Raw genomic sequence first — 72,089 nt, 5'->3', positions numbered from 1 at the left:
GAGACCCCGACGCTTGCCCGGAGCTTTACACCACAATGATTGAGCTCCGAACAACACCAACCGTCTAGGGCGCCAAGGCACCCAAGAGGAACAAGCTCTAGGGTGCCCAAACACCCAAGAGTAATAAGCTTCTCAAACTTCACTTCCACGTATCACCGTGGAGAACTCAAACCGATGCACCAAATGCAATGGCAAGGGCACACGGAGTGCACAAGTCCTTCTCTCTCAAATCCCACCGGAGCAACTAATGCTAGGGAGGAAAATGAGAGGAAGAACAAGAAGGAGAACACCAAGAATTCCAAGATCTAGATCCAAGGGGTTCCCCTCACATAGAGGAGAAAGTGATTGGTGGAAATGTAGATCTAGATCTCCTCTCTCTTTGCCCTCAAAAACTAGCAAGAATACATGGAGGGATTGAGAGTTACCAAGCTCAAAGAAGGTCAACAATGGGGGCAAAAACGAGCTCAAGAGACAGGGTTCATTGGGGAAGAAGACCCCCTTTTATAGGAGGGGGAAATCCAACCGTTATGTGCTCAGCTCGCACACGAGCGGTGCTACCGCTCCTGGTCCCGGTACAACCGGGACTCACAGTATACGTGCAGAACCCTACCAGGCGGTACAACCGGGCGACCAGGCGGTAGCACCGGTTGAGAAGAACAACCGGAGCAACCGCCCAGCCACCGCTCAACCACCGCATAGGAACAGAAGGGAGTCACCCCTGAGTGCGGTAGTCGAGCGGTACCGGGCCGGTGCAACCGCATGGCCTTGAGCGCTCGGGTGGATAAGTCCTGAGCGGTAGAACCGCTCCAGACATCGGTGGTACCGGTACGACCGGACCAACCGGGCCACCACCGCCCGAGTACCGCATCAAAACAGAGGCCTGACCGGTACTTGGGCGGTGCCTGGCCGGAACAACCGCCCAAGTCTTTGCTGAGCAAGATGGCGGTACCACCGCCCGGAAGCAGCGGTACAACGGCTGAGAGCTCCAAGCGGTACTACCGCTGGGGCTCGTGGTACTACCGCTGGGACCAGACAAAAACCACTTCCAAGAAAACAAGAACTGCCATAACTTCTGCATATGAGCTCCGAATTGAGCAAACTCAAGCTTGTTGGAAACAAGACGACGAGTAGCATCAAAACAGCGACTGGTGATAGTAAGAAGAGGCAGGGGAGGTATGCCTAACAAAAAGAGGAGTGAAACCTCCAACCGAGAAGAATCGGCAAAACCTCCAACATCGAAAACATCATAGAAGATGCATGCGAACTCCGTTTTCGATGAACTCAAGCTTGTCATCAAGATGACCATAAGCTCTAAGACTCACAAAGATAACGAAACAAGAACCAAGAAAGATGATGCAAGGATGCAATGGTTTGAGCTCTCTACGAACGATACGATCAAGCTACTCATCGAGAGCCCCCCTTGATAGTACGGCAATCGATCCTATAACCCGGTCTCCCAACTACCATCATGAGACCGGTAAAATAGAAAACCTATCAAGGGCAAACCTTTGCCTTGCACATGGTCCACTTGAGCTAGATGATGACAATCTTGACTCCCTCAAGTTGGACCACCTTTCTTGATTGTGTTGACTCGATGAAGACTAGTTGATTGCTCCCCCATACTCCACTATGGGTGAGCCACTCTTCCGCACATCTTCACAAGTCCATTATCACCACAAAGGACGGCAAGCTTCAAGCATTTGATCTCTTCGTGATGCTCCACTTGAACTTGCACACCACAACCTAACCCCACAAAGAACTCTCACGAAGACCATGGGTTAGTACACAACGCGAAATTGACAATTCTTACCATACCATGGGATCACTTGATCCCTCTCGGTACATCTTCTGCGCTTTGTGAGTTGATCAACTTGATTCACTCTTGACTTAGTCTTGATCAACCTTGAACCTTTCCAATTCTCTTCATTTGAATGATGTCTTGAAGGTAGACATGAATGATCACACAATCTTCTTCTTCAAGACATGCTTGCAATAAGCTCAACTCTCACATGACCAATCTTTGGATAATTCCTTGAATAACACCTTGGTCGACACAAACTCTCCTTGAAATCAACACATGCACTCCAAGAAAAGCCTATGGACAAAACCTTCAAATATAACTCAAGGAAACCATTAGTCCATAGAGATTGTCATCAATTACCAAAACCAAACATGGGGGCACCGCATGTTCTTTCACTGAAGCATAGGGAGGGAACATCTTCATTTCTCTCTACTCTGCGGGTCGGCATTGAGTCTTACTCAACTTCACACCTTGTAACACAGGCAAGAACCCTTTCTTTGCCTGATCCATTTTGAACTTCTTCAAAACTTTGTCAAGGTATGTGCTTTGTGAAAGTCCAATTAAGCGTCTTGATCTATCTCTATATCTTAATGCCCAATATCTAAGCAGCTTCACCGAGGTCTTTCATTGAAAAACTCTTATTCAAATATCTATTTATGCTATCCAGAAATTCTATATCATTTCCAATCAATAATATGTCATCCACATATAATATCAGAAATGCTATAGAGCTCCCACTCACTTTCTTGTAAATACATGCTTCTCCAAAAGTCTGTACAAAACCAAATGCTTTGATCACACTATCAAAGCGTTTATTCCAACTCCGAGAGGCTTGCACCAGTCCATAAATGGATCGCTGGAGCTTGCACACTTTGTTAGCTCCCTTTGGATCGACAAAACCTTCTGCCTGCATCATATACAACTCTTCTTCCAGAAATCCATTCAGGAATGCAGTTTTAACATCCATTTGCCAAATTTCATAATCATAAAATGCGGCAATTGCTAACATGATTCGGACAGACTTAAGCATCGCTACAGGTGAGAAGGTCTCATCGTAGTCAATCCCTTGAACTTGTCGAAAACCTTTTGCAACAAGTCGAGCTTTGTAGACAGTAACATTACCGTCAGTGTCAGTCTTCTTCTTGAAGATCCATTTATTCTTAATTGCTTGCCGATCAATCGGGCAAGTCAACCAAAGTCACACTTTGTTCTCATACATGGAACCCATCTCAGATTTCATGGCTTCTAGCCATTTTATTTTGCGGAATCTGGGCTCACCATCGCTTCTTCATAATTCGTAGGTTCATCATGATATAGTAGCATGACTTCCAGAACAGGATTACCATACCACTCTGGTGCGGATCTTATTCTGGTTGATCTACGAGGTTCGGTAGTAACTTGATCTGAAGTTTCATGATCATTATCATTAGCTTCCTCACTAATTGGTGTAGGTGTCACAGAAACCGGTTTCTATGATGTACTACTTTCCAATAACGGAGCAGGTACAGTTACCTCATCAAGTTCTACTTTCCTCCCACTCACTTATTTCGAGAAAAACTCCTTCTCTAGAAAGGATCCACTCTTAGCAACGAAAGTCTTGCCTTCGGATCTGTGATAGAAGGTGTACCCAACAGTTTCCTTTGGGTATCCTATGAAGACACATTTCTCCGATTTGGGTTTGAGCTTATCAGGTTGAAGCTTTTTGACATAAGCATCGCAGCCCCAAACTTTCAGAAACGACAACTTTGGTTTCTTGCCAAACCACAGTTCATAAGGCGTCATCTCAACGGATTTCGATGGTGCCCTATTTAACGTGAATGCAGGCGTCTCTAAAGCATAACCCCAAAGCGATAGCGGTAAATCTGTAAGAGACATCATAGATCGCACCATATCTAGTAAAGTACGATTATGACGTTCGGACACACCATTACGCTGTGGTGTTCCGGGTGGCGTGAGTTGCGAAACTATTCCGCATTGTTTCAAATGTAGACCAAACTCATAACTCAAATATTCTCCTCCACGATCAGATCGTAGAAACTTTATTTAATTGTTATGATGATTTTCAACTTCACTCTGAAATTCTTTGAACTTTTTCAAATATTTCAGACTTATGTTTCATTAAGTAGATATAACCATATCTGCTTAAATCATCTGTGAAGGTGAGAAAATAACGATATCCTCCACGAGCCTCAATATTCATCGGACCACATACATCTGTATGTATGATTTCCAACAAATCCGTTGCTCTCTCCATAGTACCGAAGAACGGCGTTTTGGTCATCTTGCCCATGAGGCACGGTTCGCAAGTACCAAGTGATTCATCATCAAGTGATTCCAAAAGTCCATCAGTATGGAGTTTCTTCATGCGCTTTACACCGATATGACCTAAATGGCAGTGCCACAAATAAGTTGCACTATCATTATCAACTCTGCATCTTTTGGCTTCAACATTATGAATATGTGTATCACTACTATCGAGATTCATCAAAAATAGACCATTCTTCAAGGGTGCATGACCATAAAAGATATTACTCATATAAATAGAACAACCATTATTCTCTGATTTAAATGAATAACCGTCTTGCATCAAACAAGATCCAGATATAATGTTCATGCTCAACGCTGGCACCAAATAACAATTATTTAGGTCTAAAACTAATCCCGAAGGTAGATGTAGAGGTAGCATGCCGACCGCGATCACATCGACTTTGGAACCATTTCCCTCGCGCATCGTCACCTCGTCCTTTGCCAGTGTTCGCTTAATCCGTAGTCCCTGTTTCGAGTTGCAAATGTTAGCAACAGAACCAGTATCAAATACCCAGGTGCTACTGCGAGCTCTAGTAAGGTACACATCAATAACATGTATATCACATATACCTTTGTTCACCTTGCCATCCTTCTTATCCGCCAAATACTTGGGGCAGTTCCGCTTCCAGTGTCCAGTCTGCTTGCAGTAGAAGCACTCAGTTTCAGGCTTAGGTCCAGATTTGGGTTTCTTCTCCTGAGCAGTAACTTGCTTACCGTTCTTCTTGAAGTTCCCCTTCTTCTTCCCTTTGCCCTTTTTCTTGAAACTAGCGGTCTTGTTGACCATCAACACTTGATGATCCTTCTTGATTTCTACCTCCGCAGCCTTTAGCATTGCGAAGAGCTCGGGAATTGTTTTATCCATCCCTTGCATGTTATAGTTCATCACGAAGCTCTTGTAGCTTGGTGGCAGTGATTGAAGAACTCTGTCAATGACACTATCAACAGGAAGATTAACTCCAAGTTGAGTCAAGTGATTATGATACCCAGACATTTTGAGTATATGTTCACTGACAGAACTATTCTCCTCCATCTTGCAGCTATATAATTTATTGGAGACTTCATATCTCTCAATCCGGGCATTTGCTTGAAATATTAACTTCAACTCCTGGAACATCTCATATGCTCCATGACGTTCAAAACGTCGTTGAAGTCCCGATTCTAAGCCGTAAAGCATGGCACACTGAACTATCGAGTAGTCATCAGCTTTGCTCTGCCAGACATTCATAACATCTGGTGTTGCTCCAGCAGCAGGCCTGGCACCTAGCGGTGCTTCCAGGACGTAATTCTTCTGTGCAGCAATGAGGATAATCCTCAAGTTACGGACCCAGTCCGTGTAATTTCTACCATCATCTTTCAACTTTGCTTTCTAAAGGAACGCATTAAAATTCAACGAAACAATAGCACGGGCCATCTATCTACAATCAAACATAGACAAGCAAGATACTATCAGGTACTAAGTTCATGATAAATTTAAGTTCAATTAATCATATTACTTAAGAACTCCCACTTAGAAAGACATCCCTCTAATCTTCTAAGTGATCACGTGATCCAAATCAACTAAACCATAACCGATCATCACGTGAAATGGAGTAGCTTTCAATGGTGAACATCAATATGTTGATCATATCTACTATATGATTCATGCTCGACCTTTTGGTCTCAGTGTTCCAAGGCCATATCTGCATATGCTAGGCTCGTCAAGTTTAACCTGAGTATTCTGCGTGTGCAAAACTGGCTTGCACCCGTTGTAGATGGACGTAGAGCTTATCACACCCGATCATCACGTGGTGTCTGGGCACGACAAACTTTGGCAACGGTGCATACTCAGGGAGAACACTTTTATCTTGAAATTTAGTGAGAGATCATCTTATAATGCTACCATCAATCAAAGCAAGATAAGATGCATAAAAGATAAACATCACATGCAATCAATATAAGTGATATGATATGGCCATCATCATCTTGTTCTTGTGATCTCCATCTCCGAAGCACCGTCATGATCACCATCGTCACCGGTGCGACACCTTGATCACCATCGTAGCATCGTTGTCGTCTCGCCAATATTATGCTTCCACGACTATCGCTACCGCTTAGTGATAAAGTAAAGCATTACAGCGCAATTGCATTGCATACAATAAAGCGACAACCATATGGCTCCTGCCAGTTGCCGATAACTCAGTTACAAAACATGATCATCTCATACAATAAAATTTAGCATCATGTCTTGACCATATCACATCACAACATGCCTTGCAAAAACAAGTTAGACGTCCTCTACTTTGTTGTTGCAAGTTTTACGTGGCTGCTATGGGATTAGCAAGAACCGTTCTTACCTACGCATCAAAACCACAACGATAGTTTGTTAAGTTGGTGATGTTTTAACCTTCGCAAGGACCGGGCGTAGCCACACTTGGTTCAACTAAAGTTGGAGAAACTGACACCCGCCAGCCACCTGTGTGTAAAGCACGTCGGTAGAACCAGTCTCGCGTAAGCGTACGCATAATGTCGGTCCGGGCCGCTTCATCCAACAATACCGCCGAACCAAAGTATGACATGCTGGTAAGCAGTATGACTTATATCGCCCACAACTCACTTGTGTTCTACTCGTGCACAACATCAACGCATAAAAACTAGGCTCGGATGCCACTGTTGGGGAACGTAGTAATTTCAAAAAAATTCCTACGCACACGCAAGATCATGGTGATGCATAGCAACGAGAGGGGAGAGTGTTGTCCACGTACCCTCGTAGACTGAAAGCGGAAGCGTTAGCACAACGCGGTCGATGTAGTCATACGTCTTCACGATCCAATCGATCCAAGTACCGAATGCACGGCACCTCCGAGTTCAGCACACGTTCAGCTCGATGACGTCCTGCGAACTCTGATCCAGCAGAGCTTCACGGGAGAGTTCCATCAGCACGACGGTGTGGTGACGGTGATGATGTTGCTACTGACGCAGGGCTTCGCCTAAGCACCGCTACGATATGACCGAGGTGGAATATGGTGGAGGGGGGCACCGCACACGGCTGGGAGAGATCAACTGATCAACTTGTGTGTCTAGAGGTGCCCCCCTGCCCCTGTATATAAAGGAGCAAGGGGGGCGGCCGGACGGCCCTCTATGGGCGCGCCAGGAGGGAGGAGTCCTCCTCCTAGTAGGAGTAGGACTCCCCTTTCCTACTCCTACTAGGAGGAGGAAAGGAAGGAGGAGAAGGAGAAGGAAGGAGAAGGAGGAAAAGGAGGAAAGGGGGGCCGGCCCCTAGTCCAATTCGGTTTGGGCTAGGGGGCGCGCCGCCCTGCCTCCTCTCTTCCACCACTTGGCCCATGAGGCCCATTACTTCTTCCTCGTATTCCCGTAACTCCCCGGTACCCCCGAAAATACCCGAATCACTCGGAACCTTTCCGATGTCCGAATATAGTCGTCCAATATATCGATCTTTACGTCTCGACCATTTCGAGACTCCTCGTCATGTCCCCGATCTCATCCGGGACTCCGAACTACCTTCGGTACATCAAATCACATAAACTCATAATACAATCGTCACCGAAACTTTAAGCGTGCGGACCCTACGGGTTCGAGAACTATGTAGAAATGACCGAGACATGTCTCCGGTCAATAACCAATAGCGGAACTTATATGCTCATATTGGCTCCCACATATTCTATGAAGATCTTTATCGGTCAGACCGCATAACAACATACGTTGTTCCCTTTGTCATCGGTATGTTACTTGCCCGAGATTCGATCGTCGGTATCTCAATACCTAGTTCAATCTCGTTACCGGCAAGTCTCTTTACTCGTTAAGTAATACATCATCCTGCAACTAACTTATTAGTTGCAATGCTTGCAAGGCTTAAGTGATGTGCATTACCGAGAGGGCCCAGAGATACCTCTCCGACAATCGGAGTGAAAAATCCTAATCTCGAAATATGCCAACCCAACAAATACCTTCGGAGACACCTGTAGAGCACCTTTATAATCACCCAGTTACATTGTGACGTTTGGTAGCACACAAAGTGTTCCTCCGGTAAACGGGAGTTGCATAATCTCATAGTCATAGGAACATGTATAAGTTATGAAGAAAGCAATAGCAACAAACTAAACGATCAAGTGCTAAGCTAATGGAATGGGTCAAGTCAATCACATCATTCTCCTAATGATGTGATCTCGTTAATCAAATGACAACTCATGTTTATGGTTAGGAAACATAACCATCTTTGATCAATGAGCTAGTCAAGTAGAGGCATACTAGTGACACTCTGTTTGTCTATGTATTCACACATGTATTATGTTTCCGGTTAATACAATTCTAGCATGAATAATAAACATTTATCATGATATAAGAAAATAAATAATAACTTTATTATTGCCTCTAGGGCATATTTCCTTCAGGTAAGCATGTAGCAGGTTGTGGTCCTGTAGAGAAATCAACAATATACAAGTCTCCTCTCCTAAAGCCTTCGAAGACTTTGGAATTGTCAGCTTCCAGGATCACAACACAATGATACTTGCCAAAGGCAACAACCATATCAAGATCACAAAGTATTGAGACAGACATGAGGTTGAACCTTAAGGACTCGACAAGCATGACGTTGTCCACGTGTCGATCCTTTGAGATTGCAACCTTACCTACACCCAATACCTTGCGTTTTCCTTTGTCAGCATAAGTGATCTGCTTCAGATGCGATGGAGATAAAGCAGTATCCATCAATAAGTTCCTGTCACCAGTCATGTGATTTGTACATCCACTGTTGAGGACCCACTCAGTGGCTTTGAGTTGATCATCCTGCAGATGAATTGGTGCATCTTACGAACTCATATACTTCAGCAGTGAAGAATATGACATCAAATTCATCAGATCAATTTCATCAAGCAATAGAACAGATATAGCAATACGAGGACGTGTGAAATGAAAATTCATTTCTTCATGATTGGCTTGCGTCCTTTCAAGCATATTCAGGTCTCCAGCAAATTCTTTAGACGTTTAAGTCCGTCTAGAGACCCGATCCTGCATAAGAGATTAGTTCTTTCTCTTCACCACCCACATCTGGAGGGGTGGCAAAGAGTTCATCATTCTGCGAGCTCCATAAGAGAAAGGTGGCATAGACGCCAATCCACTTCGTTTCACATAAGAGGGGTTAGAGTAAGCATATGAATAAGCAAAGAAATTCTTCGAGGACTTTTGAACATAATGGTTTGAAGAATAATGCACATATTCATAGCCCTTAGATCTTCCCTGCGAAACAGTAGTGTTAGCACGATGATGTTCATATGAAGAATTTGATCCACGTGAGGAATTTGGTCCATATGAGGACTTGGATCCATATGAATAATTTGGTCCATATGAAGAATTTGATTTGGGGTTCCTTTTCTTCATCGGTGGAGTCATGATAACATTCACCTGAAGACTTTCAAGGCACCTTTTGGGAACCCGGATTCTCTTCATAGGGGGTCGTTCCTGCAGTTAGTGCCAACATATCTAGCAAATACTTCACCATTCTGATTTTTGAACAGTTTATAGTTGGAGTCAAATGACTCGTGAGAAGAATATGAAGATTCACATGTAAAGCCAGATAAAGTGGATGGATCCACTGAAGGTCCCTTCGCAGCAACCCATGAGGTTTTGGGATACTGCTTAGGTTTCTAGTAGGTCCCATCAGCATTGAGTTTCCTCTCAAAGGCAATACCCTCTTTCCTAGGGTTCCTATTGAGGATATGTTTTTAAGCACATGACAAAGTGCCTGATGCCCTTTGAGGCTTTTGTACATGCCTGTCACATACAATTCCTTCAGCCCTGCATGGTCAGTGATACTAGCAGCATCCTCATATGAGGAATTTGTGATGGCAGAGATAGTTGAAGAATTTGCAGCAATAGACGCATTTGAACTTTCAGGTGAAGAATTAGCAAATTCACGTTCAATGCATTTCAAACATGGTGGAATGAATTCTTCCTGAGCGGCACTGATCTGTTGAGCAAGCAATGGATCACGCTTCTTCTGAAGATCTTCATAACTCACCCTTAGCTTCTCAAGATCTTGCTTTATTTGAAGAAATTCATAAGAAAGCTTCTCATGATCAGATAAGAGAGTGTTATGATGACTCTGAAGGTTATCAAACTTAGACTAAAGTCTCTGAAGATTTTCAGTCAAAGTTTTAGTGCGATCCATTTCTTCACCCAACATAGCATCGCTCTTGTCAAGCATATTGTGAACCTTTTCAAAAGCCTTTTGTTGTTTCACAGCAATTTTAGCAAGTTTAGAATAGCTAGGCTTGAGGTTTTCATCAAATTCATCCTCACTTGATTCAGAGGAGGGGTATTTGAGTACCTTGGCACCTTTTCCATGAAGCAATAGGTGGGAGTGTAGTCATCATCGCCGTTGTTAGCGGTGTTGGGGAGGTCATTTTCCTCAGAGTTGAAGATGGACTTGCTGACGAATGCATTAGCGAGGGCTAGGCTTGCCATACCAGAGTCTGACTCCTCAGATGCCTCCTCTTCCCCATTTTCCTCAGATTCAGCTTCAGAGTCCATTTCCTTGCCAATGAATGCCCGAGCCTTTTTGGAGCTGCTCTTCTTGTGAGAAGAAGAGTTCGAGGGTTTTGATGATGAGGACTTTGAAGATTTCTTCTTCTTCTTCTTTGAGTCATCAGAACTATAATCCTTGTATTTCTTCTTCTTTGATTTCTTCTCCAATTGAGGACAATCTTGAATGTAGTGACCAGGTTTCTTGCATTTGTGGCAAGTTCTCTTCTTGTAATCACGGGATGAGGAATCTATTCTCATGTCATCACTTCTTGAGGATTTACCAAAGCGTCCACATCTTGAGAACTTCTGGAATTTTCTCACGAGCATTGCTAGCTCCTGGCTTAGTTCTTCGGGATCACCAAGGCTGCTACCAGAATCCTTGCCTTCAGATTCAGAGACTGCCTTGGCCTTTAGAGCGCGTGATCTGCCATAGCTTGGTCCATAGAGATCTCTCTTCCCAGCAAGTTGGAACTCATGCGTGTTTAGCCTCTGGAGGATATCAGCGGGATCAAGTGACTTTTAGTCTCCACGTTCTTGTATCATCAGTGCAAGGGTGTCAAATGAGGAATCAAGCGATCTCAACAATTTCTTCACCACCTCATCGTCGGTGACGTCAGTGGCACCAAGCACTTGAAGCTCATTTGAGATGTCAGTGAGGCAATCAAAAGTTTGCTGCACATTTTCATTGTCGAGTCTTTGGAAGCGGTTGAAGAGATTGCGAAGAACGTCAACTCGAGAGTCACGCTAAGTTGAGACTCCTTCATTGACCTTGGGCAGTCTATCCTAGATAAGCTTCGGTGTCTCCAAAGCACTTACTCTGCCATACTTCCCTTTGCTCAGATGGCCACATATGATGTTCTTCGCTTGAGAGTCGAGTTTCTTGAATCTCTTCACATCAGCAATGTTTATGGTAGGAGTGACGGAGGGAACGCCATTTTCCACAACTTACCAGAGATCGTTGTCAATTGCCTCAAGATGCATTCACATCTTGTTCTTCCAATAGGGGTAGTCCGTACCGTCGAAGGTAGGACACCCAGCAGAGACCTTGATCATACCTGCAATCGACATAACTAAAACTCCAGACGGTTAAACCAAAATCAGACAGAACAAGGGAGTACCCCGCTCTGATACCAATTGAAAGTGCGCTATATTGACTAGAGGGGGTGAATAGGTGATTTTTACAAATTCGTCAATGAGGAATTTAAGGGTGAGGAAATTCCTAAGCGACGAACTACTTAGCAGCGGAATAAGTACTCAGAAGTAAGCATAACAAGGCAGTAGCACAGTCAACATGATGAAATGAAAACAAGCAATGAGTACAGGAAACGTAAACTCAGGATAAGAAGGCTAAAGACAAACTGACTGAAGAAACTAAACTAAGGAAATTGAGAAAGTCTTCAGTCAAAGTCTTCAAACAATAACGATCAGGTACAACAACATAGAATGAGGAAATGAAAGGGTTGAGGAAATAGAACCAGTTAGCTTGGTGAAGAGAGTGATTTGGTAGACCAGTTCCAACTGCTGTGACAGACATACGTCTGGTTGGAGCGGCTAGGTATTTAAACCTGAGGACACACAGTCCCGGACACATAGTCCTCACCGTATTCTCCTTGAGCTAAGGTCACACAGACCTTGCCCAATCACTCGTGGTAAGTCTTCAGGTGACTTCCAAACCTTCACAAACTCGGTCACTCGGCGATCCAAAATTTCCTCTTGGATTCTCTAGACCATGACTCTTAACCGTCTAGAATATGCACAGTCTTCAAAGGTAACAAGCGTCAATTCCACACAGGAACAGTCTCTTCAGTGATGCTCAATCACTTTGGGTTTGTAGGTGTTTGGTTTGGGGTTTTGGGTTTTTTCCTCACTTGATGATTTTCGCTCAAAGTCCTCGGAGGATGGGATGCTCTCAATGACAAGTGTCAGTTTCTCGCGGAGCAGCCAACCAGCTAGTGGTTGTAGGTGAAGGAAATATGCCCTAGAGGCAATAATAATGTTATTATTTTATTTCCTTATATCATGATAAATGTTTATTATTCATGCTAGAATTGTATTATCCGAAAACATAATACTTGTGTGAATACATAGACAAACCAAACGTCACTAGTATGCCTCTACTTGACTAGCTCATTAATCAAAGATGGTTATGTTTCCTAACCATAGACATGTGTTGTCATTTGATTAACGGGATCACATCATTAGGAGAATGATGTGATTGACATGACCCATTCCATTAGCTTAGCACCCGATCGTTTAGTATGTTGCTATTGCTTTCTTCATGACTTATACATGTTCCTATGACTATGAGATTATGCAACTCCCGTTTACCGGAGGAACACTTGTGTGCTACCAAATGTCACAACGTAACTGGGTGATTATAAAGGAGCTCTACAGGTGTCTCCAAAGGTAAATGTTGGGTTGGCATATTTCGAGATTAGGATTTGTCACTCCGATTGTCGGAGAGGTATCTCTGGGCCCTCTCGGTAATGCACATCACATAAGCCTTGCAAGCATTGCAACTAATGAGTTAGTTGCGAGATGATGTATTACGAAACGAGTAAAGAGACTTGCCGGTAACGAGATTGAACTAGGTATTGAGATACCGACGATTGAATCTCGGGCAAGTAACATACCGATGACAAAGGGAACAAAGTATGTTGTTATGCGGTCTGACCGATAAAGATCTTCGTAGAATATGTAGGAGCCAATATGAGCATCTAGGTTTCGCTATTGGTTATTGACCGGAGACGTGTCTCGGTCATGTCTACATTGTTCTCGAACCCGTAGGGTCCGCACGCTTAAGGTTTCGATGACAGTTATATTATGAGTTTATGCTTTTTGATGTACCAAAGTTTGTTCGGAGTCCCGGATGTGATCACGGACATGACGAGGAGTCTCGAAATGGTCGAGACATAAAGATTGATATATTGGAAGCCTATATTTGGATATCGGAAGTGTTCCGAGTGAAATCGGGATTTTACCGGAGTACCAGGAGGTTACCGGAACCCCCCGGGAGGTATATGGGCCTTAGTGGGCTTTAGTGGAAGAGAGGAGAGGTGGCCAGGGCTGGGCCGCGCGCCCCTCCCCCCCTAGTCCGAATAGGACAAGGAGAGGGGGGCGGCGCCCCCCCCCCCCCTTCCTTCTCTCTCTCCTCTTTCCCCCTTCCCGAATCCTATTCCAACTAGGAAAAGGGGGGAATCCTACTCCCGGTGGGAGTAGGACTCCTCCTGGCGCGCCCTCCTCCTGGCCGGCCGCACCCCCCCTTGATCCTTTATATACGGGGGCAGGGGGCACCCCTAGACACACAAGTTGATCCACGTGATCATATTCTTAGCCGTGTGCGGTGCCCCCTTCCACCATAATCCTCGATAATATTGTAGCGGTGCTTAGGCGAAGCCCTGCGACGGTAGTACATCAAGATCGTCACCACGCCATCGTGCTGACGGAACTCTTCCCCGACACTTTGCTGGATCGGAGTCCCGGGATCGTCATCGAGTTGAACGTGTGCTAGAACTCGGAGGTGCCGTAGTTTCGGTGCTTGATCGGTCGGGCCGTGAAGACGTACGACTACATCAACCGCGTTGTGCTAACGCTTCCGCTGTCGGTCTACAAGGGTACGTAGATCATACTCTCCCCTCATTGCTATGCATCACCATGATCATGCGTGTGCGTAGGAAATTTTTTGAAATTACTACGTTCCCCAACAGTGGTATCAGAGCCTAGGTTTTATGTGTTGATGTTATATGCACGAGTAGAACACAAGTGAGTTGTGGGCGATATAAGTGTTGGGGAACGTTGCAGAAAACAAAAATTTTCCTACGGTTTCACCAAGATCCATCTAGGAGTTCATCTAGCAACGAGTGATTAGATGCATCTACGTACCTTGTAGATCGCGAGCGGAAGCGTTCAAAGAACGGGGATGATGTAGTCGAACACGACGTGATTCAAATCACCGATGATCTTAGCACCGAACGGACGGTGCCTCCGCGTTCAACACACGTACGGAACGGATGACGTCTCCTCCTTTCTTGATCCAGCAAGGGGGGAAGAGAGGTTGATGAAGATCCAGCAACACGACGGCGTGGTGGTGGATGCAGGGCGTCACAGTAGCAGGGCTTCGCCTATACTACGAGAGAGAGACGTAACGGGGAGAGAGGAAGCACCAAAGGCTGAGGTATGAAATCCTCCCTCTCCTCAACTATATATAGGAGGGCCAAGGGGGGGTGGTGCGCAGCCTAGGAGATCCAATCTCCTAGGTGCGGCTGCCAAGGGGAGGTTTCCCTCCCCCCCAAGGCACCTAGGGGTGCCTTCCACCACTTGGACTCTTCCTTGGTGGAAACCCTAGGCGCATGGGCCTATAGGGGGTGGCGCCCCAGCCCACTATGGGCTGGGTTCCCTCCTATTTCAGCCCATGGGGCCCTCCGGGATAGGTGGCCCCACCCGGTGGGCCCCCGGGACCCCTCCGGTGGTCCCGGTACAATACCGATAACCCCGAAACTTGTCCCGATGGCCGAAACAGCACTTCCTATATATAATTCTTTACCTCCGGACCATTCCGGAACTCCTCGCGACGTCCGGGATCTCATCCGGGACTTCGAACAACATTCGGATTACTGCATATACATATCTTCATAACCCTAGCGTCACCGAACCTTAAGTGTGTAGACCCTACGGGTTCGGGAGACAAGCAGACATGACCGAGACGACTCTCCGGTCAATAACAAACAGCGGGATCTGGATACCCATGATGGCTCCCACATGCTCCACGATGATCTCATCGGATGAACCACGATGTCGAGGATTAATCAACCCCGTATACAATTCCCTTTGTCAATCGGTATGTTACTTGCCCGAGACTCGATCGTCGGTATCCCAATACCTTGTTCAATCTCGTTACCGGCAAGTCACTTTACTCGTACCGTAATGCATGATCCCGTGATCAACCACTTGGTCACCTTGAGCTCATAATGATGATGCATTACCGAGTGGGCCCAGTGATACCTCTCCGTTATATGGAGTGACAAATCCCAGTCTCGATCCGTGTCAACCCAACAGACACTTTCGGAGATACCTGTAATGCACCTTTATAGTCACCCAGTTACGTTGTGACGTTTGATACACCCAAAGCACTCCTACGGTATCCGGGAGTTACACGATCTCATGGTCAAAGGAAAAGATACTTGACATTGGAAAAGCTCTAGCAAACGAACTACAAGATCTTTGTGCTATGCTTAGGATTGGGTCTTGTCCATCACATCATTCTCCTAATGATGTGATCCCGTTATCAATGACATCCAATGTCCATAGCCAGGAAATCATGACTATCTGTTGATCAACGAGCTAGTCAACTAGAGGCTTACTAGGGACATATTATGGTCTATGTATTCACACGTGTATTACGATTTCCGGATAATACAGTTATAGCATGAATAAAGACAATTATCATGAACAAAGAAATATAATAATAATGCTTTTATTATTGCCTCTAGGGCATATTTATAAGTCATACTGCTACCAGCATATCATACTTTGGTTCGGCGGTATTGTTGGATGAAGCGGCCCCGGACCGACATTACGCGTACGCTTACGCGAGACCGGTTCTCCCGACGTGCTTTGCACATAGGTGGCTTGCGGGGGTGACAGTTTCTCCAACTTTAGTTGAACCGAGTGTGGCTACGCCCGGTCCTTGCAAAGGTTAAAACAAGCACCAACTTGACAAACTATCGTTGTGGTTTTGATGCGTAGGTAAGATTGGTTCTTGCTTAAGCCCGTAGCAGCCACGTAAAACTTGCAACAACAAAGTAGAGGACGTCTAACTTGTTTTTGCAGGGCATGTTGTGATGTGATATGGTCAAGACATGATGCTAATTTTATTGTATGAGATGATCATGTTTTGTAACCGAGTTATCGGCAACTGGCAGGAGCCATATGGTTGTCGCTTTATTGTATGCAATGCAATCGCGCTGTAATGCTTTACTTTATCACTAAGCGGTAGCGATAGTCGTGGAAGCATAAGATTGGCGAGACGACAACGATGCTACGATGGAGATCAAGGTGTCGCGCCGGTGACGATGGTGATCACGACGGTGCTTCGAAGATGGAGATCACAAGCACAAGATGATGATGGCCATATCATATCACTTATATTGATTGCATGTGATGTTTATCTTTTATGCATCTTATCTTGCTTTGATTGACGGTAGCATTATAAGATGATCTCTCACTAATTATCAAGAAGTGTTCTCCCTGAGTATGCACCGTTGCGAAAGTTCTTCGTGCTGAGACACCACGTGATGATCGGGTGTGATAGGCTCTACGTTCAAATACAACGGGTGCAAAACAGTTGCACACGCGGAATACTCAGGTTATACTTGACGAGCCAAGCATATACAGATATGGCCTCGGAACACGGAGACCGAAAGGTCGAGCGTGAATCATATAGTAGATATGATCAACATAGTGATGTTCACCAATGAAACTACTCCATCTCACGTGATGATCGGACATGGTTTAGTTGATTTGGATCACGTAATCACTTAGAGGATTAGAGGGATGTCTATCTAAGTGGGAGTTCTTTAAGTAATATGATTAATTGAACCTAAATTTATCATGAACTTAGTACCTGATAGTATCTTGCTTGTTTATGTTTGATTGTAGATAGATGGCCCGTGCTGTTGTTCCGTTGAATTTTAATGCGTTCCTTGAGAAAGCAAAGTTGAAAGATGATGGTAGCAATTACACGGACTGGGTCCGTAACTTGAGGATTATCCTCATTGCTGCACAGAAGAATTACGTCCTGGAAGCACCGTTGGGTGCCAGGCCTGCTGCTGGAGCAACACCAGATGTTATGAACGTCTGGCAGAGCAAAGCTGATGACTACTCGATAGTTCAGTGTGCCATGCTTTACGGCTTAGAATCGGGACTTCAACGACGTTTTGAACGTCATGGAGCATATGAGATGTTCCAGGAGTTGAAGTTAATATTTCAAGCAAATGCCCGGATTGAGAGATATGAAGTCTCCAATAAGTTCTATAGCTGCAAGATGGAGGAGAACAGTTCTGTCAGTGAGCATATACTCAAAATGTCTGGGTATAATAATCACTTGATTCAATTGGGAGTTAATCTTCCAGATGATTGCGTCATTGACAGAATTCTCCAATCACTGCCACCAAGCTACAAGAGCTTCTGTGATGAACTATAATATGCAAGGGATGAATAAGACTATTCCCGAGCTCTTCGCAATGCTGAAAGCTGCGGAGGTAGAAATCAAGAAGGAGCATCAAGTGTTGATGGTCAACAAGACCACTAGTTTCAAGAAAAAGGGCAAAGGGAAGAAGAAGGGGAACTTCAAAAAAGAACAGCAAGCAAGTTGCTACTCAAGAGAAGAAACCCAAACCTGGACCTAAGCCTGAAACTGAGTGCTTCTACTGCAAGCAGACTGGTCACTGGAAGCGGAACTGCCCCAAGTATTTGGCGGATAAGAAGGATGGCAAGGTGAACAAAGGTATATGTGATATACATGTTATTGATGTGTACCTTACTAATGCTCGCAGTCTTCCAGATGATTGCGTCATTGACAGAATTCTCCAATCACTGCCACCAAGCTACAAGAGCTTCATGATGAACTATAATATGCAAGGGATGAATAAGACTATTCCCGAGCTCTTCGCGATGCTGAAAGCTGCGGAGGTAGAAATCAAGAAGGAGCATCAAGTGTTGATGGTCAACAAGACCACTTGTTTCAAGAAAAAGGGCAAAGGGAAGAAGAAGGGAGACTTCAAAAAGAACAGCAAGCAAGTTGCTACTCAAGAGAAGAAACCCAAACCTGGACCTAAGCCTGAAACTGAGTGCCTCTACTGCAAGCAGACTGGTCACTGGAAGCGGAACTGCCCCAAGTATTTGGCGGATAAGAAGGATGGCAAGGTGAACAAAGGTATATGTGATATACATGTTATTGATGTGTACCTTACTAATGCTCGCAGTAGCACCTGGGTATTTGATACTGGTTCTGTTGCTAATATTTGCAACTCGAAACAGGGACTACGGATTAAGCGATGATTGGCTAAGGACGAGGTGACGATGCGCGTGGGAAATGGTTCCAAAGTCGATGTGATCGCAGTCGGCACGCTACCTCTACATCTACCTTCGGGATTAGTATTAGACCTAAATAATTGTTATTTGGTGCCAGCGTTAAGCATGAACATTATATCTGGATCTTGTTTGATGCGAGACGGTTATTCATTTAAATCAGAGAATAATGGTTGTTCTATTTATATGAGTAATATATTTTATGGTCATGCACCCTTAAAGAGTGGTCTATTCTTATTAAATCTCGATAGTAGTGACACACATATTCATAGTGTTGAAGCCAAAAGATGCAGAGTTGATAATGATAGTGCAACTTATTTGTGGCACTACCGTTTAGGTCATATCGATATAAAGCGCATGAAGAAACTCCATACTGATGGGCTTTTGGAACCACTTGATTATGAATCACTTGGTACTTGCGAACCGTGCCTTATGGGTAAGATGACAAAAACACCATTCTCCGGTACTATGGAGAGAGCAACAGATTTATTGGAAATCATACATACAGATGTATGTGGTCCGATGAATGTTGAGGCTCGTGGTGGATATCGTTATTTTCTCACCTTCACAGATGACTTAAGCAGATATGGGTATATCTACTTAATGAAACATAGGTCTGAAATGTTTGAAAAGTTCAAAGAATTTCAGAGTGAAGTTGAAAATCATCGTAACAAGAAAATAAAATTCCTACGATCTGATCGTGGAGGAGAATATTTCAGTTACGACTTTGGTGTACATTTGAAACAATGTGGAATAGTTTCGCAACTCACGCCACCTGGAACACCATAGCGTAATGGTGTGTCCGAACGTCGTAATCGTACTTTACTAGATATGGTGCGATCTATGATGTCTCTTACTGATTTACCGCTATTGTTTTGGGGATATGCTCTAGAGACGGCCGCATTCACCTTAAATAGGGCACCATCAAAATCCGTTGAGACGACGCCTTATGAACTGTGGTTTGGCAAGAAACCAAAGTTGTCGTTTCTGAAAGTTTGGGGCTGCGATGCTTATGTGAAAAAGCTTCAACCTGATAAGCTCGAACCCAAATCGGAGAAATGTGTCTTCATAGGATATCCAAAGGAAACTATTGGATACACCTTCTATCACAGATCCGAAGGCAAGACTTTTGTTGCTAAATTCGGAAACTTTCTAGAGAAGGAGTTTCTCTCGAAAGAAGTGTGGGAGGAAAGTAGAACTTGATGAGGTAATAGTACCTGCTCCCTTATTGGAAAGTAGTACATCACAGAAACCTGTTTCTGTGACACCTACACCAATTAGTGAGGAAGCTAATGATAATGATTATGAAACTTCAGAACAAGATACTACTGAACCTCATAGATCAACCAGAGTAAGATCCGCGCCAGAGTGGTACGGTAATCCTGTTTTGGAAGTCATGCTACTAGATCACGATGAACCTACAAACTATGAAGAAGCGATGGTGAGCCCAGATTCCGCAAAATGGCTTGAAGCCATGAAATCTGAGATGGGATCCATGTATGAGAACAAAGTATGGACTTTGGTTGACTTGACCAATGATCGGCAAGCAATTGAGAATAAATGGATCTTCAAGAAGAAGACTGACGCCGACGGTAATGTTACTGTCTACAAAGCTCGACTTGTCGCAAAAGGTTTTCGGCAAGTTCAAGGGATTGACTATGATGAGACCTTCTCACCCGTAGCGATGCTTAAGTCTGTCCGAATCATGTTAGCAATTGCCGCATTTTATGATTATAAAATTTGGCAAATGGATGTCAAAACTGCATTCCTGAATGGATTTCTGCAAGAAGAGTTGTATATGATGCAGCCGGAAGGTTTTGTCGATCCAAAGGGAGCTAACAAAGTGTGCAAGCTCCAGCGATCCATTTATGGACTGGTGCAAGCCACTCGGAGTTGGAATAAACGCTTTGATAGTGTGATCAAAGCATTTGGTTTTGTACAGACTTTTGGAGAAGCCTGTATTTACAAGAAAGTGAGTGGGAGCTCTGTAGCATTTCTGATATTATATGTAGATGACATATTGCTAATCAGAAATGATATAGAATTTCTGGATAGCATAAAAGGATACTTGAATAAGAGTTTTTCAATGAAAGACCTCGGTGAAGCTGCTTACATATTGGGCATTAAGATCTATAGAGATAGATCAAGACGCTTAATTGGACTTTCACAAAGCACATACCTTGACAAAGTTTTGAAGAAGTTCAAAATGGATCAAGCAAAGAAAGGATTCTTGCCTGTGTTACAAGGTGTGAAATTGAGTAAGACTCAATCCCCGACCAATGCAGAGGATAGAGAGAAAATGAAAGATGTTCCCTATGCTTCAGCCATAGGCTCTATCATGTATGCAATGCTGTGTACCAGACCTGATGTGTGTCTTGCTATAAGTCTAGCAGGGAGGTACCAAAGTAATCCAGGAGTGGATCACTGGACAGCGTTCAAGAACATCCTGAAATACCTGAAAAGGACTAAGGATATGTTTCTCATATATGGAGGTGACAAAGAGCTCATCGTAAATGGTTACGTTGATGCAAGCTTTGACACTGATCCGGACGATTCTAAATCGCAAACCGGATACGTGTTTACATTAAACGGTGGAGCTGTCAGTTGGTGCAGTTCTAAACAAAGCGTTGTGGCAGGATCTACATGTGAAGCGGAGTACATAGCTGCTTCGGAAGCAGCAAACGAAGGAGTCTGGATGAAGGAATTCATATCCGATCTAGGTGTCATACCTAGTGCATCGGGTCCAATGAAAATCTTTTGTGACAATACTGGTGCAATTGCCTTGGCAAAGGAATCCAGATTTCACAAAAGAACCAAGCACATCAAGAGACGCTCCAATTCCATCCGGGATCTAGTCCAGGTGGGAGACATAGAGATTTGCAAGATACATACGGATCTGAATATAGCAGACCCGTTGATTAAGCCTCTTCCACGAGCAAAACATGATCAGCACCAAAGCTCCATGGGTGTTAGAATCATTACTGTGTAATCTAGATTATTGACTCTAGTGCAAGTGGGAGACTGAAGGAAATATGCCCTAGAGGCATTAATAATGTTATTATTTTATTTCCTTATATCATGATAAATTTTTATTATTCATGCTAGAATTGTATTATCCGGAAACATAATACTTGTGTGAATACATAGACAAACCAAACGTCACTAGTATGCCTCTACTTGACTAGCTCGTTAATCAAAGATGGTTATGTTTCCTAGCCATAGACATGTGTTGTTATTTGATTAATGGGATCACAACATTAGGAGAATGATGTGATTGACATGACCCATTCCATTAGCTTAGCACCCGATCGTTTAGTATGTTGCTATTGCTTTCTTCATGACTTATACATGTTCCTATGACTATGAGATTATGCAACTCCCATTTACCGGAGGAACACTTTGTGTGCTACCAAACGTCACAACGTAACTGGGTGATTATAAAGGAGATCTACAGGTGTCTCCAAAGGTAAATGTTGGGTTGGCATATTTCGAGATTAGGATTTGTCACTCCGATTGTCGGAGAGGTATCTCTGGGCCCTCTCGGTAATGCACATCACATAAGCCTTGCAAGCATTGCAACTAATGAGTTAGTTGCGAGATGATGTATTACGAAACGAGTAAAGAGACTTGCCGGTAACGAGATTGAACTAGGTATTGAGATACCGACGATCGAATCTCGGGCAAGTAACATACCGATGACAAAGGGAACAAAGTATGTTGTTATGCGGTCTGACCGATAAAGATCTTCGTAGAATATGTAGGAGCCAATATGAGCATCCAGGTTCCGCTATTGGTTATTGACCGGAGACGTGTCTCGGTCATGTCTACATTGTTCTCGAACCCGTAGGGTCCGCACGCTTAAGGTTTCGATGACAGTTATATTATGAGTTTATGCTTTTTGATGTACCGAAGTTTGTTCGGAGTCCCGGATGTGATCACGGACATGACGAGGAGTCTCAAAATGGTCGAGACATAAAGATTGATATATTGGAAGCCTATATTTGGATATCGGAAGTGTTCCGAGTGAAATCAGGATTTTACCGGAGTACCGGGAGGTTACCGGAACCCCCCGGGAGGTATATGGGCCTTAGTGGGCTTTAGTGGAAGAGAGGAGAGGTGGCCAGGGCTGGGCCGCGCGCCCCTCCCCCCCCCTAGTCCGAATAGGACAAGGAGAGGGGGGGGCGCCCCCCCCTTCCTTCTCTCTCTCCTCTTTCCCCCTTCCCGAATCCTATTCCAACTAGGAAAAGGGGGGAATCCTACTCCCGGTGGGAGTAGGACTCCTCCTGGCGCGCCCTCCTCCTGGCCGGCCGCACCCCCCCTTGATCCTTTATATACGGGGGCAGGGGGCACCCCTAGACACACAAGTTGATCCACATGATCATATTCTTAGTCGTGTGCGGTGCCCCCTTCCACCATAATCCTCGATAATATTGTAGCGGTGCTTAGGCGAAGCCCTGCGACGGTAGTACATCAAGATCGTCACCACGCCGTCATGCTGACGGAACTCTTCCCCGACACTTTGCTGGATCGGAGTCCAGGGATCGTCATCGAGCTGAACGTGTGCTAGAACTCGGAGGTGTCGTAGTTTCGGTGCTTGATCGGTCGGGCCGTGAAGACGTACGACTACATCAACCGCGTTGTGCTAACGCTTCCGCTGTCGGTCTACAAGGGTATGTAGATCATGCTCTCCCCTCGTTGCTATGCATCACCATGATCATGCGTGTGCGTAGGAATTTTTTTGAAATTACTACGTTCCCCAATAGTAGGGGGCTATTTATAGCCTAGGGAGCAGCCCGACATGATAAGACATAAATGCCCTTCAACGATATGACCGTTAGGTGGGTAGATATTTTGGGACCGCTGGCGCATAGCACAGCAACGGTCGGAAATTTGAGCTCTCAAATTCCTCAGGGCTAGCATGTTCCTCACTTGTAGGCAATCCACACTGGCGAATTCCTAACTCCTCAGTTAGAACAAATTCCTCAGAGACCAGAAGATCTTCATCTCTGTCACTGAAGAAAATCGACTGAACTGTATGAGATTTCCAATGGCTTCACTCGAAAGGATTGGTAGGAGTAGGATTTTGAGATGAGCATCACTTGGAAACTTTTCCTTAGTTTTACCTCGACCCCCTTTAACAGTACGGTATTTCCTATGACCCAAGAAAGAGAAAACGAAACTACTAAAACAAAAGTCTTCACGCTTCATATTCCTCGCATGAATATCAATTCTTCAGGATCACACCAATTTCTTCACTATCAAAGTCTTCAGAGGGCCAAAGTCTTCAGTTGAAGACATTCAGTTTTAGGGGTCGACTTTCTGTGTAAATATCAAACTCCTCATAGACTTATAGACCTGTGTACACTCACAAACGCATTAGTCCCTTAACCTGTAGGTCTTCAATACACCCAAATCACTAAGGGGCACTAGATGCACTTACAATGACAATATAACTTCTATGTGAATATAAACAAACATAAAACATTAAGTTGTCTTCCTTGTCCAACGTCAACAATTTTGGCATATAATATTTTGATGAGGGCTCACAATCACAAAAGATTTCTAGGATAGTATATTTATATGTGAATCTTCTCTTCCCTTATTAGTTCTTTCATGAGTTGCATCATTGACTAATGCTATGTTTGTCAATCTCTAATAAAAATTTCTACTTATACTTTTCCTTATGTGGTTTCATCACCTACCATAAGATTAGTATATGATATTTTTCATAATTTCTTTCCTTTTATTTATTTCCTTTCTCTTTTTCTTCCTTATTTCTTTTCTTTTATTTGCAACATGAAAGCAAAGAAAGCAAAACCTCAAACTAAACTTTATTATATATCTTGCACACGATTACAAGGATACATCACTAAGCAAACTCTCGAAAAGAAAGGATCGAACTAAACTTTTATTCATCTAAAGCAAAAGATCAAACTAAAATAATTAAAGGCAAAATATAATTGGATGATACGATACCGGGGCACCTCCCCCAAGCTTGGCGGTAGCCAAGGGGAGTGCACATACCCGATACTCAGTTTTCCTTTGGTGATGAAGAAGAATGTGGTGGTGCAGTGGTAGTTTCCAGTATAACCATGAGTAGATCCTTCAAGCCTTGGATCTCCCAAAGGGCTTGATGAATTAGCTCACTGTTTTTCTTCACTTCAGTCATTATGTGTTTATTTTCTGGGCCCCAAGGGTTTATTCCTACACTGCTTTCCCTTGGGCAAGATATGTTCCAATTGGACGGTATGTGCCTACGAGGAGTATTCTCGAACCCATAGTTATGAATGAAATTGTGAAAATTGTTACGATGTAACCTATGTAAAGGCCTCCTTGGGGGTTTCTTCTTGCACTTCGAGGCTCTCTTGATTATTTGGTGACCTCATAGCTTGATGAGGATTCGGGTGAGTGGAGATGCTGGCCAAGGTGCCTCTCTCGGAAGCCGGAGAGTGAACCCCAAAAGTATTTTCCGCCTCTTCCTCCATAGCCACCTCTTCAGCTTCCTCTCTTCTTAGATCCTCCTGAACCGCCCATGCGTCTTCTTCTCCACTGTTGGAGGGTGAGGAAGACATGAGGCTAGCCTGGCTGAATCTGACAGGAAACAATAAGAAAAGAGAATGGAGGATTTCTCCGTGATATGGTGATCTACATGTTAGGGGAGTATATAAAGATTTTTTATCTTGGGGAACAAGCACACTATAGAAAAACGGAGTCCGGAAGGTACCCCAGGTGGGCACAACCCACCTGGGCGCACCTGGCTGCCCACCAAGGTACGCTTCCTAGAAGTTTCTTATTTTCCTATTTTTCTAAATATTCCAAAACTGACAAAAAATATTTTTGTGGATTTTTCGGAGTTCGTTTACTTACCGTATCATGTACCTCCTTATTTTCACAATTCTGGAGTGTTCTAGAAGGACTCTTTTATGTGTTCTTCCGGTATCAAAGTTTGTATAATATTGCTTTCAACATTAATGGGCGTACCTGAGATATAATGTTTTATTCGTTGCTCGTTAACAACCTTCGGGTTAGTACCTTCGGCATTATTTATTTTGATGGATCCAGATCGATAAACCTCCTTGATGACATAGGGGCCTTCCCATTTTGAGAGGAGTTTTCCTGCAAAGAATCTGAAACGAGAGTTGTACAAAAGAACATATTCTCCTACTTTAAACTCACGCTTTTGGATTCTCTTATCATGCCATCTTTTAACTTTTTTAAAACAACTTAGCATTTTCATAAGCTTGGGTTCTCCATTCATCTAAAGAGCTAATATCAAATAACCTCTTTTCACCAGCAAGTTTGAAATCATAATTGAGTTATTTGATGGCCCAATATGCTTTATGTTCTAACTCAAGAGGTAAATGACAAGCTTTTGCATAAACCATTTTATAAGGAGACATACCCATAGGATTTTTATATGTTGTTCTATAGGCCCAAAGTGCATCATCTAATTTCTTAGACCAATTCTTCCTGGACCTATTTATAGTCTTTTGCAAAATTAATTATATTTCTCTATTGCTAAGTTCAACTTGACCACTGGACTAAGGATGATAATGTGATGCAATTATATGGTTAACATCATACTTGGCAAGCATTTTACGGAAAGCACCATGAATAAAGTGTGAACCACCATCGGTCATTAAATATCCAGGGACTCCAAACCTTGGGAAAATAACTTCCTTAAGCATTTTAATAGAGGTGTTGTGATCAACACTACTGGTTGGAATAGCTTCTACCCATTTAGTAACATAATCAACAGCAACCAAATATGTGTATACCCATTAGAGGAAGAAAAAGGTCCCATGTAATCAAATCCCCAAACATCAAATGGTTCAACAGCAAGTGAATAGTTCATAGGAATTTATTGATGCTTACCGATATTACCTATTCTTTGGCATTCATCACAACATAAGATGAACTTACGGGCATCCTTGAAGAGATTAGGCCAATAAAATCCAGCTTGCAATACCTTGTGAGTAGTTCTATCTCTAGCATGATACCATCCACAAGCTTCGGAGTGACATTTCCGTAGGATTTGTCCCTTTCATGCTCAAGTACACTACGTCTAATAATACTATCTACTCCTTCTTTATAAAGATGTGGGTCATCCCAAAAGTAATGTCTTAAATCATAGAAGATTTTTTTCTTTTGTTGATATGTAAAGCTAGGTGGTAAATATTTAGCAACAATGTAATTAGCATAGTCAGCATACCAAGGAGTGTTGTGAGCAACATTTATTGGAGCTAACTGCTCATTAGGGAAACTATCATCAATAGGTAGTGGGTCATCAGACACATTTTCAAGCCTAGACATGTTATCAGCTGCGGGATTCTCAGCTCCTTTTCTATCAGTGATATGTAAGTCAAATTCTTGTAACAAGATAACCCATCGAATAAGTCTAGATTTAGCATATTTCTTTTCCATAAGATATTTAATAGCAGCATGGTCTATGTGAACAATTACTTTTGACTCAACAATATAAGGTCTAAATTTGTCACAAGCAAACATCACTGCTAAGAATTCTTTTTTAGTAGTTGCATAGTTTCTTTGAGCACTGTCTAGAGTTTTACTAGCATAATGAATAACATTCAGTTTCTTATCAACTCTTTGTCCTAGAACAACACCAACAACATAATCACTAGCATCACACATAATTTCAAAAGGCAAGTTCAAATCAGGTGGTTGAATAATAGGTGCCGAAATTAAGGCTTTCTTGAGTGTTTCAAAGGCTTCTAAACAATCATCATCAAAAACAAAAGGAATATCCTTTTGCAAAATATTCGTAAGAGGCCTAGAAATTTTAGAGAAGTCTTTGATAAATCTCCTATAGAAACCAGCATGACCTAAGAAACTACGGATACCTTTTATATCTTTAGGACATGCAATTTTCTCAATTGCACCAACCTTAGCTTTGTCCACTTCAATACCTCTTTCAGAAATTTTATGACCCAAGACAATGCCTTCATTAACCATAAAGTGGCACTTCTCCCAATTCAAGACAAGATTTGTTTGTTCACATCTCTGCAAAACTCGATCAAGATTGCTTAAACAATCATCAAAAGACTTCCCATAAACAGAGAAGTCGTCCATGAAAACCTCAACAATCTTTTCACAAGAAGTCAGAGAATCAGTCATGCATCTTTGAAAGGTAGCATGTGCATTACATAAACCGAAAGGCATACGTCTATAAGCATAGGTTCCAAAGGGACAAGTAAAAGTGGTCTTTTCTTGATCAAGTTGAGAGACAGGTATTTGTGAAAAACTAGAATATCCATCAAGGAAGCAAAAATGTGTGTGCTTAGATAATCTTTCAAGCATTTGATCAATAAAAGGTAGAGGGTAATGATCTTTTCTAGTTGCTTTGTTTAATTTTCTAAAATCAATTACCATTCTATAGCTTGTAACAATTCTTTGTGGAATAAGTTCCTTCTTATCATTAGGAACAACAGTTATACCTCCTTTCCTAGGGACACAATGAACAGGACTTACACATCTACTATCAGCTATTGGATAGATTATACCCGCTTCCAGAAGTTTTAAGATTTCCGTTCTTACCACTTCCTTCATCTTTGGATTTAACCGACGTTGGTGGTCAATAACGGGTTTAGCATCAGGTTCCATATTAATTTTGTACTGACGTGGAGTGGGACTAATGCCCTTTAAATCATCAAGAGTATATCCAATAGCAGCTTGGTGCTTCCTTAGAACTTTTAATAATCTTTCTTCTTCATGTTCTGAAAGGTTAGCACTAATAATAACAGAATATATCTTCTTTTCATCAAGATAAGCATAGTTCAAAGTGTCTCGCAATTGTTTTAATTCAAACATGGGATCAACTTTAGGTGGAGGAGGACCTCCTAGAGTTTCAATAGGCAAGTTGTGTTTAAGCAGAGGACGTTGTTCAAAGAAAATCTTATCTATTTCATTGCTTTCATGCATATGGAAATCATTTTCATGGTCTAGCAAATATTTTTCTAGTGGATCAGTAGGTGGTACAACAATAGAAGCAAGACAAATTATTTTCTCCTTACTAGGCAATTCTTTTTGATGAAGCTTTCTACTAAACTTGGAAAAATTAAACTCATGAGACTCATCATCAAAACTAACACCGACAGTTTGTTTCTCATAGTCTATTCTGGCATTAACAGTATTCAAGAAAGGTCTGCGAAAGATAATGGGACAAAAGTCATCTTGTGGGGAACCAAGAACAAGAAAATCAGTAGGGTATTTTATTTTCCCACACAAGACTTCAACATATCTAAGAATCTCAATTGGTGATATAGTGTCTCTATTAGCAAGTTTAATAGTAACATCTATGTCTTCTATCTCTGCAGGTGCAATGTCATTCATAATTTGTTGATATAAGGTGTAAGGAATAGCACTCACGCTAGCACCTATGTCACATAAACCATGATGACAGTGATCTCCTATTTTAACTGAGACAACAGGCATGCCAACAACAGGTCTATGATTATCCTTTTTATCAGGTTTGGCAATTCTAGCAGCTTCTTCACAGAAGTAAATAACATGCCCATCCATATCTTCTTCCAAGAGATCTTTAACCATAGCAATACTAGGTTCTACTTTGATTTGTTCATCAGGTTTAGGTGTTCTAATATAGCTTTTGTTAACCGCAGTTGAAACTTTAACATGTTCCTTTATCCTAATAGGGAAATGTGGTTTCTCAATATAAGCAAAAGGAAAACTGGCTAAACATTATAAATTATGGTTTCTTCCTTAATTGGTATCAGTTCTTTAATTTCTTCTTTAATAGGTGGGTGATATTTAAACCACTTCTCTTTAGGGAGATCAACATGAGTAGCAAATGATTCATAAAAGGAGACTACTATCTCAGAGTCAAGTCCATATTTAGTGCTAAACTTTTGAAAAGCATCGGTATTCATAAAAGATTTAACACAATCATACTTAAGTTTAATACCTGACTCTTTACCTTCGTCGAGTTCCCAATCTTCAGAGTTGCGTTTAATTCTTTCCAAAATATCCCACCGGAATTCAACAGTCTTCTTCATAAAAGAACCAGCACAAGAAGTATCAAGCATGGTTTGATTATTACGAGAAAGTCGAGCATAAAAATTCTCGATAATAATTTCTCTTGATTATTGTCTTGAATTTATTATCCATGCCCCAATGTTATACTCATGATTGGGGCATGAGTATAACACTGACTTAACCTCCCCCAAGCTAGAGTGGTACTTTCTCCTTCACGAGGCCAAAAGTTATATATATAATTCCGATCACAATGAACTAGATGCGTAGGATAATTTTTTTGGTGGAACTCCAATTTCAAACGATTCCAATTCCAAGATCCAATATCATCGCATAGCCTATACCATGTCAATGCTTTTCCCTTCAAAGATAAAGGGAAAACCTTTTTCATGACTTCATACCCTGGTAAACATGCAAGCTTGAACAATCCACAAATTTGTTCTACATATATCAAGTGCATATCAAAATGTTCGGTTCCATCTCCTGCATAAGGATTAGCTAGCAGTTGTTCTATCATACCCAAAGGAATTTCATATTCAATATTTTCAGTAGGCGTCGTAGGTTCAGTGGTAGCTAATTGTGGTTCCGGTCGAGGTGAAGATACCCCGAACAAACCCCTTAAAGGATTGTTTTCCATAGTAACAAGTGACAATAAATTTCAGCACACTATACAAATGTTTCCTTACCAAATTCCACTTACCAAAGGCGCTTCATTCCCCAGCAACGGAGCCAGAAAATAGCCTTGATGACCCACAAGTATAGGGGATCAATTATAGCTATTTTAGATAAGTAAGAGTGTCGAACCCAATGAGGAGCAGAAGGAAATGACAAGTAGTTTTCAGTAAGGTAATGCCTGCAAGTGCTGAAATTGTAAGTAAATGAGTAGTTTGATAGCAAGATAATTTGTAACGGGCAAGTAATGATAGTAGTAACAAAAGTGCAGCAAGATAGCCCAGTCCTTTTGAGGCAAAGGACAGGCCAAAACGGTCTCTTATGATAAGCAAAGCGTCCTTGAGGGTACATGAGATTTTCATCTAGTCACTTTCATCATGTTGGTTTAATTCGTGTTCGGTACTTTGATAATTTTATATGGGGGTGGACTAGTGCTTAGGTGTTATTCTTACTTGAACAAACCTCCCACTTATGATTAACCCTCCCGCAAGCATCGGCAACCACGAGAAAAGTATTAAGAATAAATTCTAACCATAGCATTAAACTTTTGGATCCAGTCGGTCCCTTATGGAATAGCGCATAAACTGGGGTTTAAGCTTCTGTCACTCTCGCAACCCATCATCTAATTGCTACTCCATAATGCATTCCCTTAGGCCCAAATATGGTGAAGTGTCATGTAGTCGACATTCACATGACACCACGAAGGGAATCACAACATACATACTATCAAAATATCGAACACATATCAAGTTCACATGATTACTTGCAACATGATTTCTCCCGTGACCTCAAGAACAAAAGTAACTACTCACAAATGATAATCATGCTCAAGACCAGAGGGGTATTAAATAGCATATTGAATATGAACATATAATCTTCCACCAAATAAACCATATAGTAATCAACTACAAGATGTAATCAACACTACTAGACACCCACAAGCACCAATCTATAGTTTCGGTAACAAGATTGAACACAAGAGGTGAACTAGGGTTTGATATGAGATGGTGCTGTTGAATATGTTGATGGAGATTTCCCTCCCCAAGATGGGAAAGTTGTTGGTGATGATGATGACGATGATTTCTTCCTCCGGGAGGGAAGTTCCCCTGGCGGAATCGCTTCGCCGGAGGGAAAAAGTGCTCCTGCCCAAGTTCCGCCTCGAGATGGTGGCGCTCCATCCCGAAAGTACTCTCCTTATTTTTTCTAGGTCAAAATGACTTATATACCAGAAGATGGGCACCGAAGGTGGGCCTGGGTGAGCACAACCCACCAGTGCACGCCTGGGCTCCCTGGCACGCCTAGGTGGGTTGTCCCCACTTGGTGGGCCCCCTCTGGTAGTTATTTGCTCCAATATTCATCATATATTTGATAAAAAATCGCTGTGAAATTTTAGCTTGTTTGAGGTTGTGCAACATAGGTGGACTGACATAGCTTTTCTAGATACAGATTTCCAGCTGTCAGAATTTTCCCTCTTTGTGTATACCTTATATATTATGAAAGAAAAGGCATTAGAATTACTCCAAAAAGCATTATTATGGATAAAAATATCATAAATAACAGTAGGGAAACATGATGCAAAATTGACGTATCAAATAGAATATGATGGTTATGGAGAAGACAAAAGAAGGAGATAGTCTCACATCAACTAGGCGTATCAACGGGCTATGGAGATGCCCATCAATAGATATCAATGTGAGTGAGTAGGGATTGCCATCTAACGGATGCACTAGAGCTATAAGTTTATGAAAGCTCAAAAAGAAACTAAGTGGGTGTGCATCCAACTCGCTTGCTCACGAAGATCTATGGCAATTTGAGAAAGCCCATCATTGGAATATACAAGCCAAGTTCTGTAATGAAAATTTTTCACTAGTATATGAAAGTGACAACATAGGAGACTCTCTATCATGAAGATCATGGTGCTATAAGTTTGTGTCCAATGACCAGACCAAGACCGCTTTTGAATCCCCACTTTTATAAATACTTCATATATATTCGCAATATTCAGATTACATTATCATATTCTTGCTTGTTATTCGATTGCATGCAGGAATAGACCTTTGTGGTCAGGCTGATTGTGCTTCCGGCGTCGTCGATAACCTCAGGAGTTTAGCGATTGCTAAGGTACAACGTCGTGCGCGTTTGTAGTCGGATCGTCAAAGTCGACTCCATCAAATCGATAGTTATCATCTCATCGAAAGATTGGGACACCCTCGCCTTTACCATCTAGTTTTCCCGCGCCGTGGTGCAGGTATTTGGAGTAGAGTATCTGAGAGAACCAAATGCGCAAGACATAGAGAAGTTGTTGGTGATTGGAGAGGCTAGAGGATTTCCAGGAATGCTCAGATCAATTGATTGCATGCATTGGCAATAGAAGAACTGCCATAAAAATTTGCGGGGAATATATCATGTTAGAATAAATTCGAGGCATACTGTCGATCATCCGAGGACCAAGCAATCACACGAGGCATGGCACCGAGATTTGTTAATGAGGTTCACCGATATGGCTACATCCCTAGGGCCTGACTATGGGCGCTCCTCCCCATGACACCGCTGCAATACCGCACCCGGTCGCCCTGGACACCGGCACATGCCGCCGGCTTCCCCTGCGTTTCGGTGCTATTATGTTGGCATAGGTTACATCATGTGTCTACCCCCGCTATATATGAGAGGCCTAAAATACAAGTGCCCTACTTAGACACGACTCCGTATCCTATCTAAACACAATACAACTACAAGTCAACTGTAACCTACCTTGTACACTATATTCGACACAACTCCAACAAACTCCACCTTGGCGAATATTATCCACCACCCTGAATTTGTCAATGCGTCAAACTTCCATGTACATTGGACTTGAGCTTATCCCATGAGTACCGCTACTACTCCAAAGACTTTATGTGACTCCGCCTGTAACTTGTAGTCACTTCTTTTCTTGACCACAGTCAACACTCGAGCAAAATTAAGTTCTAAATTACTCTAGTTTGCGCTCCCAACTTCCAGAGCATCAGTCCAACGCCATCACACACTGATCACTGACCTGCGTGAAAGTGAACAATTCACATATTGGGTGTCACACATAAGAGTTACCTGAACTCAACATCACCGCTCCTTTCTTGACCGCTTGTCTGAAACTTGAAGGAATTTCACCATTGCTTGTAGTCACCCCGAATCAAATCCGCAGTTGTCTCATCACATGTATGACCACCAGAGCCCTGGCCTGTCTCCATGCCTCGTGCATACCGCACGCCTCGCCGCTATTACCGCGTCGAGCCTCCGCTGTCTCGGTCGAGTCTCAAGGGTCGCGAACCCACACCACTCAACCCCCACTGCAGAGTACCACCGACCATCACCGACCGATGACGAGTTTCACGCTTCCATCAGACCACTGGGCTCCAGTCCGAACTACGTGTCTCTCGCTTTTCCCCCTTGCTGAATAGGCTTCGATTCCCTGGATCCTTACACCGTAGCCCCTGAATCCAGCTCCACCTTCAACATGACTCCATGGTAGATGATCAGTCCACCCTTGCGCCCCGTCGACTTCAAGCTCCATGTGTACATCACCTTGAATCAACCCCGCGTCATAGCCTTGTCGAAACTACACAAGCCCTCGGGCCTGCGCCACGTGTTTCCACGCCCCAAAAGTCGGTCACTATCAGCATCACACACCTATGTTGACGTTGCCGATTCCGCACCGTCTTCTGTACCAACCGACTTGCGTCGATCCGTCAGACCATCTAGTCCAACCCAGCCAAACTTATTCGATTGCAGACACATTCCAGACTCCTCAAGCCGTCACCGTGATCATCGCCATCCGAACACAAATGTGTACCAACAAAGAAAAACAAAGTGAAGTCCACATAGCCTTCCCGTGTGAACACCAAATCAGATCAACAAAGCTAACTAGGTCGTACGCCTCGCTACGTGAGACCCGTTCCGATTCATGACACTTGTCCGTACCTATCTCAAAGCACTAGTCCCCGATTAGACCCAGCCGAGCCTTAATTCTGTTTTTCAACCGGCCATTATAAATCCCACAGTAAGTCTAGGGTTCTGCACGACCTCTGGTCGCCGCCGCCGGCCGCCGTGCGGCAAGACGGCGCGTTCTCCTTGCCGCCGCCGGCCGCCAGCCGCCGTGCGGCAAGATCGACGGTGTGTCCTCCTCGCGGCATGTGCGCGGGCTGCCCGTCCATATACTCCGTCACGCAGCGTAGTTAGTCATGACGAGGAACAGCACCAGCTCTTATCGACGGCGGCCGCGCGTCATCCTCGCAGCAGGCATGTCGGCTACCCGTCCAGCCTCTCCACGACGCCGCAAAGTTGTTCATGGCTACAAATTCCAGATCGTTCATCGGACTGTGTGAGGATTGATCTATTTTGTATCGAGGGATATGGATGTGAAGATGGATGTGTCTGATGTATAATTGCCGCAGTGATTTTGGTGGCAGTGCTGGTCACTGTAAACTCGATTGTGGTGTAAGAAGTTGTAATTTGTCACCATGTAATTAGTCAAGTTTACTTATGCTTTGTTGTTGTTTTCTGAAGTTTATTCTCCTGGAGAATGTGGAGCTTTTTGTTGTATAAATGAATTTTCTGTACACTTACTGAATAAAATCTGTGGTATTTACGGTATTATTCTCCCACTTGTGCCATTTCTAAGCAACAACTTACATGAACATAACATCTTGTGTTTGCCAACAAGAAAATTGTAAGATTTGAGAATATCACAATAATCCGCTTCAGTTTTAAGTTGGAGAAGAAATACATATCAACATTAGCTGACATGCCGAGCTAACTAGCATTATGGAACCAACTTGCTGGAACCTTCATGTACTGGCACCTTATCTAAAATCCAATTGACAAGAAATTATTGGTGAAACCTGACTACTTATTCGCACATAAGAAATTATAACATGGGAAATCTTTTGCTGCAGTACCTTTTTCTTGTCTCTCTTTGCTTCCTGTAGCGCATATTTTGATCTCTTTTCAATTGGACCTTTTGTTTGCTTAGGAGCTCTAAATCGCTCTGTTCTAATATCTTCAGTGGTTTATTGTTCAAATGATGAGTTCGAAAGTTGAAACTCCCAAAGATTGAAAGCACATTCCTCTCTGGAACAATTTTATCACATACTATACTAGTTATGAATTCAGATTATCAGCCTGCAATCATATGTTAACTTATTGTTCAGTCGTTGATGTATATACTGCAAGGACAGAAAATTGTAAAACTGACAACACTAAAGAGATCAATCCCCACATAGTGTGACCGATGTGCCTGCTGCGAGGATGAAGCGCCATCATGCCGCGCGGCCGCCGTCGACAAGAGTTCCTGATGCTCCTCGCAGTGACTAACTGCACCGCGTGTCGGATCATCTGAACAGGCAGCTCGCAAGGAGAACGCATCGTCGTGCCGCACGGCCGTCGGCCGTCGCCGCCGCCGTCCTCGCCGCCGCACGGCCGCCGCTGCTGTCGCAGCCGCTGCCGCCGTCTCCACCGCCGCCTCGCCGCTCCGTCGCAGCCACCGCTGCCGTCGCCGCTGCCGCAGAGGTCGTGCAGAACCTAGACAGCTTCGGGTGGGAGTGGGAATAAGGATTAAGGCTTGGCTCAGTCGTAATCGAGGACTGGTGCTTTGAGATCTGTATTAACACGTGTCGTGAATCGGAATGGGTCTCACGTAGCGAGGCGTACGACCTGGTCGTATAAGATTTTTTTCCTCAAACACCTGATTCATCATACGTGTGTAGCTGGCCTCTTCTTTTCTTTTCTTTTTCCACGACAGTATCACGATCTGACTAAGCCCTTGTGTCGTAAATTTTTTTCGCCAAACAAATCTCTAATCCCGACACAGTGCCAACTCTTCTGAAATTCAGCTCCGTGCACATGGCTTTCCTTGGGCCTTGCACAACCAGCTGCTGCTCCTGGGCCACTGCACACGTGTACCTCGTGGCTACACAAGGGCCTTGCCCACCAAGCACGCACACAACCAGCCCCACCCGGGCCAGCCAGCTACGCCATGCCCCACGAGCCGCCTCGGCTTTGCGCCTGCGTCCAACCCTTTGCCTGCAGCCCTGCACACGCACTTGGTGGCCACCGCCTGTACGTGTTCCGCTCGGATCAAGCCGCCACGAACCCAGCAAACGCGGATGCCGATCTCGTCGAGTTCCCGAACAAAACGCTGCTTCCGATTGCTCTTTCCATCAAACACGATGCCGTCTTCCACGGATCTTATCTCAGCAAACTCGATCCACCGACACGAAAACTACCGCTACCATGCCTCCAATCGTACACATTGCATCTTCCAAGATCTCGCTGACAACTTTCACGTGTTCTCCTCTAGATCAACGATCAACAGCCCGAACAACCTAGCTCTGATACCACTTGTTAGAATAAATTCGAGGCATACCGTCGATCATCCGAGGACCAAGCAATCACACGAGGCACGACACCGAGATTTGTTAACGAGGTTCACCGATATGGCTACATCCCCGGGGCCTGACTATGGGCGTTCCTCCCCATGACACCGCTGCAATACCGCACCCGGTCGCCCTGGACACCGGCACATGCCGTCGGCTTCCCCTGCGTTCCGGTGCTATTATGTTGGCATAGGTTACATCATGTGTCTACCCCCTCTATATATGAGAGGCCTAGAATACAAGTGCCCTACTTGGACATAACTCCATATCCTATCCAAACACAATACAACTACAAGTCCAACTGTAACCTACCTTGTACACTATATTCGACACAACTCCAACATATCAAGGTCACACCAAAGAGGGCACCATCATACTAAAGTGGTGGCATCACATGACTTATGGATTTCGCATGCTTTCGGAATGCCGGGATCTCACAACGACATCAATGTACTTGAACGATCTCCGGTGTTCAGGAGGCTTTGCAACGGGGAATCGCCACCGGGCAAGTACATTGTCAACAACCCAGAGTACAACATGAGATACTATATTGCTGACGACATCTATCCTCAGTGGGAGGCATGTTGGAAATATGCCCTAGAGGCAATAATAAAAGCATTATTATTATATTTCCTTGTTCATGATAATTGTCTTTATTCATGCTATAATTGTATTATCCGGAAATCGTAATACATGTGTGAATAATAGACACCAACATGTCCCTAGTAAGCCTCTAGTTGACTAGCTCATTGATCAACAGATAGTCATGGTTTCCTGACTATGCACATTGGATGTCATTGATAACGAGATCACATCATTAGGAGAATGATGTGATGAACAAGACCCAATCCTAAACATAGCATGAGATCGTATAGTTCGTTTGCTAGAGTTTTCCAATGTCAAGTATCTTTTCCTTAGACCATGAGATCGTGTAACTCCCGGATACCGTAGGAGTGCTTTGGGTATACCAAACGTCACAACGTAACTGGGTGACTATAAAGGTATACTACGGGTATCTCTGAAAGTGTCTGTTGGGTTGACATGGATCAAGACTGAGATTTGTCACTCCGCATGACGGAGAGGTATCACTGGGCCCACTCGGTAATGCATCATCATAATGAGCTCAGAGTGACCAAGTGTCTGGTCACGGGATCATGCATTACGGTACGAGTAAAGTGACTTGCCGGTAACGAGGTTGAACGAGGTATTGGGATACCGACGATCGGATCTCGGGCAAGTAACATACCGATTGACAAAGGGAATTGTATACGGGGTTGCTTGAATCCTCGACATCGTGGTTCATCCGATGAGATCATCGTGGAGCATGTGGGAGCCAACATGGGTATCCAGATCCCGCTGTTGGTTATTGACCGGAGAGCGATCTCGGTCATGTCTACATGTCTCCCGAACCCGTAGGGTCTACACACTTAAGGTTCGGTGACGCTAGGGTTGTAGGGATATGTATATGAAGTAACCCGAATGTTGTTTGGAGTCCCGGATGAGATCCCGGACGTCACGAGGAGTTCCGGAATGGTCCGGAGGTAAAGATTTATATATGGGAAGTCCTGTTTCGGGCATCGGGACAAGTTTCAGGGTTATCGGTATTGTACCGGGACCACCGGAAGGGTCCCGGGGGTCCACCGGGTGGGGCCACCTGTCCGGGGGGCCACATGGGCTGTAGGGGGTGCGCCTTGGCCTACATGGGCCAAGGGCACCAGCCCCAAGAGGCCCATGCGCCTAGGGTTTCAAGGGAGGAAGAGTCCTAGGAGGGGAAGGCACCTCCTAGGTGCCTTGGGGAGGAGGGATTCCTCCCCCTTGGCCGCACCCCCCTAGGAGATTGGATCTCCTAGGGCCGGCGCCCCCCCTTGGCCCTCCTATATATAATGGGGGAAGGAGGGCTTTTCATCCACGCCTTTGGTTGCCTCCTTCTCCCTCTCCAACACCTCCTCCTCCTCCATAGCGCTTGGTGAAGCCCTGCCGGAGTACTGCAGCTCCATCAACACCACGCCGTCGTGTTGCTGCTGGTGCCATCTCCTTCAACCTCTCCTCTCCCCTTGCTGGATCAAGAAGGAGGAGACGTGGCTGTTCCGTACGTGTGTTGAACGCGGAGGTGCCGTCCGTTCGGTGCTAGGATCTCCGGTGATTTGGATCACGTCGTGTACGACTACCTCATCCCCGTTCTTTGAACGCTTCCGCTCGCGATCTACAAAGGTATGTAGATGCATCCGATTACTCGTTGCTAGATGAACTCATAGATGGATCTTGGTGAAACCGTAGGAAAATTTTGTTTTCTGCAACGTTCCCCAACAGAGGCATCATGAACTAGGTCTATGCGTAGTTCTTCTTGCGCGAGTAGAACACAATTTGTTGTGGGCGTAGATGTTGTCAACTTTCTTGCCGTTACTAGTCTTATATTGCTTCAATGGTATTGTGGGATGAAGCGGCCCGGACCAACCTTACACGTACGCTTACGTGAGACCGGTTCCACCGACTAACATGCACTAGTTGCATAAGGTGGCTGGCGGGTGTCTGTCTCTCCTACTTTAGTTGGAGCGGATTCGATGAAAAGGGTCCTTATGAAGGGTAAATAGAAGTTGACAAATCACGTTGTGGCTTTCACGTAGGTAAGAAAACGTTCTTGCTAGAACCCTACTTCAGCCACGTAAAACATGCAACAACAATTAGAGGACGTCTAACTTGTTTTTGCAGCAAGTGCTTTGTGATATGATATGGCCAAAGTTGTGATGAATGATGAATGATCTATATGTGATGTATGAGATGTTCATGCTATTGTAATAGGAATCACGACTTGCATGTCGATGAGTATGACAACTGGCAGGAGCCATAGGAGTTGTCTTTATTTTTGTATGACCTGCGTGTCATTGAGAAACGCCATGTAAATTACTTTACTTTATTGCTAAACGCGTTAGCCATAGTAGTAGAAGTAATAGTTGGCGAGCAACTTCATGGAGACACAATGATGGAGATCATGATGATGGAGATCATGGTGTCATACCGGTGACAAGATGATCATGGAGCCCCAAGATGGAGATCAAAGGAGCTGTGTGATATTGGCCATATCATGTCACTATTATTATTTGATTGCATGTGATGTTTATCATTTTTTCATCTTGTTTGCTTAGAACGACGGTAGTAAATAAGATGATCCCTCACAACAATTTCAAGAAGTGTTCTCCCCTAACTGTGCACCGTTGCTAAAGTTCGTCGTTTCGAAGCACCACGTGATGATCGGGTGTGATAGATCCTTACGTTCACATACAACGGGTGTAAGATAGTTTTACACATGCAAAACACTTAGGGTTAACTTGACGAGCCTAGCATGTGTATAGACATGGCCTCAGAACACAGAAGACCAAAAGGTCGAGCATGAGTCGTATAGAAGATACGATCAACATGAAGATGTTCACCGACGTTGACTGGTCCGTCTCACGTGATGATCGGACACGGCCTAGTTGACTCGGATCATGTTATACTTAGATGACTAGAAGAGGGATGTCTATCTAAGTGGGAGTTCATTGAATAATTTGATTAGATGAACTTAATTATCATGAACTTAGTCTAAAATCTTTACAATATGTCTTGTAGATCAAATGGCCAACGTAGTCCTCAACTTCAACGCGTTCCTAGAGAAAACCAAGCTGAAAGACGATGGCAGCAACTATACGGACTGGGTCCGGAACCTGAGGATCATCCTCATAGCTGCCAAGAAAGATTATGTCCTACAAGCACCGCTGGGTGACGCACCTGTTCTCCCTGCAGAACAAGACGTTATGAACGCTTGGCAGGCACGTACCGATTACTACTCCCTCGTTCAGTGCGGCATGCTTTACAGCCTAGAGCCGGGGCTCCAAAAGCGTTTTGAGAGACATGGAGCATATGAGATGTTCGAAGAGCTGAAAATGGTTTTCCAAGCTCATGCCCGGGTCGAGAGATATGAAGTCTCCGACAAATTCTTCAGCTGTAAGATGGAGGAAAATAGTTCTGTCAGTGAGCACATACTCACTATGTCTGGGTTACATAACCGCTTGACTCAGCTGGGAGTTAATCTCCCGGATGATGCGGTCATTGACAGAATCCTCCAGTCGCTTCCACCGAGCTACAAGAGCTTTGTGATGAACTTCAATATGCAGGGGATGGAGAAGACCATTCCTGAAGTATTTGCTATGCTGAAATCAGCAGAGGTAGAAGTCAAGAAGGAACATCAAGTGTTGATGATCAATAAAACCACTAAGTTCAAGAAGGGCAAGGGTAAAAAGAACTCCAAGAAGGACGGCAAGGGAGTTGCCGCGCCCGGCAAGCAAGCTGCTGGGAAGAAGCCAAAGAATGGACCCAAGCCCGAGACTGAGTGCTTTTATTGCAAGGAAAGTGGTCACTAGAAGCGGAACTGCCCCAAATACTTAGCAGACAAGAAGGCCGGCAAAACAAAAGGCATATGTGATATACATGTAATTGATGTGTACCTTACCAGCACTCGTAGTAGCTCCTGGGTATTTGATACCGGTGCAGTTGCTCACATTTGTAACTCAAAGCAGGAGCTGCGGAATAAGCGGAGACTGGCGAAGGACGAGGTGACAATGCGCGTCGGGAATGGTTCCAAGGTCGATGTGATCGCCGTCGGCACGCTGCCTCTACATTTACCTACGGGATTAGTTTTAAACCTCAATAATTGTTATTTAGTGCCAGCTTTGAGCATGAACATTGTATCGGGATCTCGTTTAATTCGAGATGGCTACTCATTTAAATCTGAGAATAATGGTTGTTCCATTTATATGAGAGATATGTTTTATGGTCATGCTCCTATGGTAAATGGTTTATTCTTAATGAATCTCGAGCGTATTGCTACACATATTCATAGTGTGAGTACCAAAAGATGTAAGGTTGATAATGATAGTCCCACATACTTGTGGCACTGCCGCCTTGGTCACATAGGTGTCAAACGCATGAAGAAGCTCCATGCAGTATGGACTTTTAGAGTCTCTTGATTATGAATCATTTGACACGTGCGAACCATGCCTCATGGGTAAAATGACCAAGACCCGTTCTCAGGAACAATGGAGCGGCAACCAACTTATTGGGAAATCATACATACTGATGTGTGCGGTCCAATGAGTGTTGAGGCTCGCGGTGGCTATCGTTATGTTCTCACCCTCACTGATGACTTGAGTAGATATGGGTATGTCTACTTAATGAAACACAAGTCTGAAACCTTTGAAAAGTTCAAGGAATTTCAGAGTGAGGTTGAGAATCAACGTGACAGGAAAATCAAGTTCCTACGATCAGATCGAGGAGGAGAATACTTGAGTCACGAGTTTGGCACACACTTAAGAAAATGTGGAATAGTTTCACAACTCACGCCGCCTGGAACACCTCAGCGTAATGGTGTGTCCGAACGTCGTAATCGCACTCTATTAGATATGGTGCGATCTATGATGTCTCTTGCCGATTTACCGCTATCCTTTTGGGGGTATGCTTTAGAGACTGCCGCATTCACTTTAAATAGGGCTCCGTCGAAATCCGTTGAGACGACACCGTTTGAATTATGCTTTGGTAAGAAACCTAAGTTGTCGTTTCTAAAAGTTTGGGGATGCGATGCTTATGTCAGGAAACTTCAACCTGAAAAGCTTGAACCCAAGTCGGAAAAATGCGTCTTCATAGGATACCCTAAAGAAACTACTGGGTATACCTTCTACCTCAGATCCGAAGGCAAGATCTTTGTTGCCAAGAATGGGTCCTTTCTAGAGAAAGAGTTTCTCTCGAAAGAAGTAAGTGGAAGGAAAGTAGAACTTGATGAAGTATTACCTCTTGAACCGGAAAATGGCGCAACTCAAGAAAATGTCCCTGAGGTGCCTGCACCGACTAGAGAGGAGATTAATGATGATGATCAAGATACTTCTGATCAAGCTCCTACTGAAATTCGAAGGTCCACAAGGACACGTTCCGCACCAGAGTGGTACGGCAACCCTGTCTTGGAAATCATGTTGTTAGACAACGGTGAACCTTCGAACTATGAAGAAGCGATGGCGGGCCCGGATTCCGAAAAATGGCTAGAAGCCATGAAATCCGAGATAGGATCCATGTATGAAAACGAAGTATGGACTTTGACTGACTTGCCCGTTGAGCGGCGAGCCATACAAAATAAATGGATCTTTAAGAAGAAGACAGACGCGGATGGTAATGTGACCATCTATAAAGCTCGGCTTGTCGCTAAGGGTTATCGACAAGTTCAAGGGGTTGACTACGATGAGACTTTCTCACCGGTAGCGAAGCTGAAGTCCGTCCGAATCATGTTAGCGATTGCCGCATTCTATGATTATAAAATATGGCAAATGGACGTCAAAACGACATTCCTTAATGGTTTCCTTAAGGAAGAATTGTATATGATGCAACCGGAAGGTTTTGTCGATCCTAAGAATGCTAACAAGGTGTGCAAGCTCCAACGCTCGATTTATGGGCTGGTGCAAGCATCTCGGAGTTGGAACATTCGCTTTGATGAGATGATCAAAGCGTTTGGGTTTACGCAGACTTATGGAGAAGTCTGCATTTACAAGAAAGTGAGTGGGAGCTCTGTAGCATTTCTCATATTATATGTAGATGACATACTTTTGATGGGAAATGATATAGAACTCTTGGACAGCATTAAGGCCTACTTGAATAAAAGTTTTTCAATGAAGGACCTTGGAGAAGCTGCTTATATATTAGGCATCAAGATCTATAGAGATAGATCGAGACGCCTCATAGGTCTTTCACAAAGCACATACCTTGATAAGATATTGAAGAAGTTCAATATGGATCATTCTAAGAAGGGGTTCTTACCTGTGTTACAAGGTGTGAAATTGAGCTCAGCTCAATGTCCGACCACGGCAGAAGATATAGAGGAGATGAGTGTCATCCCCTATGCCTCGGCCATAGGGTCTATTATGTATGCCATGCTGTGTACCAGACCTGATGTAAACCTTGCCGTAAGTTTGGTAGGAAGGTACCAAAGTAATCCCGGCAAGGAACACTGGACAGCGGTCAAGAATATCCTGAAGTACCTGAAAAGGACTAAGGAAATGTTTCTCGTTTATGGAGGTGACGAAGAGCTCGTCGTAAAGGGTTACGTCGACGCTAGCTTCGACACAGATCTGGATGACTCTAAGTCACAAACCGGATACGTGTATATTTTGAATGGTGGGGCAGTAAGCTGGTGCAGTTGCAAGCAGAGCGTCGTGGCGGGATCTACATGTGAAGCGGAGTACATGGCAGCCTCGGAGGCAGCACATGAAGCAATATGGGTGAAGGAGTTCATCACCGACCTAGGAGTCATACCCAATGCGTCGGGGCCGATCAAGCTCTTCTGTGACAACACTGGAGCTATTGCTCTTGCCAAGGAGCCCAGGTTTCACAAGAAGACAAGGCACATCAAGCGTCGCTTCAACTCCATTCGTGAAAATGTTCAAGATGGAGACATAGAGATTTGTAAAGTACATACGGACCTGAATGTAGCGGATCCGTTGACTAAACCTCTCCCTAGAGCAAAACATGATCAACACCAGAATTCCATGGGTGTTCGATTCATCACAATGTAACTAGATTATTGACTCTAGTGCAAGTGGGAGACTGTTGGAAATATGCCCTAGAGGCAATAATAAAAGCATTATTATTATATTTCCTTGTTCATGATAATTGTCTTTATTCATGCTATAATTGTATTATCCGGAAATCGTAATACATGTGTGAATAATAGACACCAACATGTCCCTAGTAAGCCTCTAGTTGACTAGCTCGTTGATCAACAGATAGTCATGGTTTCCTGACTATGGACATTGGATGTCATTGATAACGAGATCACATCATTAGGAGAATGATGTGATGAACAAGACCCAATCCTAAACATAGCATGAGATCGTATAGTTCGTTTGCTAGAGTTTTCCAATGTCAAGTATCTTTTCCTTAGACCATGAGATCGTGTAACTCCCGGATACCGTAGGAGTGCTTTGGGTATACCAAACGTCACAACGTAACTGGGTGACTATAAAGGTATACTACGGGTATCTCTGAAAGTGTCTGTTGGGTTGACATGGATCAAGACTGGGATTTGTCACTCCGCATGACGGAGAGGTATCACTGGGCCCACTCGGTAATGCATCATCATAATGAGCTCAGAGTGACCAAGTGTCTGGTCACGGGATCATGCATTACGGTACGAGTAAAGTGACTTGCCGGTAACGAGATTGAACGAGGTATTGGGATACCGACGATCGAATCTCGGGCAAGTAACATACCGATTGACAAAGGGAATTGTATACGGGGTTGCTTGAATCCTCGACATCGTGGTTCATCCGATGAGATCATCGTGGAGCATGTGAGAGCCAACATGGGTATCCAGATCCTGCTGTTGGTTATTGACCGGAGAGCAATCTCGGTCATGTCTACATGTCTCCCGAACCCGTAGGGTCTACACACTTAAGGTTCGGTGACGCTAGGGTTGTAGGGATATGTATATGAAGTAACCCGAATGTTGTTCGGAGTCCCGGATGAGATCCCGGACGTCACGAGGAGTTCCGGAATGGTCCGGAGGTAAAGATTTATATATGGGAAGTCCTGTTTCGGGCATCGGGACAAGTTTCAGGGTTATCGGTATTGTACCGGGACCACCGGAAGGGTCCCGGGGGTCCACCGGGTGGGGCCACCTGTCCGGGGGGCCACATGGGCTGTAGGGGGTGCGCCTTGGCCTACATGGGCCAAGGGCACCAGCCCCAAGAGGCCCATGCGCCTAGGGTTTCAAGGGAGGAAGAGTCCTAGGAGGGGAAGGCACCTCCTAGGTGCCTTGGGGAGGAGGGATTCCTCCCCCTTGGCCGCACCCCCCTAGGAGATTGGATCTCCTAGGGCCGGCGCCCCCCCTTGGCCCTCCTATATATAATGGGGGAAGGAGGGCTTTTCATCCACGCCTTTGGTTGCCTCCTTCTCCCTCTCCAACACCTCCTCCTCCTCCATAGCGCTTGGTGAAGCCCTGCCGGAGTACTGCAGCTCCATCAACACCACGCCGTCGTGTTGCTGCTGGTGCCATCTCCCTCAACCTCTCCTCTCCCCTTGCTGGATCAAGAAGGAGGAGACGTGGCTGTTCCGTACGTGTGTTGAACGCGGAGGTGCCGTCCGTTCGGTGCTAGGATCTCCGGTGATTTGGATCACGTCGTGTACGACTACCTCATCCCCGTTCTTTGAACGCTTCCGCTCGCGATCTACAAAGGTATGTAGATGCATCCGATTACTCGTTGCTAGATGAACTCATAGATGGATCTTGGTGAAACCATAGGAAAATTTTGTTTTCTGCAACGTTCCCCAACAAGGCATTTGTGAAGATCATATCTGAACTGCAGAGCAGCAAACAAAGTCACTTTGCAACAATGGAGGAAGCGCCTAAGAAGGATGTGGAGAGGGCATCCGAAGTGCTTCAATCTCGTTGGGGGGGGGGGAATTGTCTACGGAGCTGCAATGATGTGGGAATCAAAAACTTTGTGATAGCTCATGACATGTTGTGTTATTTTGCATAATATGATTGTCGAGGATGAGAGTGATGGTGTAGCCCAAATCAATAATTTTGAAGCACCCGGAGAACAAGTTCAAATCCCGGAAGATCAAGATGCAGTTTAGCTTATGAACTTTCTATAGATGCATCAGAATCTTCGAGATCACCAGATGCACGCACAACTACTCAATGATTTTGTGGAGCATATGTGAAATCGTAATGGAAACCAAAGAGCTAATGTTTGAGTTGTGCATTTAAATAAATTTTATGTAAGACCCATGCATTTTTGGTACCAACATTTGTTATTACGTGCAATATTTGCGTGTATGATGTGCATGCATTTGCATGGATTTAAAAGTTCGGATTTAAGATATATGGATGCCGGACACAAGATATAAGAGACCGACAAGCGCTGTTCGCGGACGCGCCCGTGGATGTTACTGGATTTGTCCAAGTCTGGCTGTAGATGCTCTAACAACACTTGTATCGTCGTTTGGTAGAAGTCTCCTTCTCAAGAAATTCCACTAGTATTGTATGAGAACGATATAATCCCCATGATTAAGCAATAACTTTTTTCCAAGAAAAAATCATATCGTTGACTTTTTTCTTCTTCAAAAGATCCTCGTTAGGCATATTTTGAAGTGCCAATTCACTTATTTTGTTCCGTACCTCATGTAGTCCATATTAATATCTCTGTAAAGAGACTTGTACTATTTAGGACAGACGAAATACAATATAAAATATGATACTCCCTCTGTTTCTAAATACAATCTTTTATATAGATTTTATTAATATAAATTACATACGAAGCAAAATAAGTGAATGCACACTCTAAAATCTGTCTTTACATATCCATATGTAACCCATATTAAAATCTCTGAAAAGACTTATTATTTAGAAATAGAGAGAGTAGTACTGAAATACTATACGTTAGCCATTCGAATCCGATCCTATTTCACCGATACTTAGATCACACCGTTACTTTTTCGACTTTTTTTTTTTAAAGATCCTCGTTAGCACGAGCAAAAGCGTCGGAGTCCGGGGAAGCAGGCTCACCGCGCAAGCCGTCCGTCCACCTGTACGTACGTGTAACGAAGAGTCGAAGATTCCGAGTAAAAAAAAAAACCCGAAGATTGTCGTATGTATAAATGTCTCCAAATCCGCGAGCAAATCTTCCCGACGAAGTTTTTACGCTTAATTAAGTTGCGGGGTAATACTAATAGCCGCGGCAACCTCCCGATTTCCCCCCAAGCCCAAAACCCAAACCCCAAATTTCCCTCTCCGCACAACGTCCCAATCCGCATTTCCTCCCCGCCGATCGGCGGCGCCGGCGCCGGCGCCGCGGATGACGATGGGGGCGTCGTCGTCGAATAGGATCCATATCGACTGGGTACAGATGTTCAGCCCCGCCTCCCCCGGCCGCGACGATGACGTCTGCTTCGACTCCCCTCCCTCGGCGGCCGGGAAGGGGAGGGCCAAGGGGAATGCGTCCGCCCGTTCCTCCCCCGGCGAGGGATTCGTCTCCCCTCCCCCGGCGCCGGCCAAGGGGAAGGGGAGGAGGGATGCGGAGGCGGAGGGGGAGTTCTCGGGGAGATCGGATGACGGGCTGCGGCGGGACATCGCGGATTTGTCGGGCGAGGAGCTGCGGCTTCAGATCACGTGCGTCCGCAGCACGCACCCCGCGTTCGGAGGCCTAATCGAGCAGGAGAAGAGGGAAGGCCGCAAACGCCTCCTCCGGCTGCTCGAGGAGGAGGCGCGGCGCCGGGGGATGGGTACGAACAGCGCCAAGGTTCGATCCTGCACTCGTGTCTGATTGGGCCCCCTCTCCCTCTCGCAACCTGTTTACATGGTCATGGTGTGTTTATTCGCAGGATGGCGGTGCTTCCTACCGGGATCCTCGTTCTGATGCTTACTTACTTGGTAAGGCTTTTTTTGCTTACTGCATGTTCAGTTATGAGCTTATACCTTAGCAATGTCCAGAGATCGGTTGGCAAAGTATGGGTACATGGGAGCTGTGAATGGAGTTGGTACAGGAAATGCATTGTATGCAGTTTGGTTTGAACATCTAATGAAAATATGACGACTGCCGAATCTGTTCCACCTAATTTGCTCACAACCATGCTATGCCCAACTTTAAGTGTAGTGTGCCCTTTTTGCAGATGTCGATGATTCGGAGGCGGAGCGTGCTCACAGATACCATCTGAAGTTATCTCCCATCCGCTCGACAAAGAAAAACTACGGAGGGGTATATACTCTATAGTATGATGTGCACGTCTTCTTGTTGTTGATAATCTGTAAAAATCTCTTCTAAATTAGGATGAGATCGTGGTGAATGCAGCTAGGTGTGGTTGCACGGAGAAGTTTGAAGCAACCTGGACGAATGAGACCTATACCAGAGGATAAGATGTACTCAAGCAAAACATCTCCATCTACTTTATCTGGGCATAAACAGAGAGTCCGTGCCGTTGATCCAAAGGAACATGATAGAGAAAAGCGTCGGCAGATTCAAAGCAACTTTTTCAGCAATCCTGCAAATAGGTATGTGTCAGATTTTCAGAAAATCAGGGCAACAACCTTTATGCATTTCTAACAGAAATGAAACATGCCATCCTGTGTTAAGCTTATTAGCACACCACATGAGTGCCCATTTTTAGTTTTGACTGTCCCTGTTCCCGGCATCCCTGCACAACCTGTTTTAGGATCTCCGTGTTACTAATTTACAATGTTTCTGTCAATGTGTATTGCACCTTACTAGTATTATTACTACTTGTGTTTGGCAATTACAAGAGACTCCATTTACAGCTCTTTTATGATTTAGTTTCAAATTCCAACGAATTTTTAAGCTGCACTTTTAATAGGAAGTCACTGTTTTGTAAGAAAGTATATTGACGGAATTATGTATGTATATGGCTACTTGGTTCTGCTGTGTTCTGGAATTGTGCAGACTTGGTAGTCGCAATGGAGTTCTGAGACAGGAATCTTGATCATTTTTAACAAATGATAATAGTATCACTTTACTTGATTCAGATTTCAAGCATATGCTGTTTTGCTTTCTGCAAAGCCATGATTGTGCCATTCTTTTAGGAAGAAAATGCCTTCTCTCTTGTTTTTTAGGTGCACTGTGCACTTATACATCAGCAGTATTAATATCAGTACTCCACTTTGTTAAGACCTGCTTGACATAAGTTATTGAAAATGTGTGGACTACATATTCTGGTGAAATGTTATATATCCAATTCTGTTATACTCCTCTGTTCCTAAATATAAGTCTTTTTAGGGATTTCAATATGGACTACATACGGATGTACATAGACGTAGTTTAGAGTGTAGATTCACTCATTTTGCTCTGTATGTAGTCCATATTGGAATATCTAAAAAGACTTATATTTAGGAACGGAGGGAGTAATAAGCATTGCGGATATTGTTCACATACGTCATACAGTCTCTCTCAGTACTTCATACAATACATCTCAGTATACTATTACATTTAATCAAAATATTAAGCTGAGATTCCTTTTCAATTCTTCGACACAGGTGGAATGTACAGCATGGAGATTCATCTGTTTCATATTCTCGAAAGGTGGGTACGCTGACAACGTGACAATCATCTAGATCAATGAAATTACTATTCTACTCCCTCCGTTCCAAATAAGTGTAATGGTTTTAGTTCAAAAGTTCAAATTTGAACTAAAACCAAACTAAAACTATGACACTTATTTTGGAACGGAGGGAGTAAAAGTTTCCTTACTTTTTGCCCCTGTACAAATGATCCTTATTTCCTATTGCTTGAGTGGTCAAGCTACAAAGCTGTCCTATTGCATGCAGTGTGAGTGCATTTGAGCTGTTTACGATTAATGACATTTCACTTGTTACATGATGCTGGCTTCTGCAGAAAACTGGCCTCCTCCATTTATGTACACTGCCACACTTCCCATTAATAGTTTGGCCGTGCTAATTAATTCTAGCACTGGGTCTGTCCTTTAAGTTAGGTCATCATCATGAAATAAAACCAGGATGTTTTTGGACAGTGTACTTGCAGTAGTAGATTGATCATCATGCCACTTTTAGATACAAATTTGACCTTACACAGCTACATTATTATATTGTGTACCTATACTAGGTTAATGATGTGGTTCTCGTGGATGACGAAGATGCGCAATCTGATGAACCAGTAGACTGTCGGGTGCCAGAGGAATGGTAAGTAAGGAGCTTCACCACCAACGTGTTTTCTGTTATGCATACTGAGCTAAAGTTTCAACTTACTATCTGATAAAACAATGGGTTTTTCAGGAACTACTCAAAAATTTACTATCCATCAAGGTGAACACTGCATTTTTTTTTGAAGACCTTCAGTTCATGGCAGTGAATTTTTCTTTAGTTCTGTCATTAACACTAAACATTTGAACAGAGATGATCCAGAAGCTGTAGAGCTCACCAGTTCGGATATCAAATGCCTTGATCCTGGAGTATATTTGTCGTCCCCTGTAATAAACTACTACATTCAGTAAGAATATATGTCCCTATCTTTCAAGTTTTGCTTTGTATCATTCTATGATCTTCTCCTTTTAGAGACTGCTTGAGCACATCATGTGTCTTTGAATAATACTCCCTCCATTCACCATTATAAGATGTTCTAACTTTTTTCTAAATCTGATGTATATAGACGCCTTTTATTGTGTTTGTTCACTCATTTCAGTCTGAATCTAGTCTATACTGAATTATCTAAAATGTCTTGTAATAGTGAACGGAGGGAGTAGGAAGCAATCAATTCTTTATGATTTGAGAACATTTAGGTGTTAATGCACCTAGTTGTGCTGCCTGTTGGTATTGAAATGTCCGGACATCATCAAGCTATCTATTTGAGCTGTTGAGCTTGACGAATTAGTAAAAATAGCATCATGTGAATTTTTAGTCATCCACTTACTCAGAGATGTTAGAATTGTTTAAAGTTAGGACTTGTGAATTCTGTTCATAACAACTTTGCTTCTAAATGGATGTTTCTGTTTAACTCTTTGTATGATATTCTTCTGGCAGATACATCAAAAGAGACAAATTTCAACGTGAAGCTGCCAGAAACAATTTCCACATGTTTAACACATATTTTTACAGCAAGCTTCAAGAAGCATTATTTGGGAAGGTAAGATTGTCTTTCTATTGAATGACTTGAATACTGCTGCAAAAAATATATGTTAGTCTTCTCCAAGTTCTATTATTCATGGTACATGAGAGTACTTTGGAGATGAGCTTTTTGTTGTTTGCTTGGTAAAATGTGATAGTGTAAGCTATTACTCCCTCCATACGGAATTACTTGACGCTCAAACGGATGTATCTAGCAATAAAATAGGTCTAGATACATCCGTTTGAGCGTCAAGTAATTCGGGACGAAGGAAATACTATACTGTGTTGTAGTTGTCCTTTCTTAGTATCTTGAGTTCTTGACTCTTGTATATCTAATAGCCTTTTTATGATTTATCTTTCTTTTTTATGTAGTGTTGTACTATTTTCATATGGTGTTTTCTCTGAATCTTATTCTTAGTGATACATGAGTACTCTGGACATCTGCTTTTATTGCTTCCATGTTAAGATGCGATAGTAACAGGCATATGTCCAGAGTACTCTGAATTTTTGGACAATGTGTTGTACTTGTCCTGTCTTAGTACTTCACTACTTGTTTCTTATAAAGTACTGTTTTTATAATTTTAGATTGTAATGCTCCACTTTTTCTAGGGCGAGTTCGTGAAGTTGAGAAGATGGTGGAAAGGTGTCAATATATTTCAGAGAGGATACATTATACTGCCAATCCATGGAACGTAAGTTAGTTACTGGAATAGGAATTCTAACATGTTTGTTATTTATATGCTTGCAAATATAATTGACGGCTCATGTTATTGATTATTTTATCCAAATGCACTCTTGGATAAGTTTTATAACTCCATGCTCCATCTGGATCTGCAGTTTCAGATGCCTAAGTATCAATCCTTTAGTAATCTGATGAATTATTTTACAAGCATTGGGTTGTGGCCTATGAGGTTTATAACATTATGTGTACTTCTTTTGGTATTTCTGCTAAATGCATTTTTGTCTTTGTTAATTAGGGCACACTGGAGCCTGGTGATTATCTGCATTCCTGCAAAAGAGAGTAATTCAGGACCAATCGTACTTCATCTGGACTCCTTAGGGATGCATCCTACTGATGACATTTATCGTACAGTTAGGAGGTAAGTGACATGACGACTATTATCTAACTTTGGGTGCTAGCTGGGAAATTTCTTGGAACTATTATGACTGATGCTTGATGGCTGGTTCACTTGTTGATGAGTTCTATGATTTTGATAGCGAATAAACTCTTCATAACGCTGATGTCGTCAACTGTATGTAGATTCCTTGAAGAGGAATGGAAGCATTTAAGGAAGAACCCTCCTTCTGACATTTCTATTTCAGACACAATATGGGAGGATCTTCCAAGGAATATACACAAGGAAAATGTTGAGGTAAGTGTTATGATGGGTGGATACTTTATAGAAGCAGACGATGCAGGTGTGTCTTAAAAGCAATGAGAGTTGATTATGGAGAAATACACCATAGTTCATAAGCAAGGAGGCATTTGATAACGAAAAGCGAGTTGTTTCTTCTTGCTTGACTTATCACCTAGGAGTCTAGTACTCAAAACTCTTTAGATCGCTAACTATCCAGGTCATTGAATCTTTTTTTTTTTGGTTTGGAATTGGTTCCTGGATTTCTACACTCAAAGTTGTTTAGATTGTGGTCTGCAATTAAATTACATTTTTATCTTGGTACATTCTTATAAATTGTTACAATGACCAGGTTCCAGGGCAGAACAACGCATATGATTGTGGCATCTTCATGCTTTACTATATTCAACGGTTTATAATTGAAGCACCAGAAAATTTCACAAGAGATAGACTTGTCATGGTTGGTGGTGCCAACTCCTTTCTGTATTTCTCAGTTCTTATAATGCTTTGTCTGTTTAGCTTAGCGAGTTTCTTTCTCAAGGGTTTAACACTGAGCTTGTATTGGCTTTACAGTTTAGTCGCAGTTGGTTTAGATCTGAAGAGGCTTCTAATTTAAGAAACAAGATAAGGAAACTACTGCTGAAAGAGTTTGAAAGTGCGAGGGTTGATGATGTTATGTCTGAGGCAGCTACAGCTGATGGCTCTGATGATGACTGTTTCATGAAGGAAGGAGAATCAGAGGCACCTACAGCTGATGGCTCTCATGAAGACTGTGTGATGATGGAGGGAGAATCAGAGGCGGTTATACCTGAGGCAGCTACAGCTGATGGCTCTGATGATGTTAAGACAGGGGCAGCAACATCTGATGGCTCTGATGAAATCTTATGGAAAGGAAAATCAGAAGCAGTTGCATCTCGTGACAGTGATTTAATGGTGGTAGGAGGTGGAGACACATTTGAGGGAACACCTTGGAGCACCCGCAAAAGTGATGGAAGGAACAGAGTATGTGTTCTTTCTGAAGAGGCTACATTGCCTGGTAGCGCGGTGAAGGACGATGAATATACCATGAAATCAGATCCTGACAGCTCAGAAAGTGAAGAAGTTGTTGAGTTCTTACCTTCTGACAATGACAATGACAATGACAATGAAGAGGTCATGCATAGAGGAACACGGCCGGATTTATTTTATTGTGATGACAGCTGTGACAGTGAAGCAGAAGAGGTCACAGGTGCTTGGAAGCGAAGATCAAGAACAATGAAGAGGCCAGACAGAGCCGGTGATGTGCAGATCATAGAAGATAGAAAGCCAAGAGCTAGATTGGAACTCTGCCGCATGACGTGACATGAAGGGCTCATCCACCCATTTCCAGGATGACCGAAAACCAATCCGTATGATAGTAGGTGATGAAAGGCATAATGTATTGCCGGACAATGCATGATCGATCAATCTTCCCCTAGCTCTTCTTGCCCTTGGTAAAGTTTTGGTAGTAAGGCCATGGGCGTGGGTTGGGAGGGGGATTTATAGTGTACAGGTTAAGCATATAGGGCATATCCAGACTGCAAGACTATTAAGTGGCGCACTCTTTTGCAAATATAGGCTATCGAAATGATTGTGTTATTATTACATACTATCTCTGTTCCAAAATATTTGTTTTTTTAGAGATTTCAAATGGACTATCACATATGGATGTATATATATATATATTTTAGAGTGTAGATTCACTTATTTTGCTACGTATGTGGTCACTTATTGAAATCTCTAGAAAGACAAATACTTCCTCCGTAAACTAATATAAAAGCGTTTAGATCACTAAAATAGTGATCTAAACGCTTTTATATTAATTTACAGAGGGAGTATTTAGGAACGGAGGGAGTAGTTAGTGGTATTATCATTTCACAACCAATCTTGTTTGGCACCAAGAACCGTGTTGGATACCATTCTTGCACTTCATTTCTTAGCCATCATGTTGCTGCAAGTCTTTTTGTTTGTTACTCCCTCCATCCGAAAATACTTGTCATCAAAATGGATAAAAGGAGATGTATCTAGATGTATTTAGTTCTAGACACATGTTCCTTTATCCATTTTGATGACAAGTATTTTTGGACGAAGGGAGTATTAGTTAAGTGCATCTAGTGCCACCCCTAGTTGGTTTTGGAGTATTGACGACAAATCTGGTTGACGGATTAATGTGTTTGTGAGAATTGCAGGATAACACAGGTAGTAGTCCATCATTGATTCGGTTTTTCTACCGGAGATGACCCCTAAAAATGTATGAAGACATTGAAGACAAAGATGGTATATGAAGATATTCACACTGAAGACTATGACAAGAGAAGACATTGAGTGACTATGGAGCGTGAAGACTTAGTTGTTTCGTTGTTTCCTTTTTTTCTTTGTTGAGTCATAGGAACCACTGTACTGTTAAGTGGGGTCCCAGTGAACCAGTCAGAATGACTGAAGTGATGCTTAACCAAAATCCTATGTCTTCGAGAGAAGACAATGAGAGCAAATCTTATCCAGAGTTGGATAAGTCAGCTTTGCTTGTAGCCCAAATAAAGTTATTGTGTGTGTTTGAAATTTGACCATTGGAACACGTGTCAGTTTTTTAGTGACCCAGAGTCATTTCGGACAAATCAGGTCGGGTTGCCTAATGGCTATAAATAGCCCACCCCTACACCATAAATTGGTTGGCTGCTCAGAGTTAGTGCACGACTTTTGTCGTTTGAGAGCAACCCACCTCGAAGCATTTAAGAGAGAAATCCTTGCGAGGACAAAGCCCTAAACACCCAAAGCCAAAGAGTGTTAGGCATCACTGAAATCTTCCTGTCTGTGTGATCTGAAGACTTATTACACTTGAGGACTGTGAATCCTCCAGCCGGTTAGGCGTCGCGTTCTGAGCATCCAAGAGTCATTGTGGATCGCTGGTGAACGAAGTCTGTGAAGGTTTGGAAGTCTACCTTGAAGACTTAACAGAGTGATTGAGCGAGGACCGGGTGTCCTTAGCTCAAGGGAAATAAGGTGAAGACACGGTCTTCTGAGTTAAATCTCAGCCTTCCTAACCAGACGTACAGTTGTCACATCAACTGGAACTGGTCTTCAACGAGTTACTGGTGCTGTCCTTCCCATCTCTTTATTACAGTTGGTCCTTGTGAAGTCATTGCCTGTTTGCATTATCTTTTTGTCTTCACTGTGTGATTGCTTGTTCTAATTGGCTTCATACTATTTTCCATCCTGATCCATACTGCCTAGCTGCTATTAGTCTTTGTGCTTTCACTTCATTCAATACTTGACTATGGCTTGCCTAGTGTAGTTTACCTTTCGCTGCATGGTAATAGGTTTATTTCTATCATTTGTCTTCGAAACTTCCATATTTTGAAGACTTCCATAAAAATCGCCTATTCACCCCCCTCTAGTCGACCACTAGCACTTTAAATTGGTATCAGAGCAAGGTACTCCCTTGTTCTGTATGATTCGGTTTAATCATCTGGAGTTTTTGCTATGTAGACTGCAGGGATAATCAAAGTCTCCGCTGCGTGCCCCGTCTTCGATGGAACTGAATATCCCTACTAGAAGAATAAGATGCGCATGCATCTTGAAGCCATTGATGTCGACCTCTGGTATGTCGTCAAGAATGGCGTCCTCAAGGCTGGTGAAGGTGTCACCGCTGCTGATGTCAAGAAGTTTGTTTAACTGGATTCCACTGTCAAGAATATCATCTGTGGTCATCTGACCAAAGGGCAATATGGCCGTGTGAGTGCTCTGGAAACATCTAAGCTAGTCTGGGACTGGCTCTCTAAGGTCAACGAAAGCGTCTCAACTCAGAGAGATTAAAGGATCAGTGTCCTTCGCAACCTCTTCAATCGCTTCAAGAGAAACGACAATGAGAATGTTCAGCTCACGTTTGATCGACTCACTGACATCACAAATGAGCTTCAAGCTCTCGGTGCTACTGAGATCACCAAGCATGAAATCGTCAAGACACTCCTGAGATCACTTGACAGCTCGTTTGACACCCTAGCCCTGATGATACAAGAACGCCCTGACTTCAAGAGACTCGATCCGTCTAACATACTTGAAAGGCTCAACACACATGAGTTTCAGCTTTCTGAGAAAAGAGACATCTATGGTCCCAATTATGGCCGAACTCGTGCCTTGAAGGCAAAAGCTGTTTCCTCATCTGAAGAAGAATCTGACTGCAGTTCTGATGACCCTGAAGACATTGGAAAGGAGCTTGCTATGCTTGTGAAGAAGTTTCAGAAATTCACCAAGAAGAAAGGCTTCAAAAAGTCCTCACAATCCAGCTCAAGGAATGATGAGGTTTCTGCTCATGACTACAAGAAGAGAACATGCCACAAGTGCAAGAAACCTGGTCACTACATCTCTGAATGTCCGCAGTGGGATAATGAGAACAACAACAAGAAGAAGAGCAAGGAATATGATTCCGACGACAAGAAGAAGAAGAAGAAATACTCAAAGTCTTCTTCCAAGTCTCCCTCAAAGTCTTCATCACACAAGAAGAGCTCATCTGGCAAGACTCGTGCGTTTGTTGGCAAGGAAATGGATTCAGAGGAGGAGTCTGCTTCTGAGGAGGCAGAGGTGGAGTCTGAGGAGGAGTACGATTTTGGCGTTGCAAGTCTGGCTATAGCCTACGTTGCCAAGTCCATCTTCAACACTAAAGACAATGACTTCATCACCGACGCCGATGCTAATAACAAGGACAAGTCCGCTCCCACCTACTGCTTCATGGTACGTGGTGCCAAGGTAAACTCACACACTACTCACTATCAAACATCCAGTGAACATGACTCTGATTGTGGTTCCAAACCCAGCTACAAAGCACTTGCTTAAATTTCAACTGAACAACAGAAAGCTATGGAACATATTCAAAAACTGTTAGACAAAAGCGATGACCTGTTAGACGCTGAAATGACTCGATCTCAGTCCTTAATTGAAGACATAAAAAATCTTCATGTTAAGTATGAGGAACTTGAAAGTCGTCATGAAACGCTCTCAACAACTCATGAAAAGCTTTCTTATGATTATCTTCAAAGGAAGCAAGATCTTGAGAAATTGAGAGCGGCTCATGAAGATTTTCAAAAGGAAAACGAGTCACTTCGCGCCAAACAGATCAGTCCCGCTCAGGAAGGATTTGAACCACCATGTCTTAAATGCATTGAGCTTGACAACGCTACTTCTGTTGCTGGATGTTCCACTACTGCTACTGTTGCAATATCTTCAACTGTTGATGTGGTAACTAACCCCTCTGCTGAGGATGCCACTGCTATTGCTGATGAAAATGCTAGGTTGAAGACATTGCTTGAAATAGGGATGTACAAAAGTCTCAAAGGGCACCAGACACTATGTGATGTCCTCAAAAGGCAGATCCTGAACCGAAACCCTAGGAAAGAGGGTGTTGGGTTCGAAAGGAAAATGAATGCTGATGGCTCTTACTGGAAACCTGAGCAGTACCCCAAAACCACATGGGTTGCTGCAAAGGAACCTTCAGTGGATCCATCCACCCTATCTGGCTTCACTTGTGCTAATCCCATCATCATTGATGAATCCTTTGATGCAAACTATAAACTGTTTAAGAATCAGAATGGTGAAGTGTTTGCCAGGTATATTGGTACTAACTGTAGGAATGGGCCACCTATGAAGAAAGTCTGGGTGCCGAAAAAGTGTCTGGAGAATCTTCCTGTGAATGTCATCATGATACCACACGTGAAGAAGACAAACCTCAGACCACAGGCTTCATATGGTCCAAAGGCTTCATACAGGCAGAGGACTCACCCGAGTCGCACTAACGCAAATATTTTGCAGGGAAACCATACTCAGGCCTATGAATATGAGCGCGTTTCATCAAACCGCCATGTTCATAAGACCCAGAACTACTCTGCTTATTCTTATGAGTACTATTGTCCACCTGCAAGACTATTTGTTAGGGCTCCAAAGCCAAAGTTCTCAGATGATGCACTTAGACTCATTGCTTCGAAGCCACCCTTGAAGATGTGGGTGGCTAAGAAAGCTTAACTCTCTTTTGCAGGGAAAGGTCTCCAGCCGAAAATCAAATGCGTCTGAAGCTATTGCTGGGGACCTTAAACATCTTGTAGGGCGCAAGATCAAATGCCCAAATGGTCTTATTATGTATTTTGTTCCTGAGTCGCTTGCTACTTGCCCTATCAGTCCTAACCTCGATCTAAGCTTTAATAATCCTCTTGCTCGTCAAATGTTTATGCTTCACAATGCTCTTCATGAAGCCTATCCCCCTAACTGCACTGTAGGGTATGACACCAGTTGCTTCAGAATGGATTATTGATAGTGGATGTACTAATCACATGACTGGCAAGCGAAGTCTTCTCATGGACTCAACCTTACGTCCATCTGACAAAAGTCACATCACATTTGCTGATACTGGTAAAAGCAAGGTATTGGGTCTAGGTAGAGTTGCAATCTCAAAGGATCAGCACATGGATAAAGTGATGCTTGTTGAATCCCTTGGTTTCAACTTAATGTCTGTCTCAGTGCTTTGCGATTTGAACATGGTTGTGATATTTGGAAAATATCGTTGCCTAGTTCTAATGGAATCTAACAAGTCTCTAGTCTTTGAAGGGTATCGAAAAGATGATTTGTACATGGTAGATTTCTTAGCAGGACCACAGCTTGCCGTATATCTTCTTGCAAAAGCTTCAGAATGCTGGCTCTGGCATCGGAGGCTAGGGCATGCTGGCATGAGGAACTTGCACACTCTTGCAAAGAAGAAGCACGTCATAGGCATCGAGGGCGCCAAGTTCAAGAAGGATCACTTATGCGGTGCCTGTGAAGCTGGAAAGATGACGAGGGCCAAGCATCCCTCGAAGACAATCATGACAACGACTCAACCCTTCGAACTGCTACACATGGACCTCTTCGGCCCTACTCACTACTCAACCCTTACTACTACTGCTTGTCTCTATGGCTTTGTCATTGTTGATGATTATTCAAGATATACATGGGTGCATATAATTCTCTACAAGACTGAAGTGCAGGATGTCTTCAGACGCTTTGCCAATCGAGCCATGAACAACTATGGCGTCAAGATCAAGCACATCCGAAGTGACAATGGCACTGCATTCAAGAACACCGGCCTCGTACACTTATCTTGATACATTGGGCATCACTCATGAGTTCTCAGCTCCGTACACGCCGCAGCAGAATTGCATCGTGGAATGCAAGAACAGAACACTCATTGAGATGGCTCGGACGATGCTCGATGAATACAAGACTCCAAGGAAGTTCTGGCCTGAAGCTATTGATACTGCATGCCATGTCATCAACCGTGTCTATCTTCACAAGCTTCTGAAGAAAACATCATATGAATTCCTCATTGGTAAGAAGCCAAACGTGAGTTACTTTAGAGTATTTGGTGCCAGGTGCTGGATCAAGGATCCACATCACACTTCAAAATTTGCACCGAAAGCACATGAAGGTTTTATGCTTGGTTACAGAAAGGATTCGCACTCCTATAGAGTCTTCAACCTATTTCATTATAAAGTGGTTGAAACTATGGATGTGCGGTTCGATGAGACTAACGGCTCGCAAAGAGAGCACCTGCCAAAGGTGCTAGATGAAATTCCACCCAGTGAATCCATCAAGCTTATGGGAACTGGAGAAATCATACCGTCTGAAGAACAACCTGAAGAGGAACTTATCATCTCTGCACTTGATCAACCTGAAGACAATGCTCAGCCTGAAGACAATCCTTCAAACGATGACAATGATCAGCAAGAGCAAAATCTTCGTCCAGTTCATCCTCATGTTGCAAATGAAGTACAGATCGAGAAGATAATCGACAGCATCAATGCACCTGGTCCACTCACTCGTTCAAGGGCAACACAACTAGCAAATTTCTGTGGGCACTTTGCATTCGTCTCAATATCTGAACCCAAGAAAGTTGATGAAGCCTTCATGAAACCTGAATGGATTCAAGCTATGCAAGAAGAGCTTCAACAGTTTGAGCTGAATAATGTATGGGAACTGGTCAAGCGTCCTAACCCTCGTAAACACAATATCATAGGCACTAAATGGATATATCGTAATAAGCAATATGAGCATGGTCAAGTTGTCATAAACAAGGCTCGTCTCGTTGCTCAAGGATACACTCAAGTTGAAGGAATTGACTTCAATGAAACATTTGCTCCTGTGGCTAGGCTTGAAGCTATACGCATACTGCTATCCTATGCAAATCATCATAACATCCTTCTGTATCAAATGGATGTGAAGAGTGCTTTTCTCAATGGCAAGATTGAAGAAGAAGTGTATGTTGCACAACCGCCTGGCTTTGAAGATCCAAAACATCCTGACATGGTTTACAAGCTCAACAAGGCACTGTATGGCCTCAAACAAGCCCCTCGTGCTTGGTATGACACACTCAAAGACTTCCTAAAGAGCAAAGGCTTCAAACCTGGTTCCCTGGATCCCACTCTCTTCACGAAGACATATGATGGTGAACTATTTGTGTGTCAAATATGTGGATGACATTATCTTTGGCTGCACTAACTAGAAATATAGTGATGAGTTTGGATACATGATGCAAGAGCAATATCAGATGTCCATGATGGGTGAGCTGAAGTTCTTCCTTGGTCTTCAAATACGACAGCAACGCAACGACATTTTCATATCTCAAGAGAAATACCTCAAAGATTGCCTGAAGAAGTTTGGAATGCAAGACTGCAAGGGTTATACGACACCAATGCCTACCAAGAGCCATCTGGATTCTGACGCCAATGGTAAAGAGTTCGATCAAAAGGTATACCGCTCCATGATTGGTTCCTTGCTTTATTTATGTGCATCTAGGCCAGATATCATGTAACGCCCTCGATGCGGCTATATCTCCCACGTGTCGAAGCACGACTTAGAGGCATAACCGCATTGAAAGCAATGTCGCAAGTGAGGTAATCTTCACACAACCCATGTAATGTTGGAAATATGCCCTAGAGGCAATAATAAATTAGTTATTATTATATTTCCTTGTTCATGATAATCGTTTATTATCCATGCTAGAATTGTATTGATAGGAAACTCAGATACATGTGTGGATACATAGACAACACCATGTCCCTAGTAAGCCTCTAGTTGACTAGCTCGTCGATCAATAGATGGTTATGGTTTCCTGACCATGGACATTGGATGTCGTTGATAATGGGATCACATCATTAGGAGAATGATGTGATGGACAAGACCCAATCCTAAGCCTAGCACAAGATCGTGTAGTTCGTATGCTAAAGCTTTTCTAATGTCAAGTATCATTTCCTTAGACCATGAGATTGTGCAACTCCCGGATACCGTAGGAATGCTTTGGGTGTACCAAACGTCACAAAGTAACTGGGTGGCTATAAAGGTGCACTGCGGGTATCTCCGAAAGTGTCTGTTGGGTGGGCACGAAGACTGGGATTTGTCACTCCGTGTAACGGAGATGTATCTCTGGGCCCACTCGGTAGGACATCATCATAATGTGCACAATGTGACCAAGGAGTTGATCACGGGATGATGTGTTACGGAACGAGTAAAGAGACTTGCCGGTAACGAGATTGAACAAGGTATCGGGATACCGACGATCGAATCTCGGGCAAGTATCATACCGATAGACAAAGGGAATTGTATACGGGATTGATTGAATCCTTGACATCGTGGTTCATCCGATGAGATCATCGTGGAGCATGTGGGAGCCAACATGGGTATCCATATCCCGCTGTTGGTTATTGACCAGAGAGTTGTCTCGGCCATGTCTGCATGACTCCCGAACCCGTAGGGTCTACACACTTAAGGTTCGATGACGCTAGGGTTATAGGGAAAGTATGTACGCGGTTACCGAATGTTGTTCGGAGTCCCGGATGAGATCCTGGACGTCACGAGGAGTTCCGGAATGGTCCAGAGGTAAAGATTGATATATAGGAAGTATGGTTTTGGCCACCGGAAGTGTTTCGGGCATCACCGGTAGTGTACCGGGACCACCGGAGGGGTCCGGGGGTCCACCGGGAGGGGCCACGGGCCCCGGAGGCCTACATGGGCCAATAGTGGGAAGGGACCAGCCCCTAGGTGGGCTGGGGCGCCTCCCACCAAGGCCCAAGGCGCCTCCTAGAGGGGAGGGGGGCAAACCCTAGGGCAGATGGGCCCTAAGGCCCACCCCATGTGCGCCTCCCCCTCTCCCCCTTGTGGCAGCCACCCTAGATGGGATCTAGGGCTGCCGCACCCCTTGGGGTGGGAACCCTAGGTGGGGGCGCAGCCCTCCCTCTCCCCCTATATATAGTGGAGGCAAAGGGGCAGCCCAACACACGAAGTTCTTCCCCTGTTGGCGCAGCCCTACCCCTCTCCCTCCTCGTCTCTCGTAGTGCTTGGCGAAGCCCTACTGGAGTTCCATGCTCCTCCACCACCACCACGCCGTCGTGCTGCTGCTGGATGGAGTCTTCCCAACCTCTCCTTCTCCCCTTGCTGTATCAAGGCGTAGGAGACGTCACCGGGCTGCACGTGTGTTGAACGCGGAGGCGCCGTTGTTCGGCGCTTAGATCGGAATCGACCGCGATCTGAATCGCTGCGTGTACGACTCCACCAACCGCGTTCTTACAACGCTTCCGCTTAGTGATCTACAAGGGTATGTAGATGCACTCCCCTTCCCCTCGTTGCTAGATTACTCCATAGATTGATCTTGGTGATGCGTAGAAAATTTTAAATTTCTACTACGATCCCCTACAGTGGCATCATGAGCTAGGTCTATGCGTAGTTTCTATGCACGAGTAGAACACAAGTTGTTGTGGGCGTCGATTTTGTCAATTTACTTGCCGTTACTAGTCTTATCTTGATTCAGCGGCATCGTGGGATGAAGCGGCCCGAACCGACCTTACACGTATTCTTATGTGAGACTGGTTCCACCGACTGACATGCACTAGTTGCATAAGGTGGCTAGCGGGTGTCTGTCTCTCCCACTTTAGTCGGATCGGATTCGATGAAAAGGGTCCTTATGAAGGGTAAATAGAAATTGGCATATCACGTTGTGGTTTTGGCGTAGGTAAGAAACGTTCTTGCTAGAAACCTTTAACAACCACGTAAAAACTTGCAACAACAATTAGAGGACGTCTAACTTGTTTTTGTAGCATGTGCCGTGTGATGTGATATGGCCAAAAGGATGTGATGAATGATATATGTGATGTATGAGATTGATCATGTTCTTGTAATAGGAATCACGACTTGCATGTCGATGAGTATGACAACCGGCAGGAGCCATAGGAGTTGTCTTAATTTATTTATGACCTGCGTGTCAACATAAACGTCATGTAATTACTTTACTTTATTGCTAAAGAGTTAGCCATAGTAGTAGAAGTAATAGATGACAAGACAACTTCAAGAAGACACGATGATGGAGATCATGGTGTCATGCCGGTGACAACGATGATCATGGAGCCCCAAAGATGGAGATCATAAGGAGCAAAATTATATTGGCCATATCATGTCACTATTTGATTGCATGTGATGTTTATCATGTTTTACATCTTATTTGCTTAGAATGACGGTAGCTTAAATAAGATGATCCCTCATAATAATTTCAAGAAAGTGTTCCCCCTAACTGTGCACCATTGCGAAGGTTCGTTGTTTCGAAGCACCATGTGATGATCGGGTGTGATAGATTCTAACGTTCGAATACAACGGGTGTAAGCCAGATTTACACATGCAATACACTTAGGTTAGCTTGACGAGCCTAGCATGTACAGACATGGCCTCGGAACACGGAAGACCGAAAGGTCGAGTATGAGTCGTATAGAAGATACGATCAACATGAAGATGTTCACCGATGTTGACTAGTCCGTCTCACGTGATGATCGGACACGGCCTAGTTGACTCGGATCATGTTCACTTAGATGACTAGAGGGATGTCTATCTGAGTGGGAGTTCATTAAATAATTTGATTAGATGAACTTAATTATCATGAACATAGTCTAAATTGTCTTTGCAAATATGTTGTAGATAAACAGCTCACGTTGTAGCTCCCTGTTTCAATACGTTCCTAGAGAAAGACCAAGTTGAAAGATATTGTAAGCAATGATGCGGACTGGGTCCGTAGTCCGAGGAGTGTCCTCACTACTACACAGAAGGCTTACGTCTTTGAAGCACCGCTCGATGTGCAAACCCCTACAACGTCGTCTGTGGATGTTGTGAACACCTAACAGACACATCCTGATGACTACTTGATAGTTTAGTGCACCATACTTTACGGCTTAGAATCGGGATTCCAATGAGATTTTGAACGCCTAAGACATATGAGATGTTCCAAGAGCTGAAATTGGGATTTCAGGCTCATGCCCGTGTTGAGAGGTATGAGACCTCTGACAAGTTCTTTTGCCAACAAGATGGAGGAGAATGGCTCAGCTGGTGTGTCTGGGTACTACAATCACTTAAATCAAGTGGGAGTTAAACTTCCAGATAAGATAGTGATTGATAGAGTTCTCTAGCCACTATCATTAAGCTACTAGATCTTCGTGATGAACTATGACATGCAAGGGATGGAGTTGATCCCGGAGCTGTTCGCGGTGCTTAAGACCGCAAAAGGTAGAAATCAAGAAGGAGCATCAAGTGTTGATGGTTTAACAAGACCACTGGTTTCAAGAAGGTCAAGGGCTAGAAGGGAAACTTCATGGATGGAAAACCAGTTGCCGCTCCAGTGAAGGAACCCAAGGTTGAACCCAAACCCGAGACTAAGTGCTTCTATTGTAAGGGGAACGGTCACTGGTAGCGGAATTACCCCAAATGCATGGTAGATAAGAAGGCTGGCAACTTCAACAAAGTATATACGTGTTATTAATGTGTACCTCACTAGTACTCCTGGTAGCACCTGGGTATTGGATACCGGTTCAGTTGCTATTATTGGTGACTTGAAGCAGAAGCTACGGACTAAACAGAGACTGGCTAAGGGCGAGGTTACAATGTGTGTTGGAAGTGTTTCCAAAGTTGATGAGATCACCATTGCACGCTCCATCTGCCTTCGGGATTAGCATTGAACCTAGATAAATGTTATCAGGTGTCTGCGTTGAGCATGAATATGATTAGATCATGTTCATTGCAATACGGTTATTCATTTAAGTTAGAGAATAATGGTTATTATGTTTACATGAATAATACCTTTCATGGTCATGCACCCTATGTGAATGGTTCAGTGAATCTCGGTCGTGGTAATACACATGTTCACGCCAAAAGATGTAGATAGTACCACTTTCTTGTGGCATTGCCGCTTAGGTCATATTGGCGTAAGATGCATGAAGAAACTCCGTGTCGATGGATGTTTGGAGTCACTTGATTTTGAATCGCTTGACACATGCGAGCCATGCCTCATGGGCAGGATGACTAAGATCCCGTTTTTAGGTACAATGAAACGGGCAAGTGACTTGTTGGAAATCATACATGCTGATGCGTGTGATCCAATGAGAATTGAAGCGTGCGGTGGATATCGCTATCTTCACTGACGATTTGAGTAGATATAGGTATATTTACTTAATGAATCACAAGTCTGAAACATTTGAAAAGTTCAAGCGGTTTCAGAGTGAAGTTAAGAACCATCATAACAAGAAGATCAAATTCCTACGATCTGATCGATGAGAATTTCTGAGTTATGAGTTTGGCAATCACTTAAGACATTGTGGAATTGTTTCATAGTTGAAGCCACCTGGAACACCACAGGGTAATGGTGTGTCCGGACGTCATAATCGAACCTTGTGAGATATGGTGCGATCTATGATGTCTCTTACCGATCTACCATTTTCATTTTGAGGATATGCGTTAGAGACAGCTGCATTCACTTTAGATAGGACACCATCTAAGTCCGTTGAGACGACGTCGTATGAATATGGTTTGGTAAGAAACCAAAAATTGTAGTTTCTTAATGTTTGGGGCTGCGATGCTTAAGGCTTCAGCCGAAGAAGCTCGAACCCAAAAGCGGACAAACACATCTTCATAGGATACCCAAAGGTGACAGTTGGGTTTACCTTCTATCTCAGATCTGAGGCAAATTGTTTGTCGCTAAGAACGGGTCCTTTCTCGAGAAGGAGTTTCTCTCGAAAGGATTGAGTGAGAGGAAAATAGAACTTGATGAGGTTGTCGAACATTTACTTCAACCAGAGAGTGATGCAACACAGAAAGATGTTTTCTGTGGCGCCTACGTATGTTGAATAGGAAGTTAATGATAGTGATCATGAAGCTTCGGATCAAGTTGCTATCGAACCTTGTAGGTCGACAAGGATATGTACTACTCCTGAGTGGTACGGTAATCCTGTCTTAAATATCATGTTATTAGACAACAATGAACCTACGAGCTATGGAGAAGCGATGGTGGGCCCGTATTCCGACAAATGGTTAGAAGCCATGAAATCCGAGATAGGATCCATGTATCAGAACAAAGTATGGACTTTGGTGGACTTGCCCGTTGATCGGCGAGCCATTGAGATAAATGGATCTTTAAGAAGAAGACGAACATGGGCGGTAATGTTACGGTCTATGAAGCTCGACTTGTGGGAAAGAGTCTTTTCACAAGTTCAAGGAGTTGACTACGATGAGAATTTCTCACCCGTAGCGATGCTTAAGTCCGTCGGAATCATGTTAGCATTAGCTGTATTTTTCAATTATGAAATCTGACAGATGGATGTCAAAACAAGTTTTCTTACCAGTTTTCGTAAGAAAAAGTTGTATGTGATACAATAAAAGGTTTTGTCGATCCTAAGGATGCTAAAAGGCATGCTGGCTCCAGCAATCCTTCTATGGACTAGAGCAAGCATCTCGGAGTCGGAATATATGCTTTGATGGAGTGATCAAAGCTTTTAGGTTTATACAATGTTTGCTAGAAACTCGTATTTACAAGAAAGTGAGTGGGAGCACTACAACATTTCTGATAAGTATATGTGGATGACATATTGTTGATCCGAAATGATGTAGAATTTCTGGAAAGCATGCAGGGTTATTTGAAAAGTGTTTTTCGATGGAAAACCTGAATTAAGCTACTTGAACATTGAGCATCAAGATCTATAAGGATAGATCAAAAACGCTTAATAGTACTTTCAAATGAATACATACCATGACAAGATTTTGAAGGAGTTCGAAAATAGATCAGCAAAGAAGGAGTTCTTGGCTGTGTTACAAGGTGTGAGCATTGAGTAAGACTCAAGACCTGACCACGGCAGAAGAGAGAGAAAGGACGAAGGTTGTCCCCTATGCTTTAGACGTAGGCTCTGTAGTATGCTGTGCTGTGTACCGCACCTGAAGTGTGCCTTGCCATGAGTCAGTCAAGGGGTACAAGAGTGATCCAGGAATGGATCGCATGACAGCGGTCGAACTCATCCTTAGTAACTAGTGGACTAAGGAATTTTCTCGATTATGGAGGTGGTAAAAGAGTTCGTCGTAAAGGGTTACGCCGGTGCAATCTTTGACACTAATCTGGATGATTCTGAGTAGTAAACCGGATTCGTATAGTAGAACAGTTATTTGGAATAGCTCCAAGTAGCGCGTGGTAGCTGCATCTACAAGATGACATAGAGATTTGTAAAGCACACATGGATCTGAAAGGTTCAGACCCATTGACTAATAAACCTCTTTCACAAGCGAGATATGAACAAACCCCATGGGTGTTGGATTCATTACAATCACATAGTGATGTGAACTAGATTATTGACTCTAGTGCAAGTGGGAGACTGTTGGAAATATGCCCTAGAGGCAATAATAAATTAGTTATTATTATATTTCCTTGTTCATGATAATCGTTTATTATCCATGCTAGAATTGTATTGATAGGAAACTCAGATACATGTGCGGATACATAGACAACACCATGTCCCTAGTAAGCCTCAGATGGTTACGGTTTCCTGACCATGGACATTAGATGTCGTTGATAATGGGATCACATCATTAGGAGAATGATGTGATGGACAAGACCCAATCCTAAGCCTAGCACAAGATCGTGTAGTTCGTATGCTAAAGCTTTTCTAATGTCAAGTATCATTGTTGGGGAACGTAGCAGAATTTTAAAATTTTCTACGCATCACCAAGATCTATCTATGGAGTCATCTAGCAATGAGGGAGAGAGGAGTGCATCTACATACCCTTGTAGATCACGAGCGGAAGAGTTCAAGAGAACGAGGTTGATGGAGTCGTACTCGTCGTGATCCAAATCACCGAAGATCCTAGCGCCGAACGGACGATACCTCCGCGTTCAACACACGTACGGAGCGAGGACGTCTCCCGCGCCTTGATCCACCAAGGAGGAGGGACAGGTTGAGGAAGAGGGCTCCAACAGCAGCACGACGGCGTGGTGGTGGTGAAGCTGTAGTACTCCGGCAGGGCTTCGCCAAGCTCTTACGGAGGAGGAGAGCTGTTGGGGAGGGGAGGGGCTGCGCCTTGGATGTTGTGTGCAGCCCTCCCCTTGCCCCTCTATTTATAGGGGAAGGAGGAAGGGGGCCGGCCCCCTCTAGATGAGATCTAGAGGGGGGGAGGGGGCGACCAAGGGAAGGGGGCTTGCCCCCCAAGCAAGGGGGCGCCCCCTTTAGGGTTTCCCCCCAACCCTAGGCGCATGGGCCCAAGGGGGGGATGCGGCCAGCCCATGTAGGGCTGGTTCCCTTTCCTCTACAGCCCATTAGGCACTCCGAGAGAGGTGGCCCCTCTCGGTGGACCCCCGGAACCCCTCCGGTGGCCCCGGTACAATACCGATATGCCCCCGAACCTTTCCGGTGACCGTATGACAACTTCCTACATATAAATCTTCACCTCCGGACCATTCCGGAACTCCTCGTGACATCCGGGATCTCATCCGGGACTCCGAACAACATTCGGTAATCACATACAAGTCTTCCTAACAACCCTAGCGTCACCGAACCTTAAGTGTGTAGACCCTACGGGTTCGGGAGACATGCAGACATGACCGAGATGACTCTCCGATCAATAACCAACAGCGGTATCTGGATACCCATGTTGGCTCCCACATGCTCCTCGATGATCTCATCGGATGAACCACGATGTCAAGGATTCAATCAATCCGTATACAATTCCCTTTGTCAATCAGTACGTTACTTGCCCGAGACTCGATCGTCGGTATCCCAATACCTTGTTCAGTCTTGTTACCGGCAAGTCACTTTACTCGTACCGTAATGCATGATCCCGTGATCAACCACTTGATCACATTGAGCTCATTATGATGATGCATTACCGAGTGGGCCCAGAGATACCTCTCCGTCATACGGAGTGACAAATCCCAGTCTCGATTCGTGCCAACCCAACAGACACTTTCGGAGATACCTGTAATGTACCTTTATAGTCACCCAGTTACGTTGTGACATTTGGCACACCCAAGGCACTCCTACGGTGTCCGGGAGTTGCACAATCTCATGGTCTAAGGAAATGATACTTGACATTCAGAAAAGCTACATCAAACGAACTACACGATCTTTGAGCTATGCTTAGGATTGGGTCTTGTCCATCACATCATTCTCCTAATGATGTGATCCCGTTATCAATGACATCCAATGTCCATAGTCAGGAAACCATGACTATCTTTTGATCAACGAGCTAGTCAACTAGAGGCTCACTAGGGACGTGTTGTGGTCTATGTATTCAGACATGTATTACGATTTCCGGATAACACAATTATAGCATGAACAATAGACAATCATCATGAACAAAGAAATATAATAATAACCATTTTATTATTGCCTCTAGGGCATATTTCCAACAGTCTCCCACTTGCACTAGAGTCAATATTCTAGTTACATTGTGATGAATCGAACACCCATGCAGTTCTGGTGTTGATCATGCTTTGCTCTAGGGAGAGGTTTAGTCAAGGATCTGCTACATTCAGGTCCGTATTTACTTTACAAATCTCTATGTCTCCATTTTGAACACTTTCACGAATGGAGTTGAAGCGACACTTGATATGCCTGGTCTTCCTGTGAAACCTGGGCTCCTTGGCAAGGGCAATAGCTCCAGTGTTGTCACAGAAGAGAGTCATCGGGCCCGATGCATTGGGTATGACTCCTAGGTCGGTAATGAACTCCTTCACCCAGACTGCTTCTTGTGCTGCCTCCGAGGCTGCCATGTACTCCGCTTCACATGTAGATCCCGCCACAACGCTTTGCTTGAAACTGCACCAGCTTACTGCCCCACCATTCAAAATATACACGTATCCGGTTTGTGACTTAGAGTCATCCAGATCTGTGTCGAAGCTAGCATCGACGTAACCCTTTACGACGAGCTCTTCGTCACCTCCATAAACGAGAAACATTTCCTTAGTCCTTTTCAGGTACTTCAGGATATTCTTGACCGCTGTCCAGTGTTCCATGCCGGGATTACTTTGGTACCTTCCTACCAAACTTACGGCAAGGTTTACATCAGGTCTGGTACACAACATAGCATACATGATAGACCCTATGGCCAAGGCATAGGGGACGACACTCATCTTTTCTCTATCTTCTGCCGTGGTCAGGCATTGAGCCGTGCTCAATCTCGTACCTTGCAATACAGGCAAGAACCCCTTCTTTGACTGATCCATTTTGAACTTCTTCAATATCTTGTCAAGGTACGTACTCTGTGAAAGACCAATGCGGCATCTCGATCTATCTCTATAGATCTTGATGCCTAATATATAAGCAGCTTCTCCAAGGTCCTTCATTGAAAAACACTTGTTCAAGTAGGCCTTTATGCTTTCCAAGAATTCTATATCATTTCCCATCAACAGTATGTCATCCACATACAATATGAGAAATGCTACAGAGCTCCCACTCACTTTCTTGTAAATGCAGGCTTCTCCATAAGTCTGCATAAACCCAAACGCTTTGATCATCTCATCAAAACGAATGTTCCAACTCCGAGATGCTTGCGCCAGCCCATAAATCGAGCGTTGGAGCTTGCACACCTTGTCAACATTCTTAGGATCGACAAAACCTTCTAGCTGCATTATATACAATTCTTCCTTAAGGAAACCATTAAGGAATGCCGTTTTGACGTCCATTTGCCATATCTCATAATCATAGAATGCGGCAATTGCTAACATGATTCGGACGGACTTCAGCTTCGCTACGGGTGAGAAAGTCTCATCGTAGTCAACCCCTTGAACTTGTCGATAACCCTTAGCGACAAGCCGAGCTTTATAGATGGTCACATTACCATCCGCGTCTGTCTTCTTCTTAAAGATCCATTTATTTTCTATGGCTTGCCGATCAACGGGCTAGTCAGTCAAAGTCCATACTTTGTTTTCATACATGGATCCTATCTCGGATTTCATGGCT

The 72,089-nt window shown here is 43.8% G+C and overlaps 1 protein-coding gene across 1 annotated transcript; it reads left to right on the top strand.

Annotated features, from left to right (window-relative positions):
* Positions 1-47,490: 47,490 nt before the first annotated feature.
* Positions 47,491-54,527, top strand: LOC125507864. Its single transcript, XM_048672385.1, has 14 exons — positions 47,491-48,122; positions 48,205-48,253; positions 48,493-48,578; positions 48,672-48,871; positions 49,868-49,913; positions 50,454-50,530; positions 50,624-50,653; positions 50,742-50,837; positions 51,368-51,470; positions 52,061-52,143; positions 52,429-52,551; positions 52,713-52,824; positions 53,159-53,266; positions 53,380-54,527. The coding sequence occupies exons 1-14, from the start codon at positions 47,679-47,681 to the stop codon at positions 54,145-54,147; spliced, it is 2,325 nt and encodes a 774-aa protein (XP_048528342.1). The 5' UTR covers positions 47,491-47,678; the 3' UTR covers positions 54,148-54,527.
* The last annotated feature ends 17,562 nt before the right edge of the window (positions 54,528-72,089 follow it).

This window comes from Triticum urartu, chromosome 5, assembly GCF_003073215.2.
Source record: "Triticum urartu cultivar G1812 chromosome 5, Tu2.1, whole genome shotgun sequence".
Classification (NCBI taxonomy): domain Eukaryota; kingdom Viridiplantae; phylum Streptophyta; class Magnoliopsida; order Poales; family Poaceae; genus Triticum; species Triticum urartu.
This window is presented reverse-complemented; position numbering and strand designations above follow the sequence as displayed.

Coding starts and splice junctions, on each gene's coding strand:
- LOC125507864 (XM_048672385.1), top strand. CDS start 47,679: ATGACGATGGGGGCGTCGTCGTCGAATAGGATCCATATCGACTGGGTA. Junction 50,654..50,741: donor AAAATTTACTATCCATCAAG/GTGAACACTGCA, acceptor ACATTTGAACAG/AGATGATCCAGAAGCTGTAG. Junction 52,825..53,158: donor TACACAAGGAAAATGTTGAG/GTAAGTGTTATG, acceptor TACAATGACCAG/GTTCCAGGGCAGAACAACGC.